Below are 72089 nucleotides of genomic sequence, written 5' to 3' on the forward strand. Positions count from 1 at the left end.
AGAACGGATATATTTATTAAAAAATATATTTTGTGGAATAATATTTGAACCTACACAAATCGAATGTTAAAAAATGAATGATACCTATAATGTAATGAAAACAGGATATGAAATAAAAAAAATATTTTAAAAATATCAATAGAATTTTATTTTTAACTTACATGTATTCTAATTAAGGGGATCTTTTCCGGATCCATCGTAATAAATTTTAACCCTTTTCAAAATAAAACAAATCACTTCTATTTTCAATTCACAAAAACCACAGTCACAGTATAAACTTTTCAATTACACAAAACCTTTACAAAACAATTAAATCGCACGTACTATTTTGAATTAAATTTTCCTGTATAGGCCACGGAACAAATTTAATGATTTATTTTATAACCTTCTATTACACAAAACGATTATTTTTCACCGAAAAATACAGAAAATGATTTAGCAAAAATGTAATGATATTCAAGTTATCTTTTTTTCAAACTCACTGGTTCTTTGCACTAAATTCTTTTACGGTAAACAAAACACTTTTTTAACAAGTAGTGTTTCAATAACAATTTATTCTTTTATTAAATATTTTTTTTATCTTACACATAATTATAAATTACAATTCACAATAACGTGCCCTCGATCACTTCAAATAACTTTAAAACAACAACTTTACTTTTTTACTGCCTAATATTTTACATATCAAATTAATTACAGTTGTAAATATTTTTTCTGTTTAAAATATAACGCAAAGTATCAAAATTAGTCTATATTATTAGAAAGGCGCTAGAAGTCAGCAAGTCGATGTCGCGACGCTCCGTTACCGCGCGGCGTGGCATCGGTAACGGTCGCTACTGATCGCTGCCAACGCTTCACACGTCTATCCGATAGAAATTTCGACGACACAGCTAGGGGTGGCAAATCACACAACATCCCCTAAACTTTAGAAGGATTTACTTTAAAGTTTAGTAAAATTGTTTTAATTTTAAATTTTATTCACCCAATTAAATACTCATCATATATTTGAGGTCAAATTCAATTACTTTATTAACCTGTCGTAATGAAAGTAGAATAACAAAAGATGCGAAAACAATATCGAGTTTTTTTTTTAACACTATAGAAAGATAAAATAATATTGACTTGTAAAATTGAACTATGAATTTTTAGTAGTTTTAAAAATTTGGAGTAGGTACTAAAATAATTCTAAAAAAATACCTTAAATCGCTTTTACGTTTACTTGATTAAAGTCACAGTTGTTTTTCTACAATAAACTTTTATACAATACAAGCATTATTTACAAAAAAAAATAAACTCTTAATACAATGCACAATTCATTTTTAAAAAACTTTGTATTGAAAATAAATAGTAACACATTTTCACGATAACTGTCAGATAAAACAAATATTTTTTCCTAAAGTTTTGTTTGCATGGAGTTGTATATAAATTTATATATAATACTGTTAACTATGAAATTTTGACGCCGGTCAAAGAATATCATAAGTGAATTTCTAATACCTCTCTGTTATCTGCCTTTAAGGGTACGTGAGATTTTACGATAAAAAAATGTAAAATGATTATTGTAATATTTATATCAATATCAAACTTCAGTTTCATGTAAAGTTTTTGGGTAGACAAAAACTAGGAGTCTAGTTTTTTTCATGTTTTATTTTCTAATCAATTAAATAATCTTATGAAGTAAAAATAATTACAACTTACTTTATTTTAAAAATATTTTATTTTTAATTGAACTACTAAAATTTTAGTAATTGTGTAAATATTAACATCTATATTTTTTCCAAACCTCGATAGTAGACCAACCCTAACGTTATCTAACAGTATGTGACAGGGAGATTTGTGGCTATATTGTGAATTCATCTGTAAACTGTGATGTTCGCATTCCACTATCCCTTTTTTCATTATTTTTAAACATAAATTGAACAATCACTTTTCTTTTCATGTACATGAGAAACTCTTAAATGAATGAATTGATTTTTTGATTACGGTCAACCGTTTTAAAATCCATTTTGGGCTATGTTGAAATTTCTTTACTGGATCAGATATGGACCAACCCTGATTGAGTACAATAAAATATTGTGAAGCGTTCTGTGGAAGACATATTGTACGAGTGCCGTAGCAAGATTATAATAATGTTGTGTACCGTTGTATTGGACTCGACTTCAAGTAATTTAGTACCTCACTTGTAGATCTCATATGATATTAAAATACTATCTGGAAATCCGTCCACTTCAAACGTCGCAAAATTACGATTTCAATACGATAAACGAAATATATATGAAGACACACAAAACGTATTTTCTTTTTTATTAATTTTCTCAAGTATATATCGGGAGATTAAATCATAAAGACATTAACATTAATTGATATTAAAATTATTATATATTTTACAATATACTTAAAAAAAACATTTTCAATTTTTTTCAAGCACTAAAATTCTTATTTTGAATAGAACCTTCGGATTTTTTCTTATTTTTCTTCTACTAACCTTTATTTTCACCCAATGGTACATAGAGCACTACATCATATGAATCTAGCGTTATTCTGATCGTTTATTGAATAAAGGCAAAGTGATCAATCCAGAGCTTCGTTTTACTATAGCAGTCATTTCTGAACCAAATAAAGCTCAATTCATGTCAATTTTTTTTTATTGTATTAATGATGAAGTGATGAGTCATAGTATACATTACATGATAAATTTTAAATCTGGGTAACATTTAAGCCGCGTAAAACAAATTTGATTACCATGATTATTAATTTTTTTCAATGTTTTCATCAAACTGCTGTTAAATTTAAATTTAAAATGTTACATCCTTTAAATTTGAAAAAAAAATTGATGATAAATTAAGCAACAAGAAAAAATACAAAAAAACCTTCTAAATATTATTTACATGTTTCTTAAAACAGCGTCGGATCTATATTGACCTAGCACCTTGTCACTTACTTAAAATGGGTAGGAATATATGCGTTGTAAGTTAATACGAGCACATCATTCTCCTCTCTCTTGTAAGCAAGTGCCTGAGCGCTAGTGCCAAGTAAACCCATGGTATGTCTGGGACTCACTTTTCTGAACATTTCGAAACTGTTACTCATATTAAATTCCAAAGATTTTCATCAAAAATTGAAGCGGCTACTGAATCAAATATAAATTTTTATCAAATATTTTACAATTCATGATAATGGATTCATCTTTTGAGAGCATTTCAAACGAATACTTAAGACCATTTTTCGTTCCTAAATTTTATGTTTAAAATTCAAGTAAAAATGTATTTTAATTTTTAAGCTAAATTTTTAAGCTAAATTACTTCTAATATAAAATTTTTAGAATTTCAAGATATCGATTATATTGTAAAAAAAGGTTATTGATTTGGTTTTCGCATTTAACTTTGCAAAACAAAAATTTTATTTTAATATAAAAATAAAACACTTGTATTATATAAGAACCTCTTTTTATAAAAAAAATATATTTCTCTCTTACTTATTTATTTTTAGATTTTGCGTTTAATTTTTAGACCTGCATTTAATTTATATGTTAAATTTTTAAACGAAACACTGATTTTCAGAGTCTACGAAATTGTATTCAAATTAAATTTGTGACAATTGTTTCGCCGTGTTATGGCATCTTCAAACTACTGTGTAAGTGTAAACTAATGTAATGTCTTTCTTTCTTGTTCTTCGATTTTTGACATCTCATCAAAGATGAAGAAGAATATGGAAGTCTGGGCATTTACGGGGCTGATGACCGTCATAGGTTGGTTTAAGTGATCACTTTACACACGTGTCACTTTCACCAATTCTACCAATTATTGACAACCACACTCTCAATTTTTTGGAAGTTCTATATGAACCAATTTAGAAACCTTATTCTTGAATCACTAGAACTGCACTAGAGACATCTATTGATGAGATGTTTTGTTTTACTAAAGGTAAATTTTCGTATCTAGCAAGTGGCAGATACTTTCTTTAACTGATGAATTTCCGTATATATAAATATATATATATATATATATATATATATATATATATATATATATATATATATATATATATATATATATATATATATATATATTGTAAAATTGGTCTTGATTCACTAGAACCTCACTAGAGACATCTATTGGTGAGATCAAAAAAGGTCGTCAGCCCCGTAAATGCCCAGACTGCTATATTTCTCTTCATCTTTGATGAGATGTAAAAAATAATATGAAAAATAACTCCTATAATTGGAGATAATCCAGATATGTGAGCAAGTATTTGGACACACTCAAAACTTCGTAATATTTGCGTTTTTATTCTTGCACCATTAATATACTATTTAAAAATAACGTAAACATTTCAATTTTTTCCTTTTTTTAATTTATACTTTGCCCTATTTTCGGCGTGGACGTGGTTGGAATCCCATTTGCTCTCAAGCCATATAATTATATAATGCTAATATGAACGTACTTATCTTCTTCACAGAGCACAAAAAATTCGGTCGCCTCTTTTTGGCTTTTTGGCTTTTTAGCCTTAATTCCTATTTATCCATCGCCTCACCACATCCGCGCTGAAACTTCGCGTTTTAAAAGATACAATCAACATTTTTCAACTCTCTTCCATTTCGGAGATTGCGTATCATGAAAATAGCAACTCGCAATTTATTTCTTCCGACGAAAAATTAAAAAATGTACGTCATAATTTATTCATTACAAGAAAAGTGATAAAATAAACGAGCAACTAGAAGGAGAATTAATCTAAAGACATGTATCAAAAATACAGAGAAATAAAATGCGTAATTCTCACAAACATATCATTATGAGTGGTGTGGTTACATTGTATGAAAACTTGTGTTTTAAGATATATTAATATTGGCATGACTTATCTTTTTTTCCTTTATTAACGGCCGTAGCCAATTTACGTACATGTTTTATTAAATAATATGGTAACATAATATGTTTTGTCTTTTTAAGAATGTAAAACTATGATTATTAATAATAAGGAAATATTGTTATTTTTATACTTTATACTATAAAGTTTATGATTAAAGAAAACACTTCGTTTTTTACCACTTGAGTTTTATTATAGACTACATGTTTCAGAAGTTAAACTTCCATCATTCAGGTCTGTATAGTAACTAAAATATAAAAAATATAAAATTGTTCTATAAATAAGGAGAGGGGAAAGTAAGGGGAAGGGGTTAGTCAAGGGACGGAGTTTGAAAACAAAGGAAAAATGGAAAGCAAAGGTGAAGAATTTTGAAACAATATATTATTTAATAAATTATTATTAGAATTTCCCATATCCAACCTGCATATTATACAAATAATAATTTGCATAAAATCCTCGATAACTCTAAATCTAAAATTGATTTATTTAAAAAAAAGTGGTGTTTATGAAATTTCGTGTGGAGATTGTGATAAAAAATATACTGGCCAAACTGCGAGAAATTTAAAGATTAAAATTAAAGAACATCATAGCGGTCTTGTTAGTAATAATTTTTCGGAATTTGCAAATCACATAATAGATACTAATCACTCATTTCACTCTCATAAATTAAAATTATTACACCTTGTTCCATATAAAGGCCAAATTATGAATTATCTTGAAAATTTAGAAATCCAAAAAAACCTAAATTCTAATAATAATTTATTAAATAATATATTGTTTCAAAATTCTTCACCTTTGCTTTCCATTTTTCCTTTGTTTTCAAACTCCGTTCCTTGACTAACCCCTTCCCCTTACTTTCCCCTCTCCTTATTTATAGAACAATTTTATATTTTTTTTTATATTTTAGTTATTATACAGACCTGAATGATGGAAGTTTAACTTCTGAAACATGTAGTCTATAATAAAACTCAAGTGGTAAAAAACGAAGTGTTTTCTTTAATCATTGTAACATGTCTTACCACAAAGTTAATGCCGAAACAATAAATAAAATATAAAGTTTATAGTTAGGAAGTGACATATTCCAGATATCGATATGGTCCGCGAAATCCTTGCCGAGGTTTTGCATTCGGTGTATAGGAGTATTGAATCCAGACACTATCCGGCTGTTATAACAATAAAATATGACGGTTTCTGGTGAAGACATAAATAATTATCATTTGCAATAACAAGGGATGGTCTAAAATTTTGACTCAAATTTGTCTATCTCTTCTCACAGTAAATGAGGCGTAAATGGTCAGTTGTAAAGCAATTTTCGCAATTTTAGAGTCTTTCAAATAAATCTAGAAATCGCCTATGATAGGTGCTAGTTCGATATTCGGTTACATTCACTTAAATACTCACAAACAGTCCACAAAACAATTCAGTGTTTTTTATTCATAATTCTTACCAAAATCCAGGAAGCGTGTATCATTAAGCGTCCTTGAAGTAATATTTTACAGAAATGGCGCTATTTAGATAACGATTTTTTTTTATTATTAGTATTTTCTAATATTTTATTTTATAGTACGTAATTATCGTCCAAATTAAAATTACAAAAATTCCTGTTAAAAATACATAGCTAATTTTTTTACAGAGAAATCTTAATTCTCAATTATTGTTATTTAATTATCAACTAGAATCTCTTTGAAAAAAACCTTTATTATGTGTTTATTTAACATAAATTTTATTCTTTAATTTTGATTATTTATTTCGTTTGTGAATCTAATATAATACAAGCAGATTCATAAACTTATCTTAAAAACATATTCCGAACTATGTTCCATCTAAAAACACAATCAGATTATCTTTACAAAATATATAGATTTCCCTTTTTCCTGATTGTACACCCTCTCAGCCTTTTCCATACATTTCGATTCAGTATTACTTAAATTGGTATTGACTTTGGGTTGATACCTTTGTCAAAACTGAGATATAATCAAGTTAAACATGCGAACATCGTCTGTTTCTACACAATTAGGCAATGTAAACTGAGATTTCTAGTTTATAATTTAGGTTTTATTTTTATTGTTAGTTTTGTAAAATGATTTTTATATGTGTTATAATAATTTTTACGATATAAGGTAAATAAAATTTAAATGTTTTTTTTTTATATCCATACAAACGTTTGATAGTTACCTATACGAGTAGATATTGTATAATATTTACATATTAAATGATTTCTTAATAAAATAAAAAATTATAACACCGACTGTTATGTTTTAGCGAAATCATAAACGAAATAAGGTGCTGAAATTGAAATTTATAGAATGAATTTAATATAGAATTGAAAATCTTATTGCGTGTGATATTCACAAATCAATACGAAAAAGGAGAGGAGAGAACGACTAGAAAAGAAGGAGTTATTGAAAGAATCTTGACGATGTCTTTATCCTACCCAGTTCACTTCCATTCTCTTACTTATTGACGTAGGCAGAATAAAAAAATAAAAGTGTCCAGTGCGATCGGAGAAATGGACATTCAGGCAGCGTGTAACTTTAGACGAGGATGGAAAACTTGTCGACATGAACCTTTCTTGAAATTTGTAAGTAAAATTTTAAACTTCTATAAAATAAAATAAAATAATTGTGGTGAGCATTTAAAAAATATTTTTTTTTTAAAGAAATCAAAAATAATTACTGAAAACATGAATTAATTACACGACAAGAATAATTTTAAAAATTAAACTTAGATGCTGTGATTTTCGAACAGGCGTTTTAATTCTTTAAAACAGACTATTATCGAAAGCGAAAAATTTGCAAAATCCAAATTTCATTCAAATTTTAACACCATCTGACATTAAGTACATAAAACTAATCCTTCTTTCTCTGGGTAAGGATCAGACAATTATGAAAGTTTACATTTATCAACTGCGTATTAATGCCTATCAATAATGAAAATAATACTTCATGTTCCAAAATGGACTCCGACAGAGGAAATATTCAACAAATTATAGTACAACTTGTGATAGATTAAAGAATTACTTTATTTTTTAATTGCTTAATCAAAAATAGATTTTTTGAGTCTGCTAAGTTGTATTTTATTATTAAAAACACGTAAAAACGCTTAAAAACAATAATTCTCTCACTATTGCCATGTCAATAGAGTCTTCCTTTCCCAGAAAATAAATATAAGTATACGTACCTACATTCCCCACTAACTATTGTTGTCTCCCGTAAATTATTACTGTACATGTTAAAACTATTACTTAAGTACCTAGAATTGTATAGTTTTATAAGGGCAGTCAGTCCATTTAATCTTCATATTCGTTTGAAAATGCCATAACTAGGCAAAATTATTGTCACAATATTATTTTTTACGTGTTTTTTAACATTAAAATACAACTTAGTAGACTCAAAAAATCTGTGTTTGATTTAACAATTGATAATTAATTAAAATCGAGTTCTACAAATTAAACGAAAATCAATAAATAAATTAAGGAATTACTCTCACAATACAAGAAAGCATCTCCCAGTAAAGTACACAAATTATAACATATTTTATGTAAACGTAGATAGAACTACAAAATCCAAAACACAGAAACAAACCCATACCTCTTTTGGTCAAAAGAACTTTGACACATTATTTTAACCGCAATATGTAATTACTTATGTGTATAATGAAAAATAAATAAATAAATATAAGTTCCTCACCTATAAAACATCTTCGGATATTATAAAACTACACTTTCAATGTGCTACTTTAAATACTTTGAAATACTTTCGCGAGTTAGTTAATAAAACGAAGTGCATTAAAGCATCAAAATTTTATTATTTTTAAAAAATATCCATCCCCCTTCAAAATTTTTCAGCAACATGGAAGGTGAAGTCTGTAATAAAGGTATGAATTTATTTTTAGATGAGCTAGATGCGGCTTTGTATCCATCATTAAGTATGGCGGAGTGAAGATCGTGAGTGGAGCACCTTTCTTGCATAGATTAACGGGATTTAAAATGAAGAGAACTCGCTTCAGGCAGGTTGACTATAGTACATATGCATAATGCCTCTCTACTTTGTGTTAACATTCTGAATTTTGTGTCGGCTCAGTGGAAAACGGTTCGACTTTGTAAATGAAAACTATTACCATTTAATGCATATAGTTCTTCGATACAACAATTGATACAACGAATTGTGATATTTTTAGTAGGTTAAAGTGTGTGATATGTGCAATAATAATGGTGAATAGTTTTGCTGGCATGCCATTGCAATGTTGTAATTGTTTTAATGAAGAAATGGTTACGAAACCGGTAAACTAAAATCTTGGTAAGTGGTTTTAATCCATCAAAGTAACATTTGGAAAAATAACAAAAAGTAAATGTATTATTTTGAGAAATAAAAAGATTTCGTTTTTTACCTAATGTGAGGGGATCAAAAAACAAAGTTTTTACTTACAAATTAATATATCACAATGATCCACACAGTAAATGCCTTTAATATTCAAAACATACTAAAGTTAATCCTTTAAATATACCAAATATTTGTTATATAAATCAAATCAAACACAAACCCGTTTTTTTAAAAGTACAATTGTATAATGAAAGTAAGAAATAATTTAACATTATTTATGTAGTACAATTTAATAAAACAATGAAACCTAAATGGTGTTTCCGTTTGGCGTTTAATTGCCGAGTAATGTAAATGTAGCAATTATCACCATTTGATTTTATTGTATCATAAATTGGAAAACCGGAATTATGAAATATTTAGTATCCTTGATTAAACAATAATTCTCTTTTATTTAAAATCAAAATTCATCAATATTCATCTGCTTTTTTCAGCCATTTAAATGTATTTAAATTACGCCATCTTTCTTTTGTATTTTTCCGTAGCAATAAGTCGGGTTGAAGCCTTAGCTACGGCGAGTGGGGAAGGTTCTCACAATGGGGGGTGAACAGCTGCTGACGCTGCACCCTGTGGGGTGTCCTGACCCCGACCTACCCTCCATCCCCCTCCAGCATAATGGAAATATGGGTTAAAGGTTGGAAGTTGGCACATTCAAAAGAGATGACAAGATTTCGAAATAGCGTTTCCCAATTATCTGGGATCACGTTTATGAGTCATACTGGCACAAGCTAATGAACTTAGTGACAGGTTGATAGTTTTATCGGCAATTCAATCGATTTTTCTTAGTAAGTTGCAAAATAAATAATTACTCAACATTATTCCTAAACCGATTAAAAACCTTTCACCCTAAATTTCAATTCACTGTAGAAATAGAAACGGACAAATATTCTTCATTTTTAAAATACTTACTTTTGAAAATATTACGAAATCCAATAATTAAAATTTTATTATTAAAGTAAATTTGTACAAAAATGTGACATGTATCGATAAAATATCATGATAGTACAAATACCTCAAAAGAGGGGAAGTTTTTTTTAAATGGTATAGAAACTCTGGCCATTATTTTCAAAGACTCGCTATAGGCTGGTTTAAGTAGGATTTAATGAAACATTCATTTTATCTGTGATTTATCATACCATATTAACTCGACATAATTGAAAAAACCCTTACCACACCCCAATGGTGCATAGGGCACTGCTTCATATAAACGCAGTGTTATCTCGATCGATTACACATGAAAGAAAGGTGTTCAGCCCTCCACTTCAGGTACCAGTCCAGTGTAATATTGAATAAATATTGAAGTAAAAAAATCCCTTATATTTATTAAACCCCCCTGAGAATCGAACCCGGGACCTCCAGAACGGTAGCCGAGCATGCTGACCATTACACTACGGAGGCGGATGAAATTGTTTTTTTTAAATCAAATATACTTAAAACATAACTAATTTGTAGCTTAAACAAAGAATTTTAAAAAATAAAGACGCAATAACGAATGTTACAGAGTATAAAGAAATTGGTTAAATCAACCCATGAGAGGTCGTTAACGTTTACTTTATTATATCATTAAAAAAAAACATCTTCAGATATCCTAATTATAGCCCCATAATTATATAACATATAAGTATATTTCTTCAAACACCTACTCAAAATATTGGTAAAGTATTAAAGTTATTTTAATTTATTAAAGTAAATAAAATAAAGTATGCGAATTATTGTAAAAACTTTTTCATTACATAGATTTCTAATAGAGTATTTATTTCTAAGAAAGATAATTTAAATTATTCAAATAATTAGAGTAATGTGCGAATACAATGCTTATTTTACTCATCCCACCGAAGAAAGCGAATATTTTGTGTTAGTTGAATCATACATCAAGTAAAATTCACCAAAATTGTTTGGTAACTCTCTCCAAATGTATTTACGTGTTACGTAATACATAATTTTAACGCCGTTACAACAGCAGGTGCGAATAACGTAGATTAATTATAAGATTTTGGCTTGCTGAACTGTAAATAAATATCGAATATAATTTAAGGAAATGTCAAATTTGAAAATCACACAATCTACAACATTTTGAGTCTGTTTAAATACTTGTTCACAAATCTGGATTATCTCGAATCAGGAGTTATTTTTTTAATTATTTTTGACATTTTAACATAGAAGAACAAAAATATGTATGTCTGGGCATTTACAGGGCTTACGACCGTGATAGGCTGATCACCAATTATACCCATGATTGACAACCACACTACTCAAATTTCTGAAACTTTTGGATATATGATCAAATTCGATCACAGTGTACTAACGACATATATGGTGAGATAAGGAAAGTTTTTACTAGGCAGAAAGTTTTTCATTTTCACACACTCAAAATGTTGTAAGTATGGTCAAATTAATATAAGCTTAAAAATTGAGAATTATGTTCTGGCGTTTCTTAAGTATGTGAATATAATCCAGGATTCGGACCTCACAAACAAATGAAAGAGACTCTATTAATTAAAAAGTCTCAAGTGACTCTCCCATACGGTGTTTCAGGTTTGACCAATATATCTAGTAGTTTCAAGAATTATTCAGTAGTGTGGTTGTCAATCATAGGTAGAATTGGTGAATGTTACACGTATGTAACATTGTGTGGGTTTCACAGTGATCACTTAAACCGGCCTTTGACGGTCGTAAACCCTGTAAATGCTCAAATTTCCACATTCTTCTTCATCCATCTTGAGACGTCAAAAATAATGTCCACATAATCGTCTATCTCCTCTTTGATTCGAGGCTCGGTATAATGGATATCGTCTAAGTCTAGACACCATATTCAGACTTATCGACTAAATCCTACTGCTTTTATCCAAAATATAATGATTATAAGGACTTCAACCTGGAATCCTATTTGTTCAATATCAGATAACTTGTTCAAACTTTTCTACTATATAACGCAGCGGAATTGCAGTTCGTATAATCCAAAACGTAATTCAAGGGAATAACATCGGATTATTGAATCTTTTTGCCTAAATTTTTGTTCACAAATTCGTGAACAAGGTTTAAATGTATCCAAAATGTTGTGAATAAAATAACCAGTCGAATTTCAAACTGATTTATAATTGTAAATCACGTTTTCTAGTGTATCCTAGTGTGTAAAGTTATCTCAAATCTTGCAAATATTTGAGTAAAAAGATCTCTGCTAATCAGTTTACTCAAATCAGCCACAGATATTCTCTCACATATCTTAAAAAAATATAATACACTTTTACGCCACTTTCCTGTAGGAAAAGTCAAAGAGAATATAACGCCACACCAATCTATCTTCGCAAAACAATCTTCGCCTCTTCTATTTTCATGCATCTCCTCATCCATACCCGTCCATTTTTTCTCCCACCTTATCACATTTAAGAATTTGAAATACGTAATTTAAATAATCAAAATTTTAAAAATGTTGGATAATACACAAAATGGAAAAAAGCTAAGCTACATTATTCAGTCGAAGATTACGTCGTTTACGTTTTTTTAAGAATCTGATACGAACATATCTTTTACAACAACAAAAATCTCTGTTTTTGTTTCCAATTAAATTCTATCACAGCAGAATTTTACAAAATATGGGTTTAAATGAGAAAAATTTCAAATTATTTCGTAATATTAATTCTGTTCTGCCATTCGTTGTTTTATTAAAAATCATTTTATTCATCCTCTGGCTAGAAACCTCTCAAGGTTTCATTTTCTTAATATTAAACGTAATAGAAAAACAAATTTTAAACTAATAATTTTGCTTACGATATACATAGTAATACGTTTTTTTGTTTTTATGAATTTTAATGAACACATTTTTTTTCTAAATGCCAAAAACTCACATAAAAATCCTCTTGTGTTTCGGCACAATACTGCTAATGAAACAATGAGTTTACCTCAATAAACCACTTTTTTGTTGAAATAACAATATGTGGGTTCTTCGAATTTCTGGAATACGTGGTTTCCTTTTTCATTAATTGTTTTATTTTTATTTGCTGTAATTGAATGCGTGTGAAAGTCAGATATACTGAGCTGATGTGCCGCGTATTGTTTTCTGTTTATAAAAAGGGCATAGAGAAATTCACCGTTTCCAACAATTCAGGTTAAAATAAATCAAACATTGTTTTATTTCACACATTTTATTTAAGACAGATTGGTATGGCATTCTATTCTCTCTGCCTACCCTTGCAGGGAAGCGACGTGATAGTAAGTCAGTTTTTTAAGATAGTTATATTAGTGGGTTTGTTTTTATAATTTACTGTACCACTAAATATCATGACCATTTAAATACAGTCATATCTTCCATTTTTTAAAGAAATTAAGTTTAAAATATTTTTAAACTCTTGTTTAAGACCACTTATTGAGTTTTATTTCATTTCACACGACTAGTTTCGAAAACTACCGATGTTTTCATCGACAGATGATTACAAATGTTTTTGTGATCACCTGTCGATGAAAACATCTGTAGTTTTCGAATCTAGTAATGTAAAATGAAATAATACTCATTACGTGGTCTAAGAGATGTGTTTATTTTTAAAATAATCAACATGCCATTCCACGAAGTTAATGCCAAATCAATAAATAGTTTAAGTATAAAATACATTTTTTATTTAATTTGTTTCATTGAGTAATTTATTGGTGCCAGTAAACCAAACAAAGACTTCTTTGAAAACCTTAATCGTTTTCTTTACTTTCTCAGATCTTTTCATTTAAAATAAAAATATCTGAGCACCTTTCATCTATCTATCTCAATGGATTTTTTTCATTTTTCATCCATCCGTTAACTGTCCATACATACAATAACCTTTTGAATTGACAATCGCCAATTGACAGCTTATCTTCTGTTAAAAAATGCTATAATTTGTCACTTTTAAAAACTTTTTCAGCGATATAATAAAGGAAAAATATTTTTCAAAAGCATCAGCCTATAGATACCAATAATATTTTAAACCGTTTTAATTTATAAACCTTTGAATTCTAACAATAAATACGGATTGAAAAGTGATTATAAAACATGTCAATTTAATACATTACACATCCAACAAAAATGAAAATTTCACAAACAACACTTGTCAAATTATTTTTTTCCATAATACATTCATAGTTTTATAAATTTTAAGCCAAAATCGAGAAGTTAATAAAAAAAATGTTGTCGTTACCTTGTGTTGTTCAAGTATTTTTTGATACACTAATTTTGCACGTTTATCAAAACATCGTTAAACTAATAATTTTAACAACCGACGCAATTTAATCAAAAAAAAATTCCTACCTACATGGCCCATTCATTATATTTTAACTAGAAATATGAGTAAAGGATAAGTTTAATGTTTTTGGAGACCCAATTAGGATAAAAAAAAATTGTTTAAATTTCTTAGCTTGTTTTCTTATGTCATATTCAACCAAATATATGCACCCTCAAGTGTGATCGAAAAACCTAATAAAATAATGACTTCTTTTAAACAACACGTTATTTAATTTAGGTTTTTTATTCGATGGATCATGCCTAGTCTCAACACATAGAAAGCATATTTTTATAAGAAAGAAAACCTTTGAATCTCTGGACATAAGGTAGCCGATGACAATATATAAGCCCTTTTAATGCCCTGGTTTTCATTTAACCTTCGTTTAAATAGATACCATGTTTCTGTCGAGACATCTTTAATATATCTTAGCATGTGTATTGTAAAAATGCTAACCTTAAAATGTATTGAATCCATTGTTTTTGTTAGCACTTGCGAGTAACTTAATTTTATCGTATTTTTTACGATAAAAGTTCGCTCAATAAATTTCCTGGATAGTAAAATCCCCCAAGTTATCCTTGGGGAAGGAGGACGTGTCTATCTGACTGTGGTGTATTGGTGTGTGTGATACACGGTTATTATAAAAGGATTCGTTGCAGAAATGTGTAGGTATCTTCTACCATCTTTATGATAAATATTATTTTTGGTATCGTCATACAAAAAATATTTTGGCTATTTTAATATTTTCATTAAGAAAATTAATAAACACTTCATTTTAATCGATTTTTTTATAAATATTTATACGTTACCTACCTAAGAATGTTCTCCTTGCCTATTATGTAGACGGATTTATAGCATATTTATTTTTTTATAACTTTAAAATGTTAGTAAATGTGTGTGGTAAATAATAAATGAATAAGGTTGATCCCTAAAAGTAACACTAACTAACTAAAATTCATTCGTTCGTTCGCCATTCGTCCCACAAGTCCAATCCATCTCAACACACCTTTCTTAATTTTATCGATAATGCTTATCTCAGCTTTGCATTCCTTCCTTATTTCACCATTCGAACATCTATCATGCATCGGTTTGCCGCACATTCTTCTGAGAGATCAAATTTTGACTGCTTTCGGTCTACTTTTATCCTTCTTTTGCTAACTCCATTCTTCAGTTCCATACATTAGGGTTGGAACCAGGACTCCAAAAAAAAACACAATAGAAAATAATAATAATACAATACAAAAGATACAATGAATTCTATATCTGAAATCAATCAAGATTTATCACATACTCGTAGTTCATGCGAGTCCTGGTTCCAACTCTAATGTATGGAAGTGAAACATGGAGTTGGCAAAAGAAGGATGAAAGTAGACTGAATGCAGTCGAAATGCGATCTCTCAGAAGAATTTGCGACAAAACGATGTATGATAGATGTGCGAATAGTGAAATAAGGAAGGAATGCAAAGCTGAGATAAGCATTATCTATAAAATTAAGAAAGGTGTGTTGAGATGGTTTGGACATGTAGAACGAATGAGTGAGGAAAGAACGGTAAAACAAATTTATGAGGCGAATGTTAGCGGGAAAAGAAGCAGAGGAAGACCGAGAAAAACATGGCACGATCAGGTATGCCAAATACTTGAAAGTGGTCAGGTTAGGAGTCGTAACAATCGGCGGGTATGTATGAGGAGATGCATGAACGTGGAAGAGGTGAAGAATGTTTGCAAGGACAGAGTGGTGTGGCGCTCTATTCTCTCTGTTTACCCCTGCGGCGGCGTGATGGTTAGTTAGTTAGTTAGTTTCGTAGTTCATTTCTTTGTCTTATTCGTCTTTTTATATTTTCTAAATAAGGCGCCCTAAATCTAATAGATCTTTACGCCCTATTGCTTCATCAATTTTTGTCAACTGCATATCATTATTCGTATATTCTGTTTCCAATTTAAATCTTTGTCTTTCAAAAATTGGTCATATCAACACTAAATAAGGAACATCTTGTGATGGCGTCTCATCACATTCACGAATAGAGTTTTGTTTACTGTTTAAACTGAAACGTTTCATATCAGCGTTTCAAAATCTGATTAAAGACTCCTAGCTGTCTTATGAACTCCTAGTAGTTCATCTGGAAAGGTGACGGCCTGAGAGTTTGCGATGCATTACGGATTTTGGAAGTATTTTATCGCCCATTACTTTCACGGGTGCTCTGTACTTTGCACATTTTTGGGGGTTACTTATAAAGTGCCACTCTGTACTTTGCAAGTTGCGCATATTTAGGTGTTACTTATCAAGTCCTATGCAGACATTTAGGATATCAGAATATTCATCTTAAAGACTCTTAGTCCTCCATACCTCCCTTGTAAGGTAATATAGGACACACTCCAGGCAAGGTGTATAACTACTCGAATGAAGTTATTTTTATTTCCTTATATTTGATGATATATACAGATCCTCATCAGACTAGTGGGTTTATTATAACAGTTTATAAATTACACAACCGACTGCAGAACCGTAAATGCAACTCTTAGTGCCATAGCTATTTCAGCTTTTTTTTCCTTTTACAACCTTTTTTTTGTCCATATCTTCTGTAACTTTTGTTATCAATATCCCATAGTATATTTTAATCTTAAACCCAATTATCTACAGCTTCGGACTTTATTTATATATATATATATATATATATATATATATATATATATATATATATATATATATATATATATATATATATATATATATATATATATATATATATATATATATATATATATATATATATATATATATATATATATATATATATATATATATATATATATATATGTATATATATATATATATATATATATATATACATGTGTTTGTGTTTATAGAAGTTAAAGATGGAGGCAGAAGATTCAACAGCTATTTGTCCAAATCTATAAATGTTTTAATGTTATAAAGCACAAAAGTTGTCTTTTTATTAAAGTGCTTCACATAGCTTCTTCCCAGTCCTTTTTTCTCCTTTCCCTTATATTTTTTCCTCTTATAAAGATATGACATGACCACAGACCGTCCATGGGGCAGGATATATCCCATCATCCTCCATTTACTGTTCTCTACTGTTGTCTCAATGTAGAGTAAATCAGATTTATGTTTTGTACTGATATTTCTTGGCGGAAATGCATTTATATAATATAATAAAATAACAACTATACAGTATTTTTCCACATAAATTTGATTTTACCATCATACTGATCTGATAATTGTTGGGTAATATATCCAAAATAAAACGCGGTTTTTGTTGGATTGAATTCTACATTTATTTATGTATATTTTAATACGAGACGCGTAGAATTCAATCCAACAAAAACCGTTTTTTTATTTTGGATACATTACCCAACAATTCAATATGGAATTCTACCAACCTGTCTGCAGTTACAATAAATGATCTGATGATGTCGATTACGATGAAACTCGGTCGTCGGTTGAATGAAATTTATGTGAAAACAACATAATTTTTATTAAATTATATAAAGTAAGCCAGTTTAAAAAAAAATGTGATGGTTCTTCAATACGTTTTTTCTTACCCCTGAAACATGTACAGTTAAATCTTTTCGACCCTTTGACCTTAAGCGGATGGAGGAAACATTATTCGAGTATTTCCGGTTAGGCTCGGGTGAAATCGAGTTAACCGGGAACATGTCCGAACTTTCTTCCGCATATGTCAAACCTTGACTTGTCTCGTATGATTATAATTGTTTCGTATTGTTACATGTTCCTTTATACGTCACTAAACATAATTCAACCAATGAAGTAATATAAAATACCTTAAATGTAGATATTAATGGTTATTTGGAAGACATTGATGATAAAAAAAGAATGAAAGGATTTATCAAAACAAATTATCGTTCTTTTAATGACATAATAAAACATTATGTTATTTTAAAAACACTGATTGATTATTTTATGTATTTGTTTTATTATGTAAATTATTTTATTTAAACTAATGAAGTAAAATATTTTGAAGAACGTATTAGTATTTTTGTGCAACAAAAGCTTAACCTAAAGAACCGAAGCGGATATCATAAACAAATGCATTTTTGTTTTTTATTGCAGAATACAAACTAAGTAGGCAGTTCATAAAGTATTTCGAACAACGTATTAGTATTTTGGTTCAACAGAAGCTGTATTTTTTAGGCTCTTTACAGCCGAAAGGCTATAATCAAATATACATTTGTTATTGTTGCACAATTTACTAAAATATAATACATCACATAACCTAGGTGGGCTATTAATGAAGTATTGTGAACTACTTGTAAAAACAAATTGTGTTGTTTTCCAATATGTAAAATAATATTGGATTATTTTACATAAGGATCTTGCATACATCCAAATAAAATGGTCTCTGCTCATTGAAAACTTTCTCAATCCAACATAATTGGCTGTTTTGATCATATATCTAGGAGTACCAAAAAGTTGAGTAGTTTGATTGTCGATCAAGTGTAGAATGGTGAATGTTGCACGCGTGCGAAATGATCATTTAACTAGTCTTTGACAGGTCATAATCCCTGTTAATACATGCACTTTCCTATTCTTCTTCATTTATGTTAAGATGTCAAAAATCTAAAAACTTGTATGTACGAGTATTATATTTCGTATTTTGTGTATTAGAAGCATTGTTAACTTTATGGTACGGTAGTATAACACTATTTTATAAAGTGAACGATGAATTATAAGGAGAGCGTTATAATATAATTCATATTTGAAGCACTAACCTTGTGATTTTCCATTTTATAATAAAAATGTAACTTTGTATTAAAATCACTGTAAGTATTTTATTATAACTTATTATAATGTCTACCGATTTCGAGGCTAACAGCTTCTTTACCAAGACTGATTAATATTAAAAATCTTAGTATTAATCAGTCTTGATAAAGAAGCGGTTAGCTTCAAAACCGGTAGACATAATAATTCATTTATAATAAAATAATTATAGTGATTTTAAAACAAAGTTACATTTTTAATTAAAGAGTGTTATAATATTTCAGTTCAACACAGGTTTTGCCTAAAAATTTGAAGTACACAAAATAGTCATATACATATAATAGTTATTTTGCAGAATATCCCGAAACATAATAATATGAATCATAAAAAAATTATATACGTAGGTTTTCAAAGAAATTAAGCATCTCTTTAATGGATATTAAAATTTTGTGCTTTTCCATTTTACACATTGCACAACAAAATATCATTTTTATAAAATCACTATTCATCAAATAATTTTTTAAGTATTGAGGAAAAAGCTGTCAGTTTATAAACTCGTTGACTTTATAGTTAAATTATTATAGTATGGATAGTGAATTTAAAACAAATTTATTTGGAAATCATAATATACGAGTATATCTAGCTATATGCACAATTTCATAATGCCCTAGAATTTCTTACTTGGCCTATAAAAATTGCTAGTGAAGCGGAGGTACAGGATGTGTGTAAGTGACATTATCGGAAATCAGATAAGATATATGCAGGGAGGACAAGAAGTATCTCCGTGTCTCAGCAAAGAATTTTCTTTGTTTTCAGCAAGAATATTACTTGCTGGCGCGGATGGAATTTTCTTTATCTTAAGGTTATTTTTCGAGAATTGTGGAATCCCGATTCATCAAATTAGTGTTATTTTGATAAAATTTCATTTATTTTTTATTTATTTTAAAAGTCTTATTGTACATCTTTAAAAAAACGTTAATTAATAAATATTTTTAAAAAAATAACAGTAAATATCCAAGAATTAATCTAGAGAGCAGCTTTTTCTTATTTTTCTTAGATATTCTTCTTATATTTATATATTAAATGTTAAAATTAAACACTGATTTTTGAATATACTTAATTGCATTTTATTTTTAAAAAACATATTAAAATTTTGTGATAATTGTTTCGCCTTGTTATGGCATTTGCAAACGAATATCATTCGTTTAAATTGATAAGTTGATTTCATCTGTTTTCCATGACGGATAATCTAGTGTCTAAGAAAAAATAATAAGAATTCGTTGAAAATATTTTCATAAATTTTACGTCCAATTTGCGATCAAACTACGGATTTTTTTTATTTGGCTATCGATCGCATTTTGACATGAGTTTTGTTTTCTGAATTTTCAAAATTATTTGATTTGTTTCTAAGATAATGTAAAACATTATTTATGATACCTATTGTAACTTGAGGCATATTGGTTTGTAATGATAGGCAAACTAGATTTTTTGTTTTCCTTTAAATATGGTAAAATAATATTTCATCAGAGAAAACCATTTTTTCTGCTGAAATTCTTGATCTATTAAATTTATAGTAAAAAATATTAATATTTTATTTATTGTTTCGGCATTAACTTTGTGGTAAGACATGTTACAATAATTAAAGAAAACACTTCGTTTTTTACCACTTGAGTTTAATTATAGACTACATGTTTCAGAAGCTAAACTTCCAAAACTAAACTTAAACTTTTTTATTATACAGACCTGAATGATGGAAGTTTAGCTTCTGAAACATGTAGTCTATAATTAAACTCAAGTGGTAAAAAACGAAGTGTTTTCTTTAATTATTGTAAAAATATTAATAGTGGACTTCAAAATACAGTAACTAAGTTTTTAGTAACATGTGAAATTACAATAAAAATTTCAGTGACTTGGGTGTTTCAATAAAACCCTGTTTTACTCTACCGAGAAACATTTGATTTGTAAAGGGAAAAACACCAATGGTCCTATTTTATTTTTAAGAAAGCCTTTTCAATTGACAGATTGACATTAAAGGAAATTCACCCTTTTCCACCTCTCCAGGTAGGGCTTTTGTCACGTGCTTGTGAGAAATTGCTGGTATGGTCACGTGGTCAGGCGACATAAGATGCCATGGGGTAGAAGAAAAGGTACAAAATAAGGCATAAAATAAAGATGTCAATGAGAGGAAAATTTTAATAAGAACGCGCATATTTTTTTCGCTACATTCAGTTTTTTTATGTTTTAATTTTATTTTATGCGATATTTCTATTCAAAGCAGGTGGTATAAAGCTTTTTTTTAAAAGCATATCCAATGATTTCTTTTTATTGCATTTATGGTAAAATATGAACTCGTAAATGAAAGAAATGAATAAATTATTTTAATTGTAAAAGTAAATCCAAAACTTTTGTTTCTCGAAATTTCTAGTTTTATCAAATACATTTTAGGAATAAATCTCTCAAATTTCCACGCCTGTTTACATAAACAATAGATTATGTTTTGTTTTAGGTTGTATGCTTTAGTAAGTTGAAATTCCACTTCCTTATATTTCAGCAATCGTCAAAACGATGTGTTGCTGAATTTACGACAAAATAATGTTAAAAGTGGTATTTAATATTTTGTTAAAAGTGGTATTTAATGATAAAGCGGTATTTAATAATGTTAAAATGGTATTTAATATTTTGTAAAACTCGTTTAGTTTTTCTGTTTCTGTAACAAAACTCAATGATGAAGACATCTGAATGGCATCTAAAATTTCAACGAGAAGGATTATAGATATTATTTGATTTTCATGATTAAATTGTAGTACTTTGAGGTAAATTTAGACTATTTTTCGTACATTAAAAGCATTGTTTACTTTGTGGTACGGTAATATAACACTCTCTTTATCATTCACTTTTACAAATATTCCCATTGTGAGTTTTTGTCTTATATCTCTCTTTCAAAATTCAGTTTTGTATAAATGTCAGACCATAACAATTTTATTTGAGTTTACATTTGACATGATGATGAAATGGTTATTCCGAAACCGGTAGTCACGATGTAGAGTTTTTTAAGTGGTTTTCCACAAAGTGAACGATGAATGATAAGGAGTGTGAAATCTAGGTTGTCTGTGTGTGAAAATATAGATACAATTTTAGATAGATTAAAGCTCGAACCGCAGTTCTCTGACTAAAAGTTTATGACACTATTCCGGAATTTTAACCCGCCTCGTGTAATATAATATACATAATTGACATGACTTTTATAAGTATTCGCAATTGAGAACCGCAAATTGAAAGACTCTTTCGGCGGTGTTTTGAAGAAGCACTTCAACGTCCTTTGAAATATGAGACCACCCCGAAATTTAAAACACCCTTCATTGACATGGGGATGTTTGTTCTGTTTATTCTTTCCAGTTTTGAATATGGAATGCTGGCGCCACACTTCTCCTCCAGCGCGCACGCGCTCCCTGTCCCCAACTTGCCCACTTTACGGCGTTTCCCCATCCTACTCCGTCTTACCCCTTGCTACCCTATTTGACTCCTATAACCGAACTTTATCATTGCTTACATACCAATTTAAAAATGATATTTGGGACTTGTAATGAACTTTTGATTGTAATACTTTAGTTGGGGCTTTAAATTTTCATTAAATTTTCACCTCTATAGTGTAGTAGTAATTGCGCTAGGCCACCATACTGGAGATCCTGGGTTCGATTCCCAAGAGGGTCAAAATAAATATTAGTGATTTTCAGTCTAATATTTATTTAATATGACCCCGAACTGGTACCTGAAGCGGAAGGCTGATTACCTTTCCTTCGTGTATTTAATGATCCAGATAACACTGCTTCTATACGATGCAGTGCCCTATGCAACATTGGGTGCGGATAAGGGTTAGAAGGGAAATTTTCATTATTTTTTTATTGTGTTTAATAATTTGAATGAATTATATTACTTTCAATATTTAAAACCCTTACAAAGGCATCCATTTAAATTTTATTAAACATAATCCTTAATGAGAATCATAAATATGAAAGATTATACTGTTTTTTATATCGAAACCAGTCAAAAATAAATAATATAAAATTTAAAATGTGATGAAATTAAAAATGATTTAAAATCAAGGCAATTTGAATGTTAATTTGATTTATGCCTTTTTATGCACAATACTTCAATATTAATATTTACGTTAACCATGTTCTATGATCAGAAGCGTTATTTTCATAACAATGCTCTAAATAGATATCGTTTTAGTTGACCAATTCCAACTCAGCTTCATAAGCAGTTGTTAAAGATAAACCATAAATACAATTTTAAATAATTTAAGCAATATGGATGGTTAAAGTGGGCAGAGTCGTGAACGTTTAATATACAATATATAAAAAGATCGCATTATATACTTCGTTCAATACTGAGTCATTGTGCTCTTGTGAATGCGCAAAAATCCGCATTATTTTTGTAGAAAGAGATTCAACGTCTCTTTTTTATATATATTTTATGAGTAAATGGCTAAAAGAGATATTGAATGCAGTATTTGAGTCCAAAAATATATTGAACATTACGAGGCTGAGCAACAAATAATTTGGCTTTAACTAATAGTGATCATTAAAATATGAAATTGAACATTATTATGGATGAAAAGTAATACTTGATATATGTATCCGTGTTGCCTTACAAATGCATTGTCAGCAACAAAAAGAAGCTCTGACTTAACTTTTCAAATTTACCCTTTTTAATCCCTATCTGAACCTGAATTGGTGCATAGAGCATCGCACCGAATCAGTACGGCGTTCACTTGAACTATAATATAAAGTATTTAAAAATGAGGTGATTAACCCTTCGCTCAAGATTTGTAAGGAGAAGAATTGTACATTTGAAGCAATACAGATGACACCATAAAATAGGTAAGGTAAAAATCTTTGCTTTTATATGTAAAAAAAAAAAAAACAGGAGGGCTATTGGGTAACAAAAGAGGCGAACAACAATGACTAAAGTACACGGAGTTGCATATTTATACTCGTACTACTTTGTGACACTGCAATGTTATTTGAGTCCCAAATTAAAAATATTTCATACTTTTTAACATCATAATTGTAAATATTCAAGTTTTCACTGTCTTATGTGCTTAATTGAAATGGTATGGGCATACAAGACGCACAGAACCTGAACATGTTGTGAATCAGGCAACCACCATGAATCTTCCTCGAAAAACATCTAGAGGAAGACCAGAGAATTCATGAATGCTACAGAAAGCTAACATGATTCGACGGCATAGCCTAGGTGACGAAGTCCAAGATAGAAGGACCTACACACAACCTGAGGATGAAGAAAGCTGACCCAACATTCTACAAAGACGATAAGTTGGGATTGAACCAGTAAGATGTGGAAAATTAATGTAAATGCGTGAATATTATTCATACAAATATTAATTAGTATAATTTTGGTAGTTAGGCAAATTTAATTATAATAAGAGACCCCCAAGTCAGCTAAATAAATTCCGCAATTAATTTTCATGTAAATTGTTCGGAACACAATACTGAGGAGAATTTTTTTGTACAGTAAATAATTTTCTCTTGACAACCCACCCCTAATACGACCCCTGCTGGAGCGGAGGGTCGGATCTTCAAAACAAAATGGAGCGTAGCTACCCCTAGCGGAGAAATTGGGCGCCACGAGGTACCAGTAGCCCCGAGGTGAATAGATACTTGAAATTTTAATACAAAATAAAACGATATTGAAGAGTAAACTTCATATAAAAATATATTAATGTGGAAAAATATTTCCATATTTATTTAAAGGCTTTGAGTCAAATTTCTTGTTTTGAAATTGAAATTATGATATTTATCTCAAACATTTCATTATTACATTGAGATTTTTAATTTCAATTTTACTTGGTTATTACACTTTTTCTTGAAATCTATTATGACACATGTTTTGACTGCGCGTCATTATCAAATACCGGTGTTTGAAAATGATGCATAACGGATGTAAAACTTAAATTAAAAATGGATAGATATTTCCACAAAGTAGCTCAATTAATGAGAGCCACTTTGTGGAAATATCTATTTTACTGAAACTACTTTCAGTAAAAAATAATGATTAAATATTATAGGGCGATCAGTAGAAAATCTAATGATTATACTATCCTTTGTGCGTGTTTAAAGATTTCTGAATCTAACTATTTGAAAAAATGTATAGAATATGTTACATGAAACATCAAAGATATTACAGACTACGTTCTACTTGAAAAATAAGAATCACATTTTTGATATAACTTTCGTAAATCTGAGTAATGTGGTTGTCAATCTTGGATACAATGGTGAATTTAACATAGTATACGCAATCTATACATTTTATTTATTTTTCATTTTATTTCGCTATACGTTTTCATCAATATTGAGATATCAATAAAAATCTTGACATATCTAAGTTGTTTACATGACGAATAAGGCATATTGTTTGCGTTTAACGAAATGAGGTGAACACACATTTGAGAGCCGCTTTTTTTCCATTACAGCTAAATTGAGGGGTGTTCGGTAAAAATATGGGATGTGTCTCATAGAAGGCTTTGCATCACTCACGATATAAGTGGAACCTCTCCAAATGATGTCAATTGTAGAATAAAGAATAATGAAACCATTGAAATATCACTGCTGAAATTGCAATATTTCGAGATATGAAAAAGAGTTATAATTCAAGTTTAAAATTCATCTAAAATCACATGTACTTATTTACACCAAAAGAGCCATATGGACATTATGTATATTTATGTCATGTCAAAACATGTCACCGTTTTTAGTATTAAGGTCATAACATAATTAATTTCTATTGTAGGTATTTTATTTGGAAATTTTTTTTTGTGATACGATCTTCTCTAAATCTACATTTTTTATATATATTTATAACAGCGCTGAAAATATTTTGCTGAATATTATTCCAACAAAATGGAATTTCTTATAATAAATTTATGTTTACCTCCTTAAAACCATCAGAGAATTAATTAAAAAATCTATTATTTGTCTTTCCAGACAACAACACTGTGTTGACAAATTAAAAGGCACTTAAGAGTATTATTTCTTATAACGTTGGCAATTTGAAAGCAGCAATCGATTTTAATTCTCAGGGAGTCAAAATTACTGAAAAATAAAAAATATGGACTAATATACATATGTAAGTGTGTGTGTGTTTGTGTGTTTTTGTGTGTATGTGTGTGTGTGTATCCAAAAGACTTGTTTAGATCACCAAAGGGATGTTTATTTAACAAACTATTCAAAGATTTTTAAATACTCGTTAGAATTAAATATTAAGCCATAAATTATGTATGACAATTGAATCGCTTGAATGCTAAGATCTTCCTATCAAACTGAATAACATTACACGTATTTTTTTCGTGTTTTCACAAATAAGAATTTCATTTCATCGAGACATACGAGTTTCATACCAAATATTAATCGAATCGTCGTAAAAATATTCACTGTCATTCGCTTTATTATATAATAAAATAGGGTTGTGACTGAGATATCGATCAGCCAGAGCGAAAATTGAAAAATACGAGGAGTTATTGGTGGAAGCGTAAGCCGTACGATTCGAGATGTTTATGTGACGATTTTGCACGTCACACATAACGGCGTTATCTTCGAGAATTTAAGGAAACAGTTTGAACGAGATATGTCGATTATCCTTTATACCTATATTTTCATATCTCTCACAGCTGGTAGGTAATGACTGAAATAAAAGGATATTCACAAATGTAGATTTTTATATTTTAATACCATATATGGTAAGACCTTATATTGCAAAAATACAAGAACTTTTTTTTTATTTGTTTTCTAAAGCAATCACCTAAAAAGTATATCTTTACTCTTTCGAGTAATTAATAACAAATTAAACTAATTGTATCTTCAATATATAAAAATGTCAATAAAATGTATTTATAGATTTGGCGTTTAATCGTTAGAACTTCATTTTTATCTATGTTTTTAATGTTAAATCAAACACTCCTCCCCTAACAAACTTGTGTATAAAATAAAATGTAAATATCTTAATTAATTGTACAAATTTGTTAAGGTGTCTGATAAATGTAAAATAACACACTTAACAAACTAATATTTCCAATGAAACTAACCCCACTAACAGGAATACTAACACTTGAAAGTCAAATGTAAAAAGTTAAAAAAAAAATAACGCGACACTGGCTAGAACACTCAAGCATGGTGAAAAGCCATTAAAAATAAGAAGAAGAAGAAATCAAACAATTATTTTTTGAGTCTACTAAGTTGTATTTTATTATTTAAAAAAAAAACACGTGAAAAATTTTTGACAATTGTTTCGCCTAGTTATTGCATTAATGTAAATGTGAAGATTAAATGGACTTAATTGTCTTAAGATATAAAAACATTAATGGTCTCACAATGCCATATCAATGAATTTTTCCTTTCACTGAAAATTAATATAAGTATACTTACCTACATGCCCCTTTAACTATTGTTGTCTCCCGTAAATTATTAGTGCACATGTAACTATTACTTAAGTACCTAGAACTGTATGGCTATATAAAAACTATCACTCCAATAATACACCACACACCGGTTAGAAACAGTGAGAGTGAGTTAATCTTCTATGTGGAAAATTCAACAAATTTATGGAAAAAAGAAATAATATAAAATATGTTAAATGTTCTCATGATAATATTATGTTTAACAATTTCAAATTAGAAAGAAAAAATAAAATATATCGTTTAATTTGACCCCGAAAAAAGCATGACAAAAACCAAACTCTTTAAGATTTAAATAAGACTTGAATTCTTTTGTCTCCAAACCAGGGATATTATGCATAAGTCTATGTTTATTGTGTTCTATGTTTAATTTTAGGATTTATCATTATTGCTTACTATACTTTTTTATTAATAATGCCTTTTTGGTTTTTTAACACAAACTGATAATACCCTCGCAAGGCTAAACAGCTATCGCGATAATAAATTATTTCAGCGAAAATATCGACGCGACCAATGCTCGATTTCGGAATCCACATCTCTATTTTCGCATGTGAAGTGGAGCATTATAAAATGTATAGCGCGTGTGATACGCCCATATAAGTATCATACCACAAATAATAATATTCCATTACGATGCGGCATATTTGAATACAATAGAATTGATTACATACGCAGGTCGTATCAGAATAAAAATTAACCATCTCCATTTCAAAACACGTATGTGAGAAATATCAAAGATATCTGATATTAAAAAACATTATTTTGCATCCATGCCATTATATATGTATTTTCAATGTTAACTTTGGTTTACAATATTTTTCCTAAATTTCAGACATGTAACATAATAGAAAGATGGAAAAAACTTACAAATATATACATATTTGCATAAAATATTGTAAATATTTATGGTAGAAGTTTATGTGAGAAAGTGAAATTACATGAGGTCAACTTTCAAATTTAAAAAAATAAAAGGATTTGAGTGAAGTATCGTAGAAAAAGCAATAGAAAAATAAACATTTGAATTTACGAAAACAAGAATTCACAAAGCGTCATTTTCATGAAATTCTATCCCAAATGCCCTTATGAAAAATCAACATCAAGGGTCGATTTTTCACAATTTACTCTCATCACTCAACTCGTGTTTCTATTTGAAATTTGATTGCCGACCAAAAATTACCTAGGGAATTGCTATTATCAAAAAAAATATATACATGTATATACAATAAAAAAATTTACCTTTGTTCTTATGTTAATAGGGTTTTTCTTAGTTATTGGACGTAACTTCAATTCTGCAGAGCGATCCTACACGTCATACACGTGTCATAGTAAATTATAAAATAAAAATTATTAGCAGCTAATGTTTGTGGTGATTAAATATGGGTATCATGCTGGAACTGAGTAGGGTCAAATTACGGACCTTTGAATCAAGAGTCTACAATTTGATCGACTCTGATTATTTTTCTCTGAATTAAATCCGATATTTCAGTTTAAATTTCAAGCCGAAAATTTCCGTTGTACATAATATTTATTCAACTCATTTCATCATTTTTGACGGATAAAACGAAAGTTTTGAAATAAATTTATTAACTTTATAAAATTAAAATTAATACGAGATTTGATTGGAATAAATTCAAGATATTAATTGAAATATCTCCGGCCTTAGTTAAACAAAACTCGATATTGGCCAACAGGAGAGAATAAATTATTTTCCACGTCTATTTTCACGACGTCAATTTACCCATACAACTTGTCGTCATGGCTGAAACCCAAATGAGTTAATTACGGACGTAAAAGGGTTTAACATAATTCGTGAAAATCTATTTAAATGCTAAATATTTGTTATTTATAGCGAGCGGCGCTCTAACCATCTCATCGTCTCTGTGAAATAGTGCTCTAAACTCTAAAGCGTATTTATTAAAATACCATAAATAACAATGCGGCCATAAAATTTACCAACGGCGAATGTCGGCTTACCAACTACATGATAAAATCATCAATTATAATTATTGACATCGTTAATAAATAAATATTTAAAAAAAACACAATTCTACTCAACTTTTGGTGAACGCTACCTGTATGTCGCCTTACCTGTATGTCGCTACCTGCATGTCGCATTATCAAACTTTCTAAAGAAAACAAGGAATGTTACACGTGTGTAAAGTGATAACCAGCCTATGACGGTCGTCAGCCCCGTAAATGCCCAGACTTCCGTATTCTTCTTCATCTTTGATGAGATGTCAAAAAATTATATGAAAATAAGGAAACTTATTTCTATCAATAATAAAATGTGGACCGTGGATTCGTAATGTGGATGACATTACAAATGAACAAATTCATCCAAAAAAATATCACTTAGAATTGTTCACTAAATAATTGTATTTGAACAATGAATTTACAAATATCTTGTTAATTTTTTTAACATAAGATATGTTCTCTCAAAGTTGAATTTAAGGTTTGTTTAATAATGTGGGTATCCTTATCATTTTCAAAAGAATTTAGAGAATTTCACAGTCAAACTTATAACCTACCTCCATTCATGTTACCTACCTCCATTCTCCATAAATATCATTAAATAAAATAAAGATCTGTCAATAAATAAAAATAGATCGTTTCATTCAGTCACGATATCTACAATTTCACAAATAACTATCCAGAATAATTAAAATAATTTTCTTTTTATTAATTAAATTATGACAAAATAGGATTAGCTGTGATTTTATTTGATTCACTGTTTATTCTTGGTTGAACTTTTCTTTGGGTAAGACGTCAGATTGCCTTGTCAAATTTGTCGCATCTGGCACATCTAGCTCGGGTTCGTTAGAATCGTATTTCCACCAAACGCACTTTTAACGCTTTCAAAAAATATAGTTATATTAAATATTTTTAATTAATATTATTTTAAAGAAAATATTATTTTAAAGTAATTCACTTTTTTTTAATATTGATCCTTATGTCTTGTTTTAAATATTTTTTTGGAGCAGGTAAAAACATGATTGGTAGCTAGAAAGGCACTGTATTAAAAAATAAATTATGGATATATTATTTGTTTATTCGGCATTAACATTGTGGAATGACAAGTTGATTTTTTAATACCAATTGATTAGTTTTATTTCATTACCCACGATTAGTTTCGAAAACTATAAATATTTTCATCTCCAGGTGAATGGTAAAATTATAGTAAAACTATTCTCCTGTAGATGGAAACACCTGTAGTTTTCGAAACTAGTCGTGTGTAATGAAATAAAACTCATTGAGTTTTTATAGAAGTGATTATTTTTTAATAGTTATTGAACTATTATAATAGTGCAAGATATTAAAATGTTATTAAATATCTTATATGCGAAAAAATAAAATTGCGCTATTTATGAAAATAATGTTTGCAATTATAAGTCAGTGAAAAGTGTTATTAAACGAAAGCGTTATATAAATGAAGTTTCAGTGTGCTTTAAGAGCGTCATTTAGTCTCATGCGAGTGAGCTTTTCTCATATGAATGGGCAGCAGCAGTCACTGCAGCTTTATTCCGCACAGCTCCGAGCTCCATAAAGCAAATTTCCACTTTAATGAAATATACAGTGCTCATAATAAAACAACTGCAAATATACAGTCATGAAACGTCATAGATGATAGGTCTGGTATTTTCCGTCTAAAAATATGGAATAATAAATTGTAGGATTCACTGAACGTTATTTACATATTTTATGTATAAAACATCATTCAAACGCAGTTATAACCGCATCAAAGACAGAAATTTCTTTGTTATTCTATACTGCATTTACTATAACTATTTTATTGAATCTTTGCAAAAATTATGACTAACCATCACGCCGGCTTGCAGCAGGGACAGGCTGAGTGAATAGAATGCCACACCAATCAGTATTTGCAAACACATATTGCCTCTTCCGTATTGATGCTTCTCCTCATACATACACGTTGATTATTCCAACTCCCAGCCTGACCACTTTCAAGGATTTGAAAAACTTGACCATGCCAATCAAGCTTACTTATCTGTTTTACTTCTCTAAGTAAAAAAGATATCATTTAGTTTAAATCTCAACTATTTAAATTTAAACACATATCACCTTTCCATTGGCTTAATCTACCAAAGTTGATAAACTTTTTTTTTTAATTTGTAATGCCAATAAAAAATAACTTAAAGGGGACAATAAAAAGGAGGACAATTTAAATACAATCTTCATATTGTCTTGTTCTTCGTTGTTGGGAATTTGGAATGTGGAATATGAATTTGGACACACCTGAAATACTGTGAATAAAAATGACTCCTCGAATAAAAATAAAATTGAAAATCACGTTTTCAAGCACTTACCAGTATGTAAAATAATTGGGAAGTAGCTCGAAAGAATATTGCATATATTTAAAATTATAACATTATATTTAAAGGGTCTCTGCTAAATAAAAAAAACCGCTTACACAAATCAACCATAGATTAATCTGTGAACTCGCACATGAAGTGATGTATGAATTATATCATGTTCCAAAAAATGAGTAGGTAGTGTGGTTTTCAATCATGGGTAGAATAGTGAATGTAACACGTGGATAAAGTGATCACTTAAAACAGCCTTTGACATGTCTATTTCCCTGTATTGGGTATTAACCTAGACTTTAAATTTTAAAATTTTAAAATAAAAATGGAGAAACCTAGAAACGTTTCTCATGTGTGTGATTATAATCCAGGATTCGGACCTCACATACTAATATAAGAGTTTCTGCTTGGTAAAAAGCTTCTTTACATCTCACCAATAGATGTCTCTAGTGAAGTTCTAGTGATTCACGAACAAGGTTTCTAAATTGGTTCATGTATAAAGAACTTCCAAGAATTTGAGTAGTGTGGTTGTCAATAATGGGTAGAATTGGTGAATGTTACACGTGTGTAAAGTGATTACTTAAACCAGCCGATGACGGTCGTCAGCCCCGTAAATGCCCAGACTTCTATATTCTTCTTCATCTTTGATGAGATGTCAAAAAATAATATAAAAATAACTCTAGAAAATAAAACTAAATGTAATTGGAGATAATCCAGATTTTGTGAACAAGTATTTGGACACACTCAAAATGTTGTAGAGAAACCTAGAGTTATGAACAAGAATTTAGACACACTCAAAATGTTGTGAATAAAATTTTCAATGTGATGTCGATGAGTTTAAACGTAAAACACAAAATAAAATAAATAACTATTGGCAGAAGCGTAAGACTGACGATTCGAACTTTTGATGTATTAACATGGAAAATTGAAAAATAACAATATTTGTAATGACGGAAACGTCTCATGTCATGCTTCAATCGTGTTTCGAAGCAATAACAAGAAATGTTTTTACGTCATTAATCTCTATCGCGTATATTTACAGATAAAAAACATCGAAGTAAGCATTTTTGTAACTATAAATAATAAAACATTATAGAAAATTCCTGTCAAAGTCCTTCAGAGCTTCATAACCGAAAAATCCAGGATTAAACATCATAAATCCTTCGAGTGTCCTACCAAAGTGCGTTCTACGTTGAACAATATGATTTATTTGCTAGATATACTTCAGACACAGCTAAAATACCATCAGTCGTAAAGTAAAAATAAAATATGGCGGAAAAAAACATTTTCTGCTTCGAATAAACTCAAACATTACTAGAAGAATAGCTTTCTTGTATTAATTTATGTATTAATTTTAATCAAACACAGATTTTTTGAGTCTACTAAGTTTAAAAATAATCTGTGTTTGATTTAAAATTAATACATTAATTAAAATGTAGTTCTACAAATTAAACGAAAAATTCATAAATAATTTCTTGTATTGAATTGTTTGATTCATATTTTTTTTAATAACTTATATTTTGCGGTGATTTTGTATGTACGAGTATAACTATATTTACATACGAATGAATGAGACACGACAGTAATCTTGTAAAGTAAATATCATGCTGCTTTTCCGCAGAATAATCGTACTATTTTTTTTTAATATTTAACGATAACACTATAATTGATAATCAGTTACAACATTTTGAAAGTTTCTAAACACTTGTTCACAAATCTGGATTATCTCTAATAAGGAGTTATTTTTTTACATTAATGTTGACATCTCAACACACATGAAGAAGAATATGGAAGCCTGTGGTTGTCAATAATGGGAAGAATTGGTGAATGTTACACGTGTGTAAAGTGATCACTTTAACCAGCCTATGACGATCGTCAGCCCCGTAAATGCTCAGACTTCCATATTCTTCTTCATTTTTGATGAGATGTCAAAAATATTATGAAAATAACTCCTGTAATTGGAGACAATCCTGATTTTGTGAACAAGTATTTGAACACACTCAAAATGTTGTAAAAATAATCGATTGCAACATTTTACCAAGAATGTTTAATATTTTTATAATGAAAATTATAAACTCATTTCATGAATTATTTGTTGTTAAACGTAATTGCACTATTTTTGTTGAATGATCAACAGTTTAACAGTACAATTGACCATCAACTGCATTATGAAACCAGTAAATATATTTTCAAAGAAACTTTGAACTCATAACAAAGAAAAATTGTCGCACAAAATAATTGTGCTTTTACTAATTTTTCAAGTTAATAAAACGAAGCGGTCCGTAATACTTCGCAGATGTTTTAACAAAAAAATAAGATAGTTGAGAGCTAGTGGGAAATTTATTACAATTTTAACCATCGTAATAAATTTAAAGCATAAAACAACATCAGTTACAGGATAGAATGAAAAAGTACACTAATGACTCAATTCTTGAATATTTATAGTCGAACCTTGAAATTTCACGCTTAAGGGTTGAAAACACTCAAACATTGCTTAGCGGCTAGCTTGGTTGATAAACAGCGTTATCATACAGTTTCCTACTGTATCGGTAAACGAGCATGTCAGGTCACTCAAAAAAAATCGCGAATGATAGTACCAATAAATTTATTTTACTTGAAACATTTCACTTTTTTTATTGTAATAAACATTTCGCATATAGACATTTTTAAACATTTTTTTTATGGAATACAAATATTGACAACGTTGTTCGGTGTGTGATGTGTGATCTAGAAGTAGTCTTTAAATCTGGACTTATTAAATTCCACCACATAACGTCGCCGAATTTGCTGTTAATGGGACAAAAAAGGAACAAATCATTATTTGAAATTACTTGGTTTTCCTCGGTCTTCCTCTGCTTCTATTTCCAACTACATTTGCCTCGTGTATTTGTTTTAATATCCTTTCTTCACTCATTCGATTCACATGCCCAAACCATCTCAACACACATTTCTTAATTTTATTTGATAATGTTTATATCAGCCTCGCATCCTTTCCTTATATCACTTTTCCAACATCACTCATATTACTTTTTGCCACACATTCATTTGTGAGAACGCATTTTCACTGTATTCAGTCTACTTTTATCTTCCAAAAGGTAGAATTGAAACCAGGAATCCATTGTGTACAGCCAGTTTAGCTATCGTTGATAGGGATTTATTTATTTTTTATTTATTCGGGATTTGTACAGCTTTACATTTAGTAAAAGTATAAAATAAAAAATAGTTACATTCATAAAAAAAGCCAATAACACAATTACACATTTATGTTATAATTACGATAAAAAACATCACTAAATAAAAAATAAAATAAAAAGAGTTGGAGTGTATTAAATGATGTTTGGTGAGTTTAGACGATGTGTGTAATAAAAATAAGAATACTAGAGTTGTTTGTGTTGAGTATAAGTGTAGTATTATATATAGGTATTTAAGAGAAGTGAAGGCATATCAAGTCAATTTATTTGCTGTAACTGTTAATAAAAACATATTATGAATAAATTGTGATAATACTGAAAAACATTTTGAATTACTTATTCTCGTCAAGGTTTTGGTGCCAAAATAATTAATGAAACACAGGCTATACGGTGATATCTGATGGTTAGGATATTTGTAAGTCACCGTGGAGACAGGCCTTAACGCACGCAAGATTGTTTCTCTTGGCTGAGAATTAATTTGGAGTGTACTCGAGCCTGGAGCTAATTTGGTTCCAGCTACCCCCTCCCCGTGTAGTTATTTTCCGAAGTAATTGCGTTGAAATCCGCCCCGAGCCATGCATCACGCGGTGTATCTGTCAGCCTCAGCGCTGAGCGGTCTCGTCCTCGGCGTCTCCAGTCCGCGGCCTGATGCTGTGTCGCGGAACAGGGGGGAGATGAGAATTAATCTAAAGCTCTGTAAAATAAAGCTACGTCACGAGACAAGAGACTGCGGAGTGTTTTTACGCTGCCTTGATGTGTAATTTGGGTATAATTAAGCAAGGGTTAGCTCTTTTAAGCTCTGTACTAAATATTCTCAATATTTTTAATATTTAAAGCTTTTATTTCGTTTCTTGAATGCTTTCCGCAGATACTTTGTGGCACATTTTATAAAATTTATAAAATAAAATAACTTAGTTATAACCAATTTTTTTTTAAATTGGTTATAACAACGTTTCATAAAATTTCATTTTATAAAAAAACATTTACTTTGTGGTTAGTAATTTAAACATTCATATTTTTTTTTAAAAAAAAGTTAGTAATATTTATGTTTAAACCACTCACCGAGATTTCGAGACGTACCCGTTTTACATTATTCATAAGTATTTCAAATACTTTAATTTTGAGATGCGTGAATGTAGAAAAGGTGAAGAGTATTTTTCTTTAATTAAACACTTTTATAATACCGCTCAATAATTTTTATTTCATTACACATGGCTATTTTCGAAAACTACACATGTAAAGAAGTTTTATTTTTCACCTGTACATGAAAACGTCTGTAGTTTTTTAAAGTAGTCGTGCGTAATAAAATCAAACTCATTAAGTGGTATTTTATTTTTTTCTAAATATTCAACATGTCATTCCACAAAGTTAATGCCGAATCAATAAATAATACAACATAAGGTAAAGATTGCTTGCAATGAAAGATCAGTGTGGCGTCCTATCCTCTCCGCCTAACATTTAAGTGATTAAAACGGGAAGGGAAATAAACTCTTTTTCAGTATTTTTTTGTTTTTCTACTTAATTTATACTCACTAAACAACAGTTGTAACATTTTGCATAGTTTATTTGCATTTTACATTTTTTGTAATAAGTCCTTTTGAAATTTACTTCAGTCAATGATAAATGAACATTTTGGTCATATTTTACACAAAGTCAATAAAAAAATTTCATACATAGCTTAGTTTATAGGCAATAGTCTAATAGAACACATTATAATTCTTCAACGTTGGAGTTTTCTTCTTAGGCAGCGTATTAAGAAATATTGTTTAAAAAAACACTAATACTTAAATCAATAGAAAAAGAGTATGTCTATCCCCTGTGTACTCACATCCACTTTGAACCATATTATTCTCTAGTTAATAAACGGCGCTCAAGTTCCACGTATCAAAAAATCCAAAGGGAATGTAGCCGCCTCTGTTAAACATAACACAGGGATGTTAAAACATGTTTTTGACGTAAAATTATTTTTTACGGTAAATATTGGTATTTAAATATTTTGAATATTTTTGTTTCTTTTTTCAATTTCGTTTCTCATTCGATATATTTCATTTCGCATTCCAATACATCGGAGTGCTCGATTGATCACTTTCTTTCGTTTCATTAATGATCGAAAAAACTGTTTTTCAAAAACTGTTCTGGTCCCTTGCGTACGAAATCTTTTTTTAATGATAAAAAGCGAGTATTTGAAAAAAAAAAAAACATTTTATTTTCCGGTTATAATTTTATCAGAGTTTTTGTATGGTATTTTCATCATTACGCCTCCGTAGTAAAATGGTTAGCGTGTTTCACTACCGTGCTGAAGATCCCAGGTTTGATTCCCAAGGGGGGGGTAGTGAAAATAAATATCAGTGATTTTACACACTAAATATTACCCTGAACTGGACCCTGAAGCGCAGGAGTGATCACCTTGTCTTCGTGTAAGCAACGATCAAGATAACACTGCGTCAATACGATGTAGTGCCCTATGAACCATTGGGTGCGGATAAGGATAAGAAAATTGTATTTTAGGACCAAAATTTTTTAATCGGTGTAATTCTCATAATATTACATATCAATCTGACATGCATTTAAATCTACAATTTTAATTATCATATATTTTCATGTATCCGCATGTTTCGAAACTTATGTAAGTTAAGGGATAGACACTCTCGAAATCAAGGCTTGCTCAGTCCATTCTCAGAACACTTAACTAATTCCTTGCATACCACTCCACTCTGGAGATTGCATTTCTTCCTTGAACCAGTAAACTAATGTTCCTAAAGAGACCTTGTTAAATTAACTTTCGTCCCTCGGGGAATTTTCCGCCTTCAATTGAGTATTGGTTTGTGACCAGTACTATCTCTAATGAATTTATTTCAATCTCAAATAGAATTAAATTTTATGCAATTTATATTTTTTTTACAAGAAATAATCAGCGAAATCTTTATTTTAGAGTCTTCAGTAGACAAGAAAGTAAAAAAGGAGATATTTAAAATACAATGCAAACATTTTTAAATTTGAACATACTTAATAAAATAAATATTTATTGTTTATTGTTATAAATTTACAAAATGATTTTAAAACTTAATGTGCTTCTTATGTACAGTTATTGCCTTCGATAAATAATATAAAATACATAATATTAATCTAGAATACAAATTGTTTTATAATTTTTTGTTAATAATCCAAATACACTTTATTAGATATCTCACAACCTTTCAACTATGAATAAAAACTGAAAAATTGAAGAAAACTTACTCAAATTTAAGGGCTTTAGCTCTTTTTTCAACATTTAATATTATTATTGATTAAACATTATAAACAGGATATTTATGTAAATAATAACGCTAAAAAGTTACGCAGTATAAAACAGGTTTAATAAAAATAAGTTAATAAATAAAATTACAATTAATAAACCATGATTTAAAAAAAGGCGTGAGTTATAATTAAAGTAGCATTATTTACTTAGTATGTGTGTAACATTTTGTTTTTGGTTATTTGTTTGATATCAAACAAAAAAAACATTTATTATTTCCCGAGGATTTGTCAATAACAAAAAAACACTGCTTAATACAACCAGCTCAAAAACGTATTTTACTTATGTTAATTTTTTTATTTTCTTAGGTGCGCCCATCAAAGAGATTACTTAATTCTTTTAACTTGAGGGTGAAAATAATGTAACGAAATTGATGTTAGTATTATGAAACGAAGCCTCAGTTACCGCTGCGCCTAATGAAGGTAATTTAAGAAATTAATGCTACAATTTCAGATGAAAAAGGTTTGAAAATTCAAGACCTCTATTCTTGCACAGTCAAATTACTGACAATTGAAGCTTTTGCAAAACTGATAAAAGCTCTGATTAGGGAAGAAATAAAAATAACAAGTTTTCAACGATACTCCTTCAAATTTGTTTTACATTATGTTGACATCGGACAAAATATAAGTAATTTAAAATTAGATAAATTTTACTTATTATAAAAAAAGTTAATTTGTAAATTATGAAATCTAAAATCACATACATTCATTATATAATTTATTAAAAAAAGTAAAGTTCTCTGATTTCATGACAATTTCTCGTACAACATTAAAGAATTAAGAATAAAGACAAACTTTTTTTATACATTTCTCAGGTTATTAAAACTATTGAAGTATTCGCGCTTCGCTGAAATCTTTTTAGATTATTATCGTAAGGTTAAATGGGACTGTTTTAATGGGGAAAGTTTAGTGATAGCCGCAGTGTGTTGAATGCATTTTAATTTATTTTCTTACAGAGGGGAATGCGCAGTTGTGGTTTGCAAATAAGGTAGCTGGCACCTTTGGATTTTTCGTTCCTCATTATTTCAGAAGTTTTTTTTAAATATCGGCAGCTAAACATTCCAACCATAACGATACGAAAGCGTATGTAGGATTATCAAAATGCAAGTTCTTAAAAAAACAAAGCTTTATTCTTTTTTATATTATTTTGAGGTTTTCTACAATTTATATTTGTTTTAGATAAAACATTAGTATGTACTTAGGTACTTTCTAGGTTGTACTTAATATTTGATTCCCTGGCTGTTTTGTAATGCAGCAAGTGAGATATGCTGATATTGAGTTTCCAATAGTTAAAAATAAAAGTGTTCCAGTCGCTAATTTTTAATCCAATTACGATTATGCTTTAAGAGAATGCATAGCTCAAAATCGATCACTCGCAATGAAAAATAAATAAATATTACGTTTGGTTAAAAATACATCATTTTATTTCTCAAAAAAGTTTAAAAAATGTTTCTAGAAAAGCAATAATACTAAATAAAAAATATTAGTCAATATTTATATTTATCATTGTATATGTTTGGAATTAAAATAAAAGAAAAAAATGTTTATTTCAAATTAATAAAAAAGATTTGAAGGATTCCCTGAGAATATTTCTTTTACATGACCAAATTATAAATTCTTGAATAGTGTATGTAATTGAATTGATATTTACAATTTCTAAACACTCATCTTGGTTTTAATTGAGTCGTAAAAAGAAAATCTTATTTCGCAAATTTACTCATTTGAAAAAAGATTATGAAAAAGTTGTTTTCTCTCTTCACTCCATCTTTATATCCATATCTTTCACTCCATAAAAATTATTAAGTCTAGTAATTATTACTGAAACTGATTTTGATAGCAAATATAAGTTTTATAATGGCGTGAATTCTGAAACTGGTTGATTTAATGCCTTTAAGCTAATGGATACACTCTGGTATGAAGTTAATCACTAGCCAGAGCTGCAAGTGTAAAGTGTAATGTACTAATGTCTGTACTACAGAACACTCACTAATTCTAGTCATTATTCCAGCAATTACACTCAACACGTTCGACCGGGTGCACCAATACTAATATACATATATAATACAAATGTATATATATATATATGTATATAAATATATATATATATTTATATATATATATATATATATATATATATATATATATATATATATATATATATGTATACATATATATATATATATATATTTATATATATATATATATATATATATATATATATATATATATATATATATATATATATATATATATATATATATATTTATATATATATATATATATATATATATATATATATATATATATATATATATATATATATATATATATATATATATATATATATATATATATATATATATATATATATATATATATATATATATATATATATATATATATATATATATATATATATATATATATATATATATATCAAAAACAGGGCATAGTAAAAATAATGAAAAGAAGAATGAAAATTTACGTGATTGCCACATGAAATTTTTTGATTTTATATCAATTCCAATAACTGTCAATAACGAGTGGTACTTAGAGCACTGCATCATATAATACAACTTCATATTGACGTAAATTCCTCAAAAACTAGGTGATCAATCTTTTTCTTCGAGATCCTCTGACAAAGTTGGAGATCATTATGTTATACTTTATATGATAGATGAGATATATTTGAGAAAATAATCTTTATTATACCTGAAAATAGCTACTCACTTTCATCTGACTTTCTTCGCCACCATAATCGATATTTGGTTTATCTTGGATATGTGTACCATAGACTTCAATCGATAAAGAGAGTTTCTAGGTCACTGTAGAGAAATGCTCGTGATGCACTTTTCAAATATAAATTCCAAGATCTCTATATTAAAATAAAACTCCCAAAGTATCGTGCATTTATAGGAAGTTTCAATATAAAAAGAACTGTCTATTCTTAAAGTGTATACACTACCCAGTTAGAGTTAGAAACTCTATGATAGAGTTAGAAAAACTTAAATAAAAGTAGGCAAATGCAGGTAAAATGGGAGCATTCAGGTGAATGTGCCGCAAAATAAATAGGGAATGAATGCAGGGATGAGATAAGCATTATCGACAAAATATATGGAACAAACGAGCGAGGAGAGAACAGAAAAACAAATATACAGATGGACAGTGTTTGGAAATAGAAGCCAAAAAAGGATTAAGGCGTATCAATTACAAAAATGCTTCAAATTTAACAAGTCGGCGGATATATCGCCCACTCCTTTCAAGAACGTCATAAATCAAAAATTATGATTTTTAAGGAGAACTTTTTTTAAGTTTAAAAATATAACACAATGTATTAAAAATAAATATCAAGCCACTTATTGAACTTTTAACCGTACAACAGATCTTTTTAGGTATAACGTGAAGGTTTTTTCTCCATTTGAAAAATATTTAGTGTATTTAAAACAAAAAAAACAATTTTTTTTTCTACAAAATGCAAAAACAACACTTTCTGCCCTGTAGCGGGTAAATATTAAGTTAAAAATATGTCTCATTTGCTGGGTTATAGTACATTTTTTGAGCATTCCGAAAACGTGCACAACTGAAAATTAAAGTTTCTTGATTTATAACATTCTTGAAAGGAGTGAGCGATATGTAAAAAAATTAACCGTAGAATGTTTTCAAAGACAGGGTTACCTGGCGTTTTATCCACTCTGATTTTTCCAGAAAGGATAAAAACAGTCATATTTTTAATTAGATACTGAGTGTGTTAAAATAGAAAATTAAAAAAAAATACAATCAAATCACATCACCAGTTCAGTAAAGAAATTGAGGGGAGAATAAGAAAATAATGATATGACGGTCAGTTAGTGTTCCAAGGATACAAGATAATAATAAATACACTTATGTTTAAATATATATATATATATATATATATATATATATATATATATATATATATATATATATATATATATATATATATATATATATATATATATATATATATATATATATATATATATATATATATATATATATATATATATATATATATATATATATATATATATATATATATATATATATATATATATTTGTTTGTGTGTGTTTGTGAGTATGTGTGTACGAGTATATAATAAAAGTATATATTTTGAAACTCAATGCTTGAAAATGGTGTTTTAATAGAGTTAACTAACCCAGCCACACATGTCCGTAAATAAACATCAAAAGTACAATGTTTTACACAATATATTTTGCTATTAACGGATAGGTTACTGACGAGATCCTTAAGCTATTTTCAATTAAAATTCTCAAATTCCAAGAATGTAATTAAATAGGCTATCCTCTACTCCTTCCCGAGGGGGGTGAACGAGGGCGGCTGTGGGGTTAGGTTCGATGCATGGACTAGTGACAATATTAATCAACTTTTCTTTGAGTTTCATTTTTAATATTGGTGTATATTAAAATTAAATAAACCATAGTAAGAATATTTTAGAACCTTTAAAGAAAAGACAATAAAAGGTAATGAATAAAAAAAAAAAAAATTTAATGAAACTTAAATGTCACTTAATTAAAAATTATGTAAATGCAAAACAAATGCATTTTGTCATCCATCTTTCAGAAAAGGGTAAATTAAATTTAACGACTTTGCAAAAAAAGTATCGAGAAAAAAAAACAAATAAACATTTTTTTTATTTTTTAACATCTTTAAATTGATGAAGAACAATATGGAAGTATGGGCATTTACGGGGTTTACGATCACTTTACACACGTGTAACATTCACCAATTCTACCAATGATTGACACACTACTCGAATTCTCGGAAGTTCTCTATATATGTATATACCTATGATCCAATATTGAAATATTGTGCTTGAATCACTATGGAGTTATGAATATTTGAGATAATCCAGATTTGTGAACAACTATTTGGATACACTCAAAATGTTGTTTAACAAGTTATGTGACAGTGGTTGTGCAAATATTCTTTTTTTATTGATTAAAAGTTGTTGGTGAAAAATATTGACTAATCACACATAGCTCATTCAATTTATAAATATTTTTATCTCTAATATTCTCAATATTATTAATATTTAAAGCATTTACTTTGTGGTTAGTCATTTTAACTTTTTTTTTTGAAAAATGTAAATCATATTAGTACATAACCACTCATAACCATTTTGTGTAGTTTTAAGTGTGTTAATGGTGCTATGGTGGTGAAGGGTGGTATTATTTGCATGTAGTAGTGATTGTCCTGACGAAGAGAAGGGTACGTCTCGAAACCGGTAGACATAAAAATTTCAGTGAGCGGTTAGATACTAATAACCATTTTGTGTAGTTTTAAGTGTGTTAATGGTGCTATGGTGGTGAAGGGTGGTATTATTTGCATGTAGTAGTGATTGTCCTGACGAAGAGAAGGGTACGTCTCGAAACCGGTAGACATAAAAATTTCAGTGAGCGGTTAGATACTAATATTATAAACATTTTTAAAAAAAAGTATTTTTATCCATTTACCTTGTATAAATTAGTATAAAAATAGAAACTAAGATATCTAAAAGAACTCAAATTGTAATTCACAAAAACGGCTTTATTATTTATGTATATCGCTATTGTGATATTCTGCGCTTGTTACAATAAGCTTCTTACGTCTGTTCTCGCCGTCCTGACCTTCCTTCTTCTCATTAGTCTCACAGTGTTGTCGGGGAAATAAAAAAAGTAATTAGCAAACAGCTTATTAGAACCGTGAATATTTTGTCTTTCAGTAAATCCTTGACTTTTTACGCGTTCAGCTACATACAAAACTTCGCAATGCTTTCTCCGAACCTTTGTTTTGTTTTTCAAATACATTTACATTCTCCCTCATATGAGTCTAAAGAATTTTCATTAAAATAAGAGTTATTCAATTAAAAAAATATAAAGATAAAAAAAATACTTACAAAATTTTACTTCATTTTCCAATTTTCCCATATTCCAAATATGAAACAGTTTTTTTCTCACCTGAAAGATAAAAATTAAATAATTAATGCATTGTTCATATTTTTATTCAGTTATTGAATTGCACTCAAATTTTAGATTAAATATTACATGTCTGAATAATGTTAAAGTCAGATTTTCATATTCGTTTTGTATGAAAAAAAATGTTTTATCTCTGTTGTTTTATCTAAGATAAATAATAAGAATAATAAATTTGGATAATTTATTTAGCGCCATTTTCGTAAAATACTACCTCAAGGGCGCTTGATATCTTGATATATAGCACTTAAGAGTTTTATCCAATGTTTGTGTTCAATAAAATTAAATAAAATGGAAATAAATTCGTTTGATGTTTATTTTTTCTACATACAGTTTATTTTATAACTAGTATTAAACGTATTATAAAACAATAAATTGTCTATGTGTATTTTGTAAAACATTCTAACCCAAAACCATTTGCAATCCCAAGAGACACGTGGTAAATTTGACCAGAAAAACATTGTTGGGAGATAAAACCTTGGTATGAAAAAATGCCATATCTCCTCAGCTGTGTAAAAGTGAGAAATGAGATGGTAGAATAAGGTCGATGAAACATCCACATAATATTTAGAATATAGAGTTTCTTATGTAATATTTATGTGTATGGAAGGTTGCAGAAATGGCTCGCTGGGGATCACTTACCACTACAACCATTATTTTCTGGAGTTACAAAAAGGGTCGGAGAACCGTTCTCAAACAATAATACGTCAAAAAACCTTTGACGATGCTCATAAGTGATGCATGGGTGACCTAAATATAAGGAAAATCTACATGCTTAAATACAAATGATCCTTGGGGACGTAGGAATTCTGATATTCATGTATATTCGGTATGTAAGATTTTTAGAAAAATAATGAATAATTATTACTTGTAATTTGTGATTATCTTTTTATTATTCTACAAAATAAATTTGTTAAAAATCACATTATATCTCATTGTAACTTAATAACAATATCCACCGCTTTTGAAGCAGACAGTTTCTTTCTAAAAGACTAGTTAATACTAAAAGCTTTTAAGTTATAAAAAGGTAATTATATTTAAAAAATAAAAAATAATAATGGAATTTGATTTTTTTTTAAACAACAGTTACATATTAAGTAATCCAGAGTGTTTATTAAGTGTAAAATAATGACTGACTTTTAGGTTATATATTCTTTTTTTTTGTTTGGATATTTATTAATTAAAATATTTTTTAATCTTTTTTTTCAAATCTTGCAAAACAAAGCCTTTTTTGAAAACGTTTAGTACATTTAATCTTATATTTCTATTTTATAGATTGTGTTTTTTTATTGAGTGATTAGCAAATCCATAAAAAATATTTACCAGTTATTTTTTAATTGTTTACATAGGATATTAAATTTCTATGAATCTGTTTTAAACCCTTTTGATTCAATCACCCATGATAGAATAAAAACTGAAATTAAGACATGTAAAATATTAGTTATGGATAGCAAAAAATAATATATTTCTCTTAAAAAATACTATTTCATCTAGAAATGTCTGAATGTTTTAATTTAAAATTTACAATAAAATATTGAGTCGAAATGTTTCTGACCCCTTCTTGACGCGTTAGCACATGTGTGACTGTGAATTGTAGGACCCATATAATATTTTTATTCAACTCGTATCTGATGGTTACGCGTTATACCAAGCGTGATTGTATTATTATACATACATACCGGGTTACTTCCACTCCTCTCTGTCTCTTATCATCCGCCTATACTCGTATACTAGTAACCTCGTATAAGCTAATACCTAAGCCATAAACTAACGTTGTTAAATACATTTTTCGTGCCAAATCCGGACTTCATTGCGATAGTAGTTTTTCTTACTAAAACGTACAAAATTGGCAGTCTCGAACAATAAAACTCTTTAGGTATTTTTTTTTTAATTTTTAATAAATCTTAAACTAGGTTCTGCGCGATAACGCAGTCAATTTTAATGATATAAACAAAAAAATCAAGATTACGAAACTAAATATAGCCCTCTAAAAATGCATGCTTAATAATAATATTAATACATGTGGCCAATTCATATAGCATCCTTTTAGTAAGATATTCATATAGCACCCTCAAGGGCGCTTTAAATTTACATTAATCACATACTGTGGATAAGATATCAGGAAAAGGTGAGTTTTGCTTGAGTTAAGATCAAAATCCGACTTAGTTCTGGATAGATCTCAGATTCGGGGGTAAGTTGTTCCACTTTGACCAAAATTAGTATTAGGACGACGTTTAAGCTCTACCGATAGCTGATGTTGCTGACTAAATTATATGAAAAAGAATTAAATTAAAAACAAAACAAAAATTTAAGTCGTTTTTCTTTCGATGAAGCTTATTTTAAGAAAATTACTAATAAGAAATGCCTCCATAAATGAGTATTTGATGGAATTTTTGAATATCAATGTATTCCTATGAAATATGTTAATTTGTGAGTGTGTTTTTGGGTGATTAAAAGGGAAAGGTCTGTACGAACGGTACGGACCTTTGAGGGGCGATCTCATTTTACAAATCAGGTCGCATAGGACGTCCAAGCTACCCCATCTAATATGGCACTAGAAGCGTTCCATTTTACCTCTTAGTCGCTGAAAAAAAAAGTTGGATCTTGAAAATTTGAAACTCTAATTTTGGAAACCGACGACCTTTTTACGGAGAAACTTTGGGTATCATAAAAAACTCTTTATACAAGAACCCTATGTAGGAATAAACGACGGTCTGTTTACTTTTGTATAACAATGTATCATATTTTGCGTACGTATATGAGGTATCAAAATTTGTAAAAATTTCGCAGTCAAAGTACTTTCTGACGTTTGGAAATTAAAATTGACTTGAGCAGATTTGCAACACTTTTAGGTGTATCCAACCTTGTTCACAAATCTAGGTACTTATACTTACAAGTTATTTTTAGTAAAAATACCAGTTAAAACAAATAAAGTTACATTTTTGAAAACAATAAATCATTCGTCTTTTTTATCATCATACGCTCAATTTTCAAAAAAAAACTTTTTCAACGAAAAAACTATTTTTTTCAACTTATAATAATGAATGTCAGGAATTGTAAAATTAACGTTTTTTTTAATGAAAGAAACCATAGAATAAGAATTACATTGTAATTCCAATATTCCATTGAAAGTCGTAAGAAATTTCGTTAAGCGTAATGAAACTGGGGTACGTTTAAATTGATTTTAAGCACATGGGATACAGAACGAAGGTAATTTACTAGATTAATGGTAGTTTTAATTGAATAAGGGTATAATAATGGGCTTGAGTACTAGCCTAACCCATTTTTATTTCGACTTCGTTACAATTTCACGGGATTTCTGAATATCGGTGATAACCATTTAAAAATGACAAATTAAACCAAAATCGATCTCTTTAATTGAATCGGCAGTCACTTTTTAGTAAACTTTATCCATTTTTTATTTTAGTTTTACTTAGTAAAATGTAGTATATACCAAATAAAACTCAAATTAATTTATTATATTTCATTCCATGGACAGGCCGAATCAAGGCTGCCACGAGATTTTCTTATTGGCAAAGCACCCAAAATTGAGTGATACATGGCAGCCATTGAGTGATACAAGTTTATCAGTATTTGGAGGATGGCTGTTTGTCGGAAGAGGTAGAGGCAACTACACAAAACGTTTTGAGGACATGGAAAAGGGATGGTCACGACTCTTAGCAATGAAGACAACAAAGCATGAATTTATTTAAACTTACGCAATTACGTTTAACATAATAGAGAATCGTTTTTGGTACTTTGAGCATTTAGCATTAATGAAATCAGTAATGAAGTTCTTTAACCACTACTGTTAAGTAAGGGTAGTGGCTAGGGTTGATGGATGTTGCTCACGATTGAAATATGCAAAGGATAGAAAGTGTAGGGGAGATCAAATATAAAATTATCTATGTAGATAGGAAAAGAGAAATGTATAGTGCGATTGGGAGAATATATGGAGCGCTGAAAACGGTTACTGTGGATTTAGAAAAATGGAATATTCCTTTGTGAAAAATAGTAACTCACGCGCAAAGCTCAATGGATTGAACAAATTTCTTGTATTCACTGACGTAACAGGATTATTTCTGGCTGGATCAGTATAAAAATATCCATTTATATATGCTTTGAAATGATCACTAGCAAATTGATTCTGACCCCTGTCTACATGCAGCGGTATATGAGGCACTACTTAAGATTGGCGCAATATTAACTTGATTGTTAACTATTTGAAGGTAATATGATTAGTCCTGCGTTTCAGACAAACTTTTTGAATGAAAACTCTTCGGATGCAAATGATTTGAAATGCACTCGAAAAAAATGTGTTTAATTAAAAACGGATTGTTTCTCCATAGTTTTTACAATGGCAATACTATTCATAAATACATACATAGAAAATATTGTACTTACGTTTTGTACTGACATTTCTTGGCAAAACTAAATTTTATATTTTAAAAAATAACAAATGTATGTTTTTTTCCACATAGTCTTGTGATATCGGTTACGACAAAACCCGGTCACTGTTCAAATAAAATTTATGTGGAAAAAACTATAAAGTTGTTATTTTTCATATTAAATGTAGTTTCACCAAGAAATATCAGTACAAAACTGAAATCTAATAAAAAGTGCAAGTACAGTAATAATAAAATATTTGTATAATCTCGAATGATGCTGCCAAATTAATCATGTCTTTTGGTGAAATCATTTTTGTGTAAAAATTCATCCTTTACTATCCTAGTTTGACAAAAAAACAAACAAAAAGTTAAATGTCTATTTTACACAAAAGTTAATTAATGTTGTACTTCGTTCTATTTAGTTATATCAATCTTATTACAAATGTATGTCTTAATCCATCAAAGTTTAAATCTAATACATACAGCTTAGTACACGTAACATGGTGGGTGCTTTCATAAGGTTGCATTACCCAAGGGTAGGGTTAACACAATACGAGCACTTACCAAGCCGGATTAAAATCGGAAGACGATCTAGAGGAGGTCGAGAAGAGTGTGAGACATGAGGATAGGAAATTATACTTTATTCAATGGATAAGTGTAAATATATATGTATACAAAATTACAAAAATATTTATTTTATTTTGTTTTTTCTTCATTTCGTGTAACTGATAAGCAAAAAAAAACTTTGTTTTATCTGATACAGTACCCCACGCACCATTAGGTACAGATGAAATATAAAGAAAAAGAGCGCTAGAACGTGATAAGGAAAAAAGCCTTTATTATTATACATGCAATGGGCAATAACATGTTATAGACCCATGTGAAAAATTCACTCACGGACAAAAATACAAAAAAGTATTTTCTCTCTTGCCGAGCAGCCATTCGCATTCGGTCGGGAACCCTCCCAACAGAAGGATAGAGGGACCGAAGCCTTGGGAAATATTGACCATATAACAGCCCCCTCGCTGAATGGGACCATCAGATCAAACGTATTTGATCCCAGGTCTCACGGCTCCTGACAGATTCGCCTAAATAAGGTATTCGCTTTATCGAGGGATTTCCTATCCGGATTTATCAAATGTTACACTGGCTGCATCACATTACTTTCTACGCACAGTTATTGAAAAAAAGTTTTATTTTGATTTTGCTCCTATAATAAAATGTCAAACAAACAAAATTTGGTCAATATTCAATTGATATATCAGCTCAATGCTTCTTCTTCTTCTTCTTCTTCTTCTTCTTCTTCTTCTTTTAGGACTAAGTCCTGTCATTCTCCGGTCCACTCCTGGGAGGTGGAAGACCAGCAATTCCTCCATCATTTAGGTGATCTTCCTGGGGTCTGATCCCGCTTATGCTGCTGTCCGCTGCTATCCTCACCACTCGATCCACTCGCTCTTCCCACATGATTTCTCCAGAAACGTCTTCTTTCTCTTCCCCATCGCACAACATGTTTAACATCGCAGATTGAATAAGTTTAGATGAGAATATGTAAGTCTGAATATTTAGGCTTACAACCTATAAATGACTGGTTTTAATGATCATTTATACTCTGTGTACAATTCATTACCACACCCTCAATTGATTACCATAATAGTAAATGATAATACACAAAGTTTTTTTATATTATTTTTTGACATCTCATCAAAGATGAAGAAGAATATGGAAGTCTGGGTATACCCAGACTTCCATATTCTTCTTCATCTTTGATGAGATGTCAAAAAATAATATGAAAATAACTCCTGTAATTGGAGATAATACAGATTTTGTGAACAAGTATTTGGACACACTCAAAATGTTGTAAGTTTTTTTATAATAAACTTCTCAAGCGGTATCTTTTGAAATTATCTACAGTTCAATTTTTATTTAGCAAGTAAGCAGAAACCTTTTTTAATCGACGTGAGATTATTTTTAGAACTATTTCACCGACTAAGAAATGTCGTTAAACATTATTTTTATTTGACTTATTTAAACATGACATTTATCTTGTATTGATAAATGTCATGTCTTTAATATACACAGCATATAGGAAAAAATGATTTTTTCAGAAAAAGTGTGAAAATTATTTATTGGACTCTTTTGTAATTTTTAAAATGTATAATTTTGTTTAAAAAGTGAAATTCATTCAATTTCTTCATTAATAATTCAAAAACATGACTCAATTAACGATTTTTGTTGTTATTACATCAAACATGTAAATATTTTAATAAAAATCACAAAAAAAATCACCGCTGGTCTTAATCATAACCGGAGGACTTTGTTGCATAAAGGGCCTTTGTAAGGTCCCATGTCTCACAGCTTTATAAGAGAATAAGAACAATCCAGGCATTTTAAAGGCGACATTTGGTCTTCACATTTACTAATAATGGATATTAGATTTAGAATAAATACAAAATAAGCTTTGTACTGACATTTCTTGGTGGAACTGAATTCAATATAATAAAATAACAACTACATACAATAGTTTTTTCCCACTTTGATTTTATTTCACCAGTAGCAACGGTCACTAGTGAAACAAAATGAATGCGTTAAATAATATATACTTGTTTTTTTTTGTTAATCTGTTGTTTAATACTTTCACTAGGCAATTCCGTTTACTTTGGAGAGAGTTGAAACTCTTGGCATATTACGCAATGTTGTTTATTGGAAGCACGAAACAAGCAGATTTAGAGGTCTGAATCTTTCTTCAAACTGTTTCGAGAATAAAACTTTCTTCAAATCCTTCTTTTTACTTACGGCAAGCTCTTATCGAAAGTTATTTTTGATCATAATTTAAACTTTTTAGGAAGGCATTTGAATCAATTTATTATTGATGACTTTATAAAGTCGAAATAGGTTAGTATAATGTGTTTCAAATGACGATTAGAGGGAAAATAAATATTTTACAACCATTTTACAGTGTTTATGCAGAAACGTTTGCAATTTTCTTCTTGAGATGCCTTGTTTTTGTGAACGATGAATATTACATATAAAGCATATCATTTTTTATTTTTTATTAAAAAAAAAGTGAAGTATTTCTGTTTTTATTATTGACACAAATATTTCAATTTCATACTATTTCTGTGAGCCTAAGCGGCTCAATATTAGAAATAGGTATCAAAATGTGGTAGAGTGGATTCGAACTGAGAAACTCTGACTTAAAAGTCCGCGACACTAACCACGGGACTACAACCCGACACAAATGGATTACATAAACTAGCTCACGATTGATTTTTAGGACGATAAAGGCCAAGACACCCATTTTCCTATTTTAATTCATTTCTTTATGTTTGTTGAAAAATCAATAATAATTTTAATATAAATTCTTATTTTATTTGGGATTTACTTTGTGGAAAAACACGATCATTTAAAAGTTAGAATAGAATACTAAAACTTCAAATACTCTGAAAACTAGTCGTGTTCACATTAATAAATTATTTTGTTTGCTATTTAATTCCATCACATCCAGAAATATCAATAATATGTAATTATAATAATAAATCAATCATCATTTATTTGTACAATCTAAATTTGATTATTGCAATTAATTTGTGACAACATTTATTTGGCCTGTAATCGGGGAAATTATTAAAATGGTAAAATTGCCGGAAGTAGTTCCGGGAAGCGCTGATTACACATTAAACAACCCTTTTTAATTAAAGGATGTAATATGGTATTCTTTTCGTCGCTTCCATTGTTTTATTTAGTATAGTAATCAAGAGACTCGAGGTGTTTTTATGCTTTTGTAAATAACTAAACAGACAGTATAGTAAATAAGATATCTAGTGTTTTATTTGGAAGTAAATGAATTCATGTTTTATCTTCTCATTCTTGTGTTTTTCGCGCCCAATGATGCATATGTTTTTTAAAAAAAATATTTTTTTTTTGTTTTTGATATTATCGTTGAATTATTCGCACAAAAACAAATACGCAATTATTTATGTAGCAATCAGTTGGGACAGTTAATATTTTTAATTACTAGTTTAATTATTTCGTCAACATCTATAAAAATCAATCTCAATGGACTTCATTGTAATTTAAATACTGGTATTTACCTGGTTTTTATGCAAAAATAAGTTTTTTTTTTCAAATTATTAAAAAATAAGTTTTAAATAGTATTATTAATTTTTTGTAATTTAGATTTTTTCTTGAAATTATTTAACATTTATTTATGTTAAATACCACTATTTACCACTATTTATCCATAAATGTGTTTATTTCCAAATGCGTAAAACATAATTTTTCTCAATTACATTTATTCGACTTACGTTGACAAAAAATATTACTCTACAAAGTAAATTGTGCGCCAATTCATTAATATTTATACGTACGAACAAGTATCTCAGCTTTTTATTTAAGATAAAATTTAACCTCTCCAGTAAAGTTGCGTCTATAACGTAACTCTACTCTCTACAACCTGCCTGGAATAAGGCTTTACGTTAAGAGAGGACGGAGCCTTCTGACAAAATGATCCCTTGCCGACACTTAACACATTTTGCCGACTAGGGGGTGGTTTATTTAACACAAGCCATTACTAAGATGAAGGCTTTCATCAATAAAACTTGTAGGCCACAATCAAGGCGTGATTATCAATAGGTATTACTAAATTGAACTCCGTAATCATGGCTTCATTTAATTGTGTCAGATAATGGAAATAATTTATTGAACATTTATTTGATGTACTTTTATTATTATTTAAGAAACTCGTTCAAACTCCCTGCGGCTTGTATGTTATACAAGCTTATACCAGCACAGGTATGCAAGCTGAGTAATATATTTCTTTCTCATTTAACAATACCTTAGACCTGATCAAATTTACATTTGATACACTCATTTCAATACACTTATATAATACGACTTGACTTTATACATATAAATGATGATTATTAGCAAATAAAATTTGTGAAAAATAATAAAATACTGAGAAAAAAGTTGTTAACTGTGAAATCAGGCATTAAAATTATGTGGAATTAAGATTTATAGTGATTTCAACAATGTTTTATTTTGTTTTTTGTTAAGTAATAAAATACTTTGAATTATAAGAATTTTGCTTGGGACTAAATTGGAGTGCTGACGTCAAATAAATCCACTTTTCAATTTTGAAAACAAAAACACGGAAATGTCAAACAAGGAATTCCGTTTTTAACCGCAAGACTACTAAGTGCCTCATTTTTCAAAAACCAGATGTATTAATAATATGATTCCCCTCGGGCAACCTTAAACCTAAAACTCCCCAAGTTGTTCACAACTTCTGGTTTTACCGGAAGCAGAATTATCGTCCCCGGAAGAGGCGTTTAGAAAATCGAACGCGATTTGTTAAACAAGTTATCCCCAACGTTTGGAAGAACAAGCTCCGAAAGTATTAAAAAAAAAATATGGATAAATTTGTATTTTATAAAAACATAAATGACGAATTTGTAAAACGATTTTTTTTAAATAAATCATATTTTAATTGATCATATTTTTTCTATTAAAACGTCGTTTTGCATACGGATATTCAACCTAAGTTATCCAACCAATAGCTACTTTCCTTTTTTCTCTAATAATAATAATTGTGGATAATTTATAAAGCACGTTTTCGTAAAATATTACATCAATGTTACTTTTCCACATTTTCTTTCAGTAATGTCTTTCAATTTGAGCTCCTTTATAAATTGATTTATCAGTCACATTTTGGTAATATCCATTTTTACAAATAAATTGCATTTTACAACATTTTGAGTGTGTCCAAATACTTGTTCACAAAATCTGGATTATCTCCAATTACAGGAGTTATTTTCATATTATTTTTTGACATCTCATCAAAGATGAAGAAGAATATGGAAGTCTTTAATAAAAAGCTTCTTTACATCTCACCAATAGATGTCTCTAGTGAAGTTCTAGAGATTCATGAACAAGGTTTCTAAATTGGTTCATATATATAGAACTTCCAAGAATTTGAGTAGCGTGGTTGTCAATAATGGGTAGAATTGGTGAATGTTACACGTGTGTAAAGTGATCACTCAAACCAGCCTATGACGGTCGTAAGCCCCGTAAATGCCCAGACTTCCATATTCTTCTTCATCTTTGATGAGATGTCAAAAAATAAATTGCATTTTTATTATTAAATTTTACTTGGTAAATACCACTTTTTCTCAATTTTCAACCTCCCAAATGCAAAACAAATTTAGGGTGAACTTTACATACGATGTTTGAAAATGATACTGAATGCATGGAAATACGTGTCATAGTAGATTTTAAGAAAAATTGGCATTTACCCATTAAATTGTAAACTAAAAATTGAGCTTATTCACTCTCGTCATAAGTGCAATTTGTTTTATGTATAAAAATAAATACAACAAATTGCATCTACTACCTTTTTTCCGTTTAATTAACGATCGATTTAATATTGCGTCGCTAATGCTTTAGCCTTTGCATCATTTGAGAGCAGTAATAAATAAAATATGAAGAATTGCTATTATAGCCACAGGTAAAGTTTCATATTGGGAATTACTTTGAAAAAAATAACCTTTAATATATAAATTGAAAATCAATTGTTGTTTTTTTTTGCATTTATTGAGAAACTAACCCGGGAATCATTGCATTCCGATCCTTACACATCTCCGCCATATTTACGATAGAAAGACGTACCAAGAAATGTTAACCTTAATCACCATACAATTTTTGGTTATTACGAGATGGTACACTATGAATAAAACTTAACCTAACCTAACCTAACCTTACTTAGTCCGTCCTAACAAATTCGAGCCTTTAACCTTTTATGACCCGAACTCAATAGAGCTTAACGCTTATATCCCCAAATAACTTAACCCTGAACCCCTATTAATAAATCTTTGATCCAATATGATTTAAATAGACATATTGTTTATTTCCTAATGTATGCTGCAATTTGGCATGCAATCGAGACTTCTAAATTGAGCCGATATATCACGGAATGAATAAAATCAACGTATTTATATTTGTGCATATTTTTTTATTGAAATCATTATTTTCTTAACCAGAAAAGGTTTTTCAAATCAAATTCTCATTCACATAATAGTATAAATGTATCCCTGCATTTATTTATTTATTTAACTGTATTTTTCAAATATTCAAAGTGCAGTACCATCCCACTATTCTATGTAATCAAAACAAATGTCAACACAGCATCATTTCGATAGGAACCAGACAAATAATGTTAGTTTTATAGTAGACTTCAAAGTCATTCAATATTTTACCAGCATAATTTATGAGTTAAATATAGAATATTCACCTTCTCTGAGCTTTGTAACAACATTTTAAAACCCCTGGCATAAGTGGGTGAAAGAGAAAAATTACACCGTTATTTTAGTATGTCGAACTGTCGCTTGTTGAAGATGAAGACAGATCACCTTACCTGTGCGTACTTTACTAGATAACGATTATTTATCGGAAACAGTATCCTACGCAATAATGGATGAAGAAATGAGAGAAATTAAGGAATAAATAAAAAAGATATAAAATTATATTTTTTGACTCTTTTTTTTCTTCATACAAAAACAAATATAAAAAGCACTTTGATAGTAATGAATTTACAATCCCAAATTCGATTTGTATTAGTTTCAATTGAGAAAAACAATTTTTCTTTAAATTTGAATCCTTATCTGTACCCTAACCTGTGCATAGGTTACTCCATCATATTAACGCCGTGTCATCTTGGTCATTAATTACATGAAAGCCATAAGATAAGTTCAAGACATCATCTGTTATCATAATTACCCACCATCAATTTATCAAAGTGCGCATAAGTGAATAGCGAGAATTTTCAACAAATAAGGCAGATCACGGTATCATTTCAAAGCATAATTTTAGAATACAACAAAATATTTAAATTTATTTAAATTCAAAAACAACGAGACGAGCAAAAAATGAGAGAATAATAAAAAATACACAAAAATGACTTGCCAAATTCGAGTGGGAATATTTTTAAAAATTCCTTTTTTTAAATTGGTGTAGTTGAATCGTAAATATGAAAAACGTGGAAAAATCTGAAAAGTCTCAATTTTTCGAACGAAAATAAAATGGCAGACAGAAGGCCGAAATGCCGAGTAGTCTCCATTATTACCGAACAAGGCTCTCGCTGTGGATTCATCTGACCTAACAATTTAAAATTCACAGAGATAACTGGGCGGGAAAGTCGTGCCTCTTTTCAAGTATTCTCTCTGTTTTTTTATTCTTCCATTGATAACCGAAAATAAATTAATGATTTTTGTCACCGCCTTTGTGGAAACTGGGTCTCGTGAAATGTACCTCTACAACCTTTGGGATGAAAGATAAAGGCGAAATCTGTTCGTTTACAATGAAAATATGTGATTTATAATTTATATTTTGAACTTCAGTGCGGATAATAATAAAACATATTTTTACTACCTACTTTTTAAAAATAACGTTTATTATTTGTTTGTACTTACAAATGGATTTAAGGATTGAGAGTGATATTTAACAATGACCTAGGGCGTTTTTCATTGCCGATGGGATTTATCTGTGTTGATATTTCATATTTTTATAACTTACTAACAAACCATTATGCCGCTTCTCCACAAGGGTAGGCAGAAAAAATAGAGCAATATGCAAACAATCTTCTCCTCTTCCACATTCTAGCATCTTTTCATACATACTCGCCGATTATTTGGACTCTTTACCCAAAAATTTATGAAATACTAGACCATGGCAAATTTTTCTCGGACTTCCTCTGTTTCTATTACATTCCACATTCACCTTATAAATTTTATTTACTTTTCATGTATCACTCATTCAATTCACATGCCCAAACCATCTCAACACACCTTACTTAATTTTATCGATAATGCTTATCTCAGTTATTTATATTTATTTTTAACATTTCTATAATACAGATAATTTATTGAGCATCATTTTTTTGTTTGTTAAATACCATTAACGGCATCTATCATAATATCATGTTCATTCAAATTTTGGGTGAAGGGCCCTCGAGATGGGGTCCATCGATGCAAATTTGAAACACGAAGATCACAGATTATTCAGTCCAGAATTTAGGGCAAAGACTGGGATCATTTTGTCGCCGGGTTCAATACCTTATGTTAAATTAGTGACCTCTATTAAATATTGAGAAAAAAACTTATTATTTTTTCTAGAAAATAGTCTAGTATCATCTGCAGAAACATAAAAGTTAAAACATAATACCGTAAGCTGTAGACTTTCACTATTTTGAATTAATTTTAATGTGATTTAAAAAACATCACGTTGACATGTGTGAAAGACAAGAAATTTTATTATTAATAATATTTATTGGAATAATTAAAACATGTAAAATAAACACCTAATTTTCCAAAACCATTTTCGACCAAATATTTCAACAACGACAAAAAATCAGAGATTTATAAAATTGTCAGAACATTGTTTCAACATTGCGCCGATCCGATGTAATGCTATACACATTACTGGGTGTAGAAATAAGGTAGATGAATAAGAAAACTTTAAGAAAATTTTATCAAATCATGTACGTAATTCAAATGCTACAAAAGTGGACAATTTACGAACAACAAAACGCTACACTAACTATTTTGTCATGGCCTAAGGGCGATACCTTTTGAGATTATAGTAACTCAAATCAATTTTTTCGTTCAAATCCTTTTTTTAATTAATTTACATGACTTTTCATAACAGTAAAACAAAATTTTGATTTTTAACCACTCAGAAGTTGTGCTACATATATAAATAATAATTTATCATTTAACCAAAACCTATTTTCCAACGTGCTTAAGCTAAATTATAAATAAAACCACGTCATTACTCTTATCTCTTTGTGTATTCTAACAGTACCTACCCTCATTTTCATCTTTTTTAACATTGTAATTTTATGTATAACCACTTGCAGTAAAGGGTTGCTTATGGAACCTTATTTTCATGAATCTTTCAGGACTTTTGTCCCTACGCATTAATATTCAGGCCAGGGAGTGTTTTGTTTTTCGATTTCATATTGTAACAACAGAAAATTAATAAAAAGGATTCAGTAAGGTTTCTTAATTTCATTGAATGAATTAAGTTTTTCCCTTGCGGGGAAGCGGCGTGATGTTTAGTTAGTTAGTTAGTTAGTAAAAACCTAATAATTTTATTTATATTTTTTTATTATAAATACTATAATAAAATCAAAGTAATCGAATTATTAAGAATTACCTCAATTATTATCCCTTATGGGCGAGTGCAAAAAAGTTGTTTCATTTTTCACTTTTTCATTAATTACGTGTTTTGAAAGATTTTACTCGGTGATCACATTGCAAATATTTTCAGGAACAGAACTCACACACGGCTCCCGGATTGTGGTTTGCGCATCCCTGTATTTCACTTTTTGAATATATTTATAAATAAGGGAAACAGAAGTGTGGGTGAAGGTTCCATTAAAGGAGATTTCCTCACCCCTTTGTCTCTAGGGTAGAGTCCCCGAGTTTGAGTTCCAAGGATTTATAGCTCCAATGGACTTAGGATCTGTTTAATCTCCAATGATTTATATTAAACAGACCGCCATCGATTTGCGTAAAATGTAACGCAGTAGCAAATGATTTAATTTAAACACGTGTAATGAAATGGAGAGAAAAGATTTCAGCGTTTTAAAAATGTTCATGAAAGTAATTAAATGTTTCGTCTGATAAAACCCGTATTTATGAATAAGTTGGTATCAAAAGGAAATTAATAAGAAAACAATGGTTTTCCAAGTATTGCTATAATATATTCAATGATGAATAAAAAATGTATTAATTTATTTATTAAATTAAGAAATCGTACGACAATCTGTAGTATTCACACTGAAATGTGTAAAGAAACAAACTTCAAATGAATAATGGGTAGTCAATAATGGGTAGAATTGGTGAATGTTACACGTGTGTAAAGTGGTCACTTAAACCAGCCTATGACGGTCGTCAGCCCCGTAAATGCCCAGACTTCCATATTCTTCTTCATCTTTGATGAGATGTTAAAAAATTATATGAAAATAACTCCTGTAATTGGAGACAATCCAGATTTTCTGAACAAGTATTTGGACACACTCAAAATGTTGTAACTTTAAATAATGTTCAAAACATGGCCTTAATGCTGGATATTATAAGTATATAATATATTTAAAGGGATTACTTAAGCCAGCCGTCAATATATCGTAAGCCCTGTACAATTCCAAGGACTTTCTCGTGCATTGCTCCTTTTCTGTCATGAATTTGATTTTTGAATAACAACAGTAATAAATTTTAAATAGTTTCCATAGGGTTTGAATGATATCCATTCATAAAAAACAAACAATAAAAAAATCCTAACCCTTTTCACACTAGTGGTACATATGATACTGCATTGTATAGATTCAGTGTTATCTTGATTGTGAAATATGTGAATCGAAGGTTTTTAGTCTATTGCTATTCAGGTACTTGTTCAAGTTAAAGTAAATACATATCATATTTATTTTTCGAAAAATCACACATATTTTATTTGAACCGTTCGGAAAAGAAACCCGGACTTCAAACCCAGTAGCAAAAGCGCCAACTCTAATGCTTCGAAAGCGGATGGATTAAATATAATTTATTACACTAAATAATGACATTTATCAGCTTTGGTAGGATCAGAAATGTTCTCAAACTATGTTTTGTTCAGTGAAATCTTCCACTGAACGTTCCACTTCAATTACTACGATGTTTCTTCATCATATTGTTTAAAGGGCTTAACTACAATAATACGACAATATAATTTATGATTCTGTTATGATACTGTTACACGTATATTATAATATGTATTGTAATGTAACCTATTTTATGACGAGCATACGAAAAGGACACTACATGGAAAATGTAGATAAAGGAAAATATCAGTAATAGCTGAAGTACTCGTTGTTACATAACCAGACTAGAATTACTTTATGTAATTTATACACTTCAAATGTGTACGAGCCCTTTGAGGAGAAGAATTTATACAAAAAAATTTAAAGAAAAGAGTTCTTGAGGTTAAATTTTAGATACATAAGTATATAAAAAAAAATATGACAAAATTAAAAAAAAATAATAATTATACTCGTCAAAAAATCAAAATAAATTTCTGATGTTATGATTTCATAGTTTCTTAATTAATTAATTGCCGAATCTCCGACTTTTGTTCAATTTTTTGTATTTTCTTCCAACTGGTTTCGACAAACATCTTGTCATCTTAAGGAATAGATATTTACTCGTTCATCCCTCGAGAGAACATTTCCATCCCTGAAGATGACAAAAAAGTACTTTCCGGAAATGAAAGTGGTTAAAAACAAAATTGGAATTTCATTTCATATAATTTTAAAAAAAACGTATTATTTACTTTGAATTCAGGAAAACAACATCAACAAGAAAAAAACGTGTTCGTAAACCTTAAACATTTTTAAAAGATGTATGGTGTCTCAACTAAGAGAAAGCTTCCATCGTTTTTTCATGAAGGAAGATAGAAGTCTGAACGTAAATCTATAAATCTTGGAATATTCTGACCTGGCTAAAGTGATTTACACTTTATACGAGTACATTTGTGTAGCGTTCACCATGCTGCCCGTTATTGAATATCTTTATGGCATTCATTTTAAAAGTTTTATGTATGCGCTCTTGTAAGATTTTATTTTCATTAGGTAGTTAAAATTTTAAAAGGTATGTAATTTTTCCAGATAGTGCTGCAATCAGTTGAGAATATGTGAAATAAAGAGGTTTCTTCAACTGGTGATTGTGATTTATAAAATATTCCTCTTTCGTTACTTAGGTTGGGTGTGTATTTTTTCTCTACTAAAATGCAAATATTTCTAAATTGATTTAACGTGAGCAATATTGTATTTTCGAAGACAAGTGAACCCAATTTGCAGGTGTAAGCTGCAGGAACGTTTTAAAATTGTCATGTAGGAGCTTTGGAATCCAGCCCATTCCGTTTCCGGGCAGATACTTATCGAGGCTCTAGTCCTGTGACTGAAAAACCTTTTGTCAAAAGTTTGGGGGGAAGCTATACTCTTTACTTATGTACTCACATAGGAATAATGCCTTCCAGAAGAGAGACATGAGTGAAATTTCGGATACCTTTTTCAAATCAACCTCTAGTTTAAGAAACAAAAAGATGTATCTTTAATAATTTCTTTTTCTTTATTTTAATTAAGTCAATAAAACAAATAGCATATAATTACTAGTTTTTTTTTTGTTGAAGAAAACCTTTTTTTTAAATCCATTATGACACTTTTTTCGATGCATTTAGCATTATTATCAAACAACGTATGTGAAGTTTACATAATTTAAATTTGAGAGTGGTGAATGTAAAGAAAAAATTCAATACATTTTTCTTTTTAAATATAATTTCACTCAAATTTTGAAATGGCTTTTTTGCCATGCTAGGCATAATTAAAGTGCGAGAAATAATACATGTTAAGAAAAGGAAAATAGTAACAATAGCTAACACATTTGGGGTCCCTTGAGTTATTTTTCTTCTTCTAACCTTTACTCACACCCAATGGTGCATAGGGCAATGCAAAGAATACAAGCGGTGTTATCTCGATCATCAAATCGATTAAAAATCACATATAATCATACTTATTTTGACCCCCTTGGAAATCGATACAGGGAATTCCAGCACGGTAGCGAAACGCGTTTACCACTACACTTTGGAGGTGGACACTGAGAAACATTATAAGAAAATATTTTATTATTTTTTGACATCTCAACATAGATGAAGAAAAATATGGAAGTCTGGTCATTTACGGGGCTTACGACCGTCATAGACTGGTTTTAAGTGAGCACATTACACACGTGCAAATATTACATCGAATCACTCAATTGAAATTTGTAGTTATTTTGCTAATTAATGGTTTTGGCTTTATTTGGTAAACGCCTTAGTGATACTAGAATATAAAACGGTTAAACCCTAATAATAATATGCTCAGAAATAGCATTTTATTGATAGAGTCGCAACACATGTGCAATATTGCATTTTCAATCGAGCGGAAGTGTTCCGGAATACGGATTTCTCAATATTTACTCTATACTCTACAAATACACTTCCATGTAAATACTCCCATCCCTATAACTTACATGCTTCCAATATTACGAGCACATCCGTGCGTGCTTTATATTTTATATTTCCAATATTCAATTCTCTTCGAACTGCAAATATTGTATACGAGTTATATATTAACATTGAAATGAAATACGGCGGAACTTTTTATAATATTTATCAGATTAATTCGTACCAAAATCTTACTCGTTATGTGAAACACTCTTTAAGCGGATCTATTTTATTTATATAAATCAATGTAAAATACGATAATGTGCTCCACGCCAATATTTATATCATTGAAATTACATATTTAAAAATTATTAATCTAGAATATGGTTTCGATTTACTAATAGGAATTTGGAAAAAATCCACTTTTTATACTCGTACTAACATTTCTTCTGTATTTTATATAAAAAAACAACAACTATTCTGTTTATTTTTAATTTAACTTGTTCAAAACTGAAAAAAACTATAAAATTGTTATTTTTTAAATTAAAAAAATCGAAAATACTAGTTTATGATTTTATGTTTTTTTTAATTAGAAAGTAGTCTACAGATATTAATTTTATCTTTATTTAAAATTTGATTAAAGTTTATGTGACACAGCATTACAAATAAATACTTTTTTAGAATGCATAGCCGTCTTGGTGATGCTTCTCAATATACGATAAAACTGTTTCCCGTGCTTTTAATAATTCTCTTATTGAGCCGGGAGATGCTATTTCCGCTGCTATTTCCTCCTCCTCCACCAACAAACTCTCTTCCATAACTTCTTGTTGCGAAATACAATGCAACTCCAATATTCTTCAGTTGTCAGCTCTTGACTTTGCAAGATCATCAATATCGATGTTATCGCATAATCTTCACAATGACGCCTTTCGCCATTATGGAATTTCTACAAAGATGCGTTATGCAAAATATCGCTAGTTGGGGAGCATTTTTTCCGCATCGGTTTCGCTCGTTATGTGAATTATTATTCATTATGCTCTCAAAACATGGAACCTCTGCTCTTCTGTATAAAGTATTTCAATTGTCCTTTTGCATCTCATCGATGAATATGAAATATTTATGAGTTTGTTTGCAAACAAACATAATATAAAGTTTGGCCGTCGATATTTATTACTCTTTGTTACTGGGTACAAGTCGTATATTAAAATTAATAACCAATCCTTTATTCCCATACCATAAACAACTTTTTAACACAGTACAAACGATTTTAAAGAGTACTAGTATACCAAACTTTAAAATATAAATTCCATTACAAATATTTAATGTTTTCATACTAATTTTAATTAACAATACTTTCATATTCTTTTTTTCTTTCATATCTCATAAAAGATGAAGAAGAATATGGAAGTCTGGGCATTTACGGTGCTGACGACCATCATATTTGATCTTCATCTTTGATGAGATGTCAAAAAATAATATGAAAATAACTCCTGTAATTGGAGATAATCCAGATTTTGTGAACAAGTATTTGGACACAATCAAAATGTTGTAATAATACTTTATTCACAATGTTTTGAGTGTCCAAATCTTTGTTTACAAATCTGAGTGCCTCCATTTAGGAGCTATTTATATTTATACACAATCACCAACAATTCATTCACAACAATTATAATATCTTCAATGTTTACGAAAACAAGTTTTAGTATCTCAAAGATAAAAACTAACTAACTAACTAACCATCACGCCGCTTCTCCGCAGGGGTAGGCATAGAGAATCGAACGCCACACCACTCTGTCTTTGCAAACATTCTTTGCCTCTTCTACATTCATGCATCTCCTCATACATACCCGACGATTATTACGACTCCTGACCCGGCCGCTTTCAAGTATTTGACATACCTGATTGTGCCAAGTTTTCCTCGGTCGTCCTCTTTATCTCAAAGATATGTTTTATCAAATTATTATTTTATTTAGATGAAGATATTATTGAGATAAAAATATGTGTGCTTGGGTATTAACTAACTTAACTTAAGGACTTACAATCTATTATCTGCTTTAGTTATCACTTTTGTTATTTTTTATTTCAAATTAATTTTCTAAATTATTATTAATACTGGAAATACTTGTATTTTCACCTGTTGATAAAAATATCTGTTGTTCTAGAAACTAGTCGTGTTTACATTAATAAACTCAAAAGTGTTTTTATGCTAGCGTTTTATTTTAACATATGACAGTCATCACGTTATACCCTATTAAACATTTCACACGACTATAAAGAGTGTCTAAAAATTCTGTGCATTCCAGATGAATCAACATTTTTGAGATGCTGCATACAACTGATAATGCATTGATACAACCATTACTAGTCAGGGTTTATACTCTGTGCTTTTGTAAAAGCATAATCGATGAAGTTTGTAAAGTGGTGGAGTGATGTTAATTTGGGAATTTAAAAATTAAAAGTATTGCTGTAACTTATAATATTGATACAAGTCATGTTGTTTTAATAGATTTATATTATCCACTGACACTTCGTGATGGAATTGCATTTTTAATTTATTATTAGATTAAAACCAATATTTTTAGCTTTTCCACTTTTTTATTTGACCAGCGACCGGGTTTCGTCGTTACCGACATCATCAGACTGGTCTGATGATGTCGGTAACGACGAAACCCGGTCGCTGGTCAAATAAAAAAGTGGAAAAGCTAAAAATATTGGTTTTAATCTAATAATAAATCATGTTGTTTTACTGTTTGATAGACTGTTACATTAATCAACTCTAGATACTATGTGGAATTGCATTAAATCAATTGGTAGGTTACATCTAGAGAATGCTTTTAATTTACCTCATACATAAAAAAATATTTACTTGTTAATTATATACTGTTCTATTTCTCAAGATATCAGAATCTAAGAACACACCCAGCAATTTGTTAAGTGATGAACTGGAATTGCTGATATCGGGTGCCATCGTGTTATCAATTAAATTCTGTCGTTTGGGTGTTGGGCTATCCAAAGTTATGCTGTTTAGGACAAGTTTAATGTCAATCTGTTTTCAGTCGTCTATTCTAATATTCTCTCAATGAACTTATTAATAGAATCGACAAATTCAAATTTCTCTCCCAGTTTACAATAATAAAAAAACTGCGTATCATCCGCAGAGTAGTGAAACCATAATCGATATTCATTTATATGTTTTCTGAATCTTTGTGTACAGAATATTTTTTTAAATAATTATTATTAGTTGCCTTAGAAACTTCTCCTTGCTTATTATGTACAAAGATTTATAGCATATACAGCTTTTATATTTTTTAAATAATGGTGAACGTGTATAGTAAATAATAAATAAATCAATCCCACAAAATAATACAGTACACATAGTACAATTCAATAGATACAATGGGTTCAATCAATCAAAATTTGTTACATAGGTCATTTATTTGTATCATTCGTCTTGTTATATTTTCTATTATAAGTATGACACCGCTAAATATGATAGATCTTTATGCCGTATTATCTCATCAATTAATCATATAAAAAATTCGCATCTCAGCATAGATGAAGAAGAATATGGAAGTCTGGGCAGTTAAAGGCTGGTAGTGATCACTTTACACTCTGTAACATTCACCAATTCTACCCATGACAACCACACTATTGGAAATGTTGGAAGTTCTAGATATATTGAATTATCTAGGTGTTTAGTTCTTGAACTCGATAGATTTCACGTGGGACATCTATGATGGGACGAAGCAAGCTTTTTATTAAGCAGAAACTCTATAATATTAATTAATTTTTGTTAACTGCATACCTTCTTCCGCACATTATGTTTCCGATTTAAATCTGTAAAAATATTTCGCATACAAATTTTTAAGTACAGAATATTTCAAATGGAACCAAGCACTGCATCTTGCGGGTGGTAATTGTAATATCGCAATGCAAGTAACTTGAATGTTCACAGGCAAGTTAGGTAAGTAATTTTCAAGTAACTTAACAGAAATGCAAGCAACTTAAACTTTAACGCTGCATACTTAAATAAAACTTACAAAATGAATTACGAAGACAAAAAGTGATTTTAAAATTCATCACTTTAAGTTTTACGTAATTATATAATAGAGCAAAGTCAGACGGTTATTTGCATAAACCATGTTGGGGTTTTCTGACTGGTACTGATTTCCATATTCATTATTATTTATGACAGTCTTCTCACAACTTATTACAAAGTTAAATTACCCCATGAAAGTCATTTTTGACACACCGATAAGGATCTAAATTATACGTAGAACGGAAAACATATTTCATTTCGAAATACATTTTGAAAACATTATGAAGATAAAACAAAATATCAATTGTTCTTTCATGTGTTGCACTGAGTTCGATTCGTTTAAAAATTATATTTCACTATACCATATACATATTAAACAGCATAAAAATGTACAATATGGTCTTGTGTTGAGTCCTATCTCCATAATAAGTTATGATAACAGTATTTTTCTGACCACAAGACCCACCGAATGATAAGACGCACATAAAATTTATGAGATTGTTTTCAGAAAATAGTATTTTTTATATGGTTCCGTATTTTTTTTAACTTTGGTCCACTTTTGGACTATAGCTCATATTATTTGGTTAAACAAACGCACCCTAACATTAAATTGATTTTTCCATGCAATAGTTGTCTTGTGATCCTAAAAATATACTACTTATTGTCTCTGCAAAGGATTCCTTATATTTTCGTTATTTTTATTTGAAAATTTGTTATATTTTGTTCTTATGGATTATATCAATATGATATCAACATTGACCGCACGAGAATAATTATAAATTAACAGTGTGTAAATTACACAAGCTATTATAAGTATGGGTATGCAACCCCGAGTCATGAGCAATAATATCCATCACCCTAAACTCCTTGACTTTCATTATTTGTATCCCCTCAAACACATTGCAGTTCTACATCCAAGCATTCAATCATGCAGGACTGGTCGCCATGTTTTTTTTAAAATAATAATTGATCAAGTTAATAGTACTTCGATACATGTGGTGCCCTATGCACCATATTAAGGTAAATAGGGGTGATCATTCAACATCAATAACTTATTTACTTAATACAAATAAACACAGTTTCATGATTTGATTTAATTTTTCTATAAATTTTAAGTGATTTCCAAAAAATGGAGCGAGATACTTTATACTTCAATGTCTTGATTATTAACAATTATTTATTACGAAAAAATAAGTCGAATACTAGTTGTTTTTACTAAATATACTACCTTTATCCGCACCTAATAGCGCATAGAGCACTGCATTTAATCGATGACACGTTAATTTTATCATTTATTATTTTCAGGCAAGGCGATCAGCTCTGCGCTTTAGGTGCCAGTCCGGCGAAATATTAAATCAAAATCACTGTAAAAAACATTTATGAATTTATCTTCCCTGAGAATTGAACTCGAGATTTCCAGCATGGTAGCTAAATGTCCTGATATGAGGCGGATCAAATACATTTTTAGAAATACTCAAGGAATTTATATGTGCATATATTAATTATAATAAAAATCAATCGGCATTTTAATAAGGATAAATTAATCAATATATTTAGTGATTTAAACAAATAGTATTGTTTTCATGCTGTTGTAGTGATTATCCTGACGAAGAGACAGGTATGTCTCAAAACCGGTAAACAAAAAAATCTCGGTGGTTAAATACTAATTACTAATAACTAGCATTTTTGTTTTAAAAAAATTATATAAGTAAAAATTACGTACCACAAAGTAAATGCTTAAAATATTAATAATATCAAGAAGATTATAAACAAAGTTATTTTGTAAGTTATAAAAAGGAAAATCAGAAAGTTAGTGCTTTAAATATCGATGAGATACTAATTTATTCATAAATAATGGAAATTATTTCCTTTAAAATACCGAAGATTATATTGGAAGATATTTTATCTCAAAAAGATTGCTAAAATACCTCCAGGAAAGTTCAGCCTGTTTTTTCAAACGTCTTGTCATAATATTTGTTTAATCCAGAAAACCCACGTACCTTTTGCAATGAACGAAAGATAAATCAAGAGTATGTGCTTTTATAAAGTAAACTTAATCCGAAGACTTGTTGTATGGAAGTTGTTTGCTTCACCGCTTCAGTATATTTATTTCCACCCTCTGATGACAAATTGTGTAATGCGAGTTGACAACATTCCCCTTCACCGTCCCCGACTTCAAACTCCCAGTATCCCTTATCTGAGAACCTCTACAGTGGCTGCCTTCAGATTACGCGCTCGAAACAAATTATGTATTAGTTACCCGTTTTTTTCGATTATCTCAATTCGACATCAGTATCAGCATAAAGCAAATTGAACCTACCTTTTCAATTAAAATTATTACAAATTTGTAGTTTATTTTTAAAAAGGTTGCTTTATAAAAGCGATCGCACACTAACTTGCTGCTATACGTTAAACATTGCTGCTACACTCAATTTTCTTAAATATATTCCTCCTAATTTTCTTTCGCAGTAATCATGCGCAGAATACGACGCTAACTAACCGGGCACTTATCTCGACCTACTTTTTCCTCCGAATGTATTTGATTAAAAAATTATTGGCTTAATTATTATTCGATATATTATAGACTGTGCAGAAAGTTCAAAAGCATTTTGTAGGTATTTGTTTAACATGCAAAGTGTTCAATCAACCACGGATCTGCAGTGGAGGGGGCAGGTGGGGAACGTGACGTCTCTTCCGGTTGATTGAACGCGGGAAAATATTTCCCGGATGTTTGTACCGTGCGATCTCCGGTACAAAATGAACGTTGTACAAGTTTTGAGGATTTATGATAGATTTGATGTATTGACGTCGATTGACAGAAAAATTTCACGTGTATTACAACCGATTTGTTGCAGCTGACAAGGACCTTTATGTTTTTGTTTATGTCAAGGGCGTTTATCGAAAATATCAATTTTATGTAAATTCATACGATATAATTATCTACGTTAGGATTGTCCTGATCAATTTTCAATAATAAAACGATCCATTTCACGTGAGTATGGGGCGTGTCTGATATTCATCGAAGCGTTAGAGTGTTTACGGATTCACGTAATTTACGATCTGGATAATTTGCATTTTACCTACATATACGTTATACCTCTCTGTCAGCGATGGCCAACTTGTTTACGATGCCCGTTTTTAAATAAACGTTTCTGCACTGTTCTGATTGAACATTGAATCCACATTTTTTCTTTTACCCTTTACTGAGTCTATACTATACTCTTCAGTACACCCAATTTACGTAATACTCACTGATGAAGTCAAAGTGACGAAACTAGTACTCTAGATACATATGATGCAAATGAAGGAGCTCAGATGTGAATAAATTACTGCTTTATGATAAAGAAAAGAAAAAATGGAATAGTAAGCAAAAAATAAATTAGCAGCAATGGCAAACGCTCTCAAGGTTGCCTTTTCGTATTCTTCGTGCAAGCTTATTTTACTTACATATTGCTAATATGTATGAGATCCTTGACAAAGACATATGCTTGTTTCGGTAATAAAAAAAATAATGGCCAATTTATACAAAGCCGTTTTCGCAAAAATCACCTCAAAAGCGTTATCATATATTTTAATTTGTTTTTGAAAAGAAGTTTTGAGATTTTTTCAAAAGTAATACAAGCACATTACGATGGTTGTGAAAATATTTAAAAGATCTATCTTATTATTATGATTTTTATATAAATTTATGTGTTTTATATTTATGTCAAAAAATTTATAAATTGACCCTACGAGATTGAGTCGAAGTAGTATTGATTTACTATATATGAGATATTTGTACGTATCAAATTACCGATATTGTAAGAAGAACTATTAAAAACTAAAATACTACAAATAAGGAAAAACTAAACCAAAATACATTGTAAAAATGTGATTATTTTATTTATTTAAAATCCTACACTTTGATTAAATATACAAGATATTATATTTTTTTATTTTTCAAACTATCTTACAAAAGTATTGATAACAATAGCATTAATTTATTTACAAGGTAGTAAACTTATGCTAGATATAAACATAAAATGAAATCCGAATAGAGGCATATTATAAATCATTGTCATTTCATTATTTAAAAAGTAAACAAATGTAAAGTTCGTTCCATTAAACACACTTTATGGCAGATTAATTATAACGAGTCGGTGATGAGTTTTCAGGCAAACAGGGGAGGAAGTACAGCCTCCGACCTCCTGGGCCAACCCCCTGTGTCAACCAAAAGGCTTCGTTTCACTGTCAAAAATATTTTGGAGTGGCAATCAATTAGATTTAAACCCGATTTCACGTTTAACCCCTCTGCCAACGGACATATGCTGACCCATGAGATATTATTTAACCTCGATTGTTTTAAAGGAAAACAGACAATATATTAAAAGATTATTTTTAGCACGATATTTTACAAATCAGTGAGATACTGCTTGTAAACACACGTGATAAAATAAAACACATTGTTGGCGGGATAACAGTTTATTTAACTGATGATAGAAACGAAGGCCTAAGGATTTAGATCATCTAAGAAGTTGAGTGGAAAAAGGAAGGGAAATTAGTCAAGAAAAAATGAAAATATGCTGTGGATAGTTAGAAATAGAATATTTTAGAGGTTTTGCCAAGGTCATTAGAGGTTTATTTTCATTCCGACTTTGGTAGCTAGGTCAGAAAAAAATACCCACTGAGAATTATGTGACACGGCGGAGAAATGTTCCTGAGAACAAAGTGATAATCATATAGGTAGCCCTATATGTTTCTCATCATGTATGTTGGTAAATTTTAGTCGTGAAAAAAAAAGCTGTGAGAGATTGTAGGTTTATGCACTAATTGAAACGACTCCATTTTCTTTCTGTATGAGAAGATGATACATGGTCATATTTTCTAGGGTATTATGTATAAATGGAGAGAGAGGTGTTGTTCTTTAGCTGCTTCAAACGATCAATAAATTCGATATTGATGTCGAAAAAGCAAATTTTGGCATACAACAAATAGGTTTTTTCTATGAGTGGAAGAAAAAAATATTGAATTACGAGTAAAAATATTTTTTTATAACCTCAGTTACCCTCTTTTTTCAGTTTTTATAAATATCCGTTATTATTTTAAAAAATTAAGCTTATTTTATTAAGGGGTTAATTTTATTGCCGATTACTTAGATAAACAGGGCAACGATGTT

The sequence above is a fragment of the Brachycentrus maculatus genome, unplaced genomic scaffold (genome assembly GCF_059751285.1).
Source record: "Brachycentrus maculatus isolate JH-2025_06_01 unplaced genomic scaffold, ASM5975128v1 h1tg000058l, whole genome shotgun sequence".
Classification (NCBI taxonomy): domain Eukaryota; kingdom Metazoa; phylum Arthropoda; class Insecta; order Trichoptera; family Brachycentridae; genus Brachycentrus; species Brachycentrus maculatus.